The 72,089-nt window shown below is 35.8% G+C and overlaps 2 protein-coding genes across 3 annotated transcripts; one reads left to right on the top strand and one right to left on the bottom strand.

The window, feature by feature from the left end:
• Positions 1-45,076: 45,076 nt before the first annotated feature.
• Positions 45,077-63,824, bottom strand: LOC132562585 (PX domain-containing protein kinase-like protein). Of its 2 annotated transcripts, XM_060227337.1 has the most exons (14): positions 63,673-63,824; positions 61,399-61,587; positions 60,940-61,036; positions 60,531-60,682; positions 59,938-60,012; positions 59,016-59,259; positions 57,837-57,961; positions 54,228-54,345; positions 53,952-54,030; positions 53,520-53,646; positions 52,438-52,521; positions 51,439-51,544; positions 49,383-49,414; positions 46,134-46,212 (listed from the first exon to the last, which is right to left on the bottom strand). In XM_060227337.1, the coding sequence occupies exons 1-13, from the start codon at positions 63,772-63,774 to the stop codon at positions 49,383-49,385; spliced, it is 1,530 nt and encodes a 509-aa protein (XP_060083320.1). In that variant the 5' UTR covers positions 63,775-63,824; the 3' UTR covers positions 46,134-46,212. The 2 variants fall into 2 exon arrangements, with proteins under 2 accessions (XP_060083319.1, XP_060083320.1); XM_060227336.1 differs by lacking the exon at positions 49,383-49,414 and having other exon boundaries at positions 45,077-46,212.
• Positions 63,825-64,205: 381 nt separating this feature from the next.
• Positions 64,206-71,550, top strand: LOC132562581 (uncharacterized). Its single transcript, XM_060227329.1, has 6 exons — positions 64,206-64,286; positions 66,346-66,440; positions 66,787-67,061; positions 67,449-67,584; positions 69,584-69,832; positions 70,240-71,550. The coding sequence occupies exons 1-6, from the start codon at positions 64,279-64,281 to the stop codon at positions 70,524-70,526; spliced, it is 1,050 nt and encodes a 349-aa protein (XP_060083312.1). The 5' UTR covers positions 64,206-64,278; the 3' UTR covers positions 70,527-71,550.
• The last annotated feature ends 539 nt before the right edge of the window (positions 71,551-72,089 follow it).

Below are 72,089 nucleotides of genomic sequence, written 5' to 3'. Positions count from 1 at the left end.
TAATGACCAAGGGGAACCTACAAAATATTAAATTTAGAAAAAAAATCCATTCAGTACTTCTCAAGAAATAGCGATAGCAATTGTTTAGGAAGTGACGAAAGAACGACGGCCTATCTGATGATGGTGGACTAATAATCTCGACAAAATGTAACTTTTGCAACCGAAACAAACTCATTACATGTGAAATTTTGTCTATTGAAACCCATCCCGTAACTGTGGCTCTCAAAACAAACCCCCGTACTCATTGAACTGTGATTCTACAAACAAACCCCCGTACTCATTGAACTGTGATTCTACAAACAAACCCCCGTACTCATTGAACTATGATTCTACAAACAAACCCCCGTACTCATTGAACTGTGATTCTACAAACAAACCCCCGTACTCATTGAACTGTGATTCTACAAACAAACCCCCGTACACATTGAACTGTGATTCTACAAACAAACCCCCGTACTCATTGAACTGTGATTCTACAAACAAACCCCCGTACACATTGAACTGTGATTCTACAAACAAACCCCCGTACATATTGAACTGTGACTCTACAAACAAACCCCCGTACTCATTGAACTGTGATTCTACAAACAAACCCCCGTACACATTGAACTGTGATTCTACAAACAAACCCCCGTACACACTGAACTGTGATTCTACAAACAAACCCCCGTACACATTGAACTGTGATTCTACAAACAAACCCCCGTACTCATTGAACTGTGATTCTACAAACAAACTCCGTACACGTTTATCACTGATTCCCAAAACCAAACTCGTTCACGTGAAACTCTGATTCCGAAAACCGTCTGCGTTCATGTGTAATTCTGACTCCCAGAACAGACCCTGTTCACGTGTAATTCTGACTCCCAGAACAGACCCTGTTCACGTTTAATTCTGACTCCCAGAACAGACCCTGTTCACGTGTAGTTTTGACTACTGAAATGAACTCCTCACGTGTGTCACTATGACCTCGGACATATTATCCGTTTGTGATTACCAGAACAAATTTCCTCGTGCTCGTGTGAAACACACTCCGCACATGTGACTTAAAGTACCTAACTCCTACATACGTGTTACTTTAACTACCGAAATAAACTCCTCAATCCCAAAACTTGCAGCTCTAAAACAAACTCTTTACATACATATCTCTGTGAAATAGTTTTCATGCACACAAGGGTATTTTTTAAAAGGAAATTTTAATGAAAAAATTGGAGGTGAACATCTCCCGAGGAACATCAACTGCCTGTCATGTCGACGCCATAGCAACGAGAGGTGAATGACCTGGCAAGTGTGTTTTAAATGTCAGTAGAGCTGCTCCATAGCTTAGAAATATAAATAAGCAATAATTGAACATCACCGAAAACGTGACCACGATCCGCGTGGTCACTCTGTAAGAGTAGAGAGGAGTAATTCATAGATACACGGGATCAGAAAAGATGTTATAAGCAGTAATCTGATTTTATCATTGTGAACAATAAACATGTTTCACGTAAGTTATTGTGTAGCGTGTCACACTCAACCAATCGGAGTCAGAGGTCGGGCAGACGTGATTGACGATCTGTTCGCGTGCGGTGTTGGAATTAAGAATTTTATTGAGATTTCGAAACAAATGGTGTTAAGAGAGAGAGGGGGGAAATGGTTATAAACCACTAGACACTATCAAAACACGTGACATATCTCTCACTCTTCAACTTATGGAAAAAGATGACATGATATATTTGATCGAGAATTTGAGAAAATGGGATATAGTACTGAACAGCAAAAGCAGTGTTGTTGTTGTTATTGTTATTGTTGTTGTTGTTATCGTTGTTGTTGTGGTTGGTGGTGGTGGTGGTGGTGAATAATAGTAAGGTCAATTCATTCATTACATATCGTTTTGTAATTATAAAGAAGAGGTGATTGATATAAAAACAAAGCGATGAAGCGCACTGTCTGATTCCTTTAATAATGTTGTCATCTCTCAAAACAGTTACCCGTGCGACACGTCTCATTTGAGGTATCGGTTTTTACTGGGTTTAACGAGCGCGTGCCATTGATAAGTTAGATTTGTTTATAGAATTCAAAATATTCAGCTGTGACATAAAGTCATATTCAGAAGTTCACTTCGACGAATTAAAGGTCTTTTCATTTTCTTACCCATCACGATATGTTCTTATTCATCTTAAATACGGCGAGCATATCGTTGTTGAACATTTCTGTAACGGAACATCGAGGGTATAGAACAATTTGTTAAATATATGTTTTACTTACTATTGTAACGTTTGAATGATTACCAAAAACTTAGATTTTTAAAACACGGGATTACAACACGATTTCTTACAGCCAAAGGAAATCAGGTTCATCCAATGTTTTTGTCTTTTATTGTAAAATCATAGCAAAATCTACCATTCTTATGTGCAGTTTAAACACGTGACCGGAGTTGTGACAAATATTTCTGTCTTCAAAAACCGACAGGATAAAACAATCCTGTGATTTTGTGTCCATCATAACATTTTGCCCACCAAGCCCAAGGACAGCTATGTTTAACAAGCCAATACTAATGCATGTAAATAGAAAGTTTCATCAAACAGAAAGCGGATAATTGTTGATGGTGACGTCACTACATATGCCTGCAAGTGGTAATTTAATGTTTATCTTTATAGGAAAACCCAGGCAATCTATATACAGAGCAAAATAAACCGCACAGGATACAGGGTGTAGTGTAACACAGTGGTTAGGGTTTCCTGAACATATACATAGCACTTGAAAAGCACAAAACTTGTACGAAAGCCGAGCACGGACAGCGCTTCGAGGAACGAAACAGAATGCTTTGTTTGGTCGGTTTTGAATAAATTCGAGCAGGATCATGACAGATTTTGATTATTTTGTCTATCAATGGACGTTCTCTCTATCTATATGCTGATGTATCTGTTCCAACTCCTCCAAAAATCCCCATACGCTGTATGTGTCCACTTAATGTTTATTTTTTTTCAAGTGCGTATAAGTTACAAGTCGGGAACAATGTAGTGTCGGTGTACTTGTGAACGAACCATATCAAGTTTCAAGGGTTAAAACAAGGGATGATGTCAACAGCCATCAAAGTTCAAGTGACAATGAGGGAGCACTGACCCCAAGTATAACGACGAGAAAACAGGACCATCAAACGAAACAGAGCGTGACCGGAGGCGGAGTTAATGTTGGGCATCAGTACTGCCATATTGTGCAATACACTGTGATATGACAGCGCCGAGGAAATCATCGCCTCCACGTATGAATGAATATTCACCATATCTGTTATTGACAGAAGGCATTACCACTGAAGCATAACGTCTTATATACACTGGTACGTTCCCATTCATCTGATACACAATGTATATACACAGCAATCTCTTATTTCACTGCCAGCCCATTAAAGAGAACCACATGTGTGGAAAAGTGCCAGCAACACAGAATAGTCTTATTAATGGATAATATTAGCTGGAACACGTTCAAAATATGATTCCTTCAATACACATATCTTTTGTTATGAACAAAGCAAACATGCATAGATGTTCAATCAGTCTCGTATTGGCCAAACGCGCGCCCCTTTGGTTTCTCTGACCAAGATATGAAGTATGTGTACTTTTAGTAGCCACGTGGTCGTTTTACATGTCATGCACATGCACTTGTGGTATTGTAACCAAAAAATACACATTTTACGTCTTCGACGTTTGGCATTTCATTTCGTGGCAATAAATCGCTGTCAAACTGGATTCAAAAGTAAGTTATGAGCCTCTGAACTACTGGAATCGATGGTCGAGACTCCAGTGTACATACTGTAATATACTTAAAAAAACAGGACAGATGTCAGCAAATATTTCACGTGTCGCAGCCAATTCCAAGGTCATTTTAAAGTATGAATATCACCAAATCTGCAATCAAAATTTTCAAATTAAGCCACGCCTTTTTCAGAAGAAGTCTATTGATTCAAGCCTAATCGATGGTCGAGACTCCAGTGTACATACTGTAATATACTTAAAAAAAAAACAGGACGGTGTTAACCAAAATAACGGATTCGTCCTAATACTCAATGTACAGACCAAAATATTGGATGCCATCCCGACACGTGAAAGTTTCGGAAACACTTTTCATTTCACAATAACCAAGATACATTTTTTAAACAATAAAAAAATTCTTCACCTTGTGTAACGGTTCATACCAAGAATGTTTCGCATATGTATTTATTTGAGTTTACCTGCCCGTCAACAGCCATGGTTCCTTCTTGAAGTCAGCGATGGCGAACCTCACTGAACAACATACGAGAGGCCGTCTCGTGTTTTCGATAGCAACTGGTGTAAAGATTTTTTTTACTCAAGGATACAACAACTATTACAGCACAACGCAGTCCGTTTCGCACCTTCATAAAAATAGAATCACGCGCCGCGGATCTCTCTCATGCAATGTATTCAAGCAATTTGACAACTATGAAATGAACATGATTGATTTTGTTTGCAGATCGATTTTATTATTTTTGTTTTCAGGCCTGATTGATTGATTGATTTATTTAAGATCGAACTATGAGGTACTCGTGTCATTGGTAAGATTATATAAAAATGATAGCTGATACCAACTTAAATTTTAATTCGACAGACAACATGTCACGTGTTCACAGGTTCATAACACTTGCATGGTTATATTAATATAACACACGTCATAAAACGCAAGCACATAATTAAAGTAACACTTATTAACGCTAAATCGAAAGTAGAATGTACAGGATGACGTCAAGTTCATATATGTAAACAGGCATATGATGCAATAGAATGAAAGAGGCGAAAACACAATAATATAAAAAAAAAACATTACATCCGGAAAAAAGAGGAAGCTGCAATTAGGATCCGTTTCGGTGTCTGGACGTAGGGTGGCCCAGCAGTATGGAGGTGTACAACCATGCACGTAGTTAGTGTTCAGCTTGAATTATCCTTCAATAAAATAATGAAAATATGTTTGGCATGTGTATTTAAGTATCCCAGTATTTTCATAAGTGCGCTAGCACAGATGTCAGCAAATATTTCACGTGTCGCAGCCAATTCCAAGGTCATTTTAAAGTATGAATATCACCAAATCTGCAATCAAAATTTTCAAATTAAGCCACGCCTTTTTCAGAAGAAGTCCATTGATTCAAGTCTATCATAATGACTTTGCCGACCCTAGAAAGACAGCTAATATTTGTAGCGGCCGATAAAGATTTGGCCAGCAATGTAAATTAAGACTCAATCAATCTTAATACGTAATATCAAATTTCACTTCAATATAAGTACCAGAAATGCTAATTTTTCTTTATAGATAATTTGTATATCTTAAAATGAAACCCTCAATAACCCGGAATAGGAACAATAAGGCGTTTATGCTACAATCACAAGACAGCCAGACATTGTAACAGGTAGACAGGTTCCCTCGGGTTTTCCGAAAATTGATAACATAGAATAATGTTCACTTTTTCAGGTGAAAGTATAAAAAAAAGAAATAAAATAATGCTAACCATGATTCTAGTACCGTTTTATCACATTTAAGCAGGTATTCAAAATTACACAAATAATTAATTGTTCATCAGCTGACATGGTAATTTCTGATATGAAAGAAGACTTGTGTTCTTTACACAAAATGATTTATTTTGTAATATGGAGCGTTGTCGCCGTATCTGTGGTTTTGCTGTTGTTGACTTTAATCAGATGTGACGTGGGTATGAACAACACGGTCCTGTGTCACACAAACACACATTATATACTGTATGACAGACCGGAATGTGACAACAAAATTAATTACTTATCAATCACGTCGGAGTTGTATACTTAAATTGCACGTGCTGGACGTGTAAAGCGTGACTTTCAGGGACACATTAATATATTATGGTATCATTGGAGGGGGTAGGTGAGTTTTAGGCGCGAGACACATACATGTGCAATGAGGTCATAATATATAATTATTCCAGTTCTTCCGCCATATGACTTTGATCTATCTTATAACTTATTGTTTATGTAACTAACTTATATAAACACAAACACGTTAACAATCTCTTACACATGTACATTTAGAATTATTGGTATGTCACATAATAGAAACATCTACATGCTAATTAAAACATGAATGAATCATTGATTTTTTTGTGAACCAGTTATGTTTCATTGTTTCTTCTTACAGGAAGATGGGTTGATGGAGGTTCTATCTTGTGTGTCCTTTGAAAGTCGATAATCATCCTTTGATTGTCGTCTGAAGTAGCATTAAATTAAATACCGTGTCATACCAACCGTGAGGTTGATTTAGTGACGTATCTAACAAAGCCGAGAAAAGTGCCAGGGCCATTTTGAAGTGAAGTATCATGGTACTACCAGTTACCTCACTGAACAACATGCAGGAGGCCAATCATATTCCATTAAAAGCAATTAGGATAAACAAAGCCCGCACCTACTAGGATCCAACATGTTACACGACCACGTTTCCTCTGGTGGATGAACCCAGTGGCGGTTGCAACATGGAGCTCAGGAAACTACTGTTGACTGCGTCGTCAGGTTAATGTCAACCATCATCGGCCGTTTTGACACATTTTCCACGCCTGGTTGGCGCGGCAGCAGCAGTGATCAATCACTCATGTCTGGTTTCCAATTTGGTCCATCAGTCTTACTTTGTGAACAAGCATCCAACGTGCTTGTGCATGTAATTATCAGGCATCTACCTCTACCCGGACCTGCCAAGTGCTCCGTCTCTTCTGCCTTCACTGCTCTGTAACCTCTTGGTATTTCACAGATTTTCGCCCATGTGCCTCATCCATAAAAATAAAAGTGATCTTCCGGTGTTGTCTTGTCTTGATGTGAGGTATGCAAAACATCAGGAAAGACAAACATTTTTAGGTCTGCTGTCATTTCCCAGGTTGGTGCTTGACTAGTATATCCTTGTGATACGGTAGTAGTTGGGTGTCCCTTCTCTCCAGCTCTCAAAACCGTGTAAATGGGATTATGGTTTTCGGTCACTGGCCTCTTCTGCCACCGCTCTTTCACCAGAATCTTAGCTACGGCAGAAAGTCTTCCCTGCTGGAGGGCTTCTCTACAGCCGGACATGATGTGAGGTACTGTTCCTGTGCCACCGCACAGGGTAAAGCTTGATCATCCAAGAGGATATACTTACACCAGTTTCTTCATGTTGACAAAGTGTCATATTCTAAATGGTTCCATTTTCCACATGTTAGTCCGAATGAGCTTGTGCTCTGGAATATTTTACGGAGTCCACATCCCCTGCTGCTCTAGTCGAACTCCTCAACTTTTTCGTTGTTGTTTCTGTTCTGATCTCGTCATTGTTACAACTATTCTCCTTCTTTCATTACATATTGCTGTGCTTCGCTGCTAAAACGGTCATATCCCAGTCCTTGACAACCATCACATACATTTTCTACTATGCCCTGCAGCTCAAGTGAGTCCTCTGCTTTTCTGACTGTAAATCCAGCTGACTATTTCCGGCCTTTCCTTGTGTCCATCCCAGCTTCCGGTAGCTTGCTGCCCTGGAATCCCTCAGGGTGATCTCCATAGATGATAGATACGTATGGTGTCGGCTGTTCTATCAATTGTTCAGAATTTGTTTTGAGTCAAAGTTTAATGAGTTGACTGTTTAGTGTTTCATTGTATTGAGTCGATTTCTGAGACTCTCATTGAATCAACTGTTCAAAGTTTAAATGAGTCGGTCCGGAAGTGTTCAGATGCTTTCTTTCCGAAAGGACTGTACAAGACTAGCATTGAGTCGACTATTTAGTGTTTTACCGACTCAACTGTTCAATGTCTGTACTGAGTAAATTGTTAAAAAATTTACTGTGTCGAGTTTTATTGAGTCGCCAGATCGTATAGACTTCTAGATCTACTGTAAATAGAGTGTATGTACTGAATTAACAATAGTGGGTTTGGCCGAATTTATCAATATTTAGGATGCTGATAAATATGCAAATCTACAATATCATAAATCTGATGACGTACAAACGTGTATTTGTCTGGGATAACCGAACTCCGGACAGTGGTGTGATGTGTTATTATCAGCTGGTATTGAGATAGTGGTCATATCAGAAACTTATCATTTGATGACATTGTATATAGTTGTATAACTCGATGTTTATACGTATCATGTACTGTACATGTGGATGGAACATAATGCTGACATACCATAACTTTGTAACAGGTGTAAAGAGTCCGTATCAGTAGCTGTGTCTACAGCGACTTATAGTGTCTAGATCTACAGCGACTTATAATGTCTAGATCTACAGTGGTTTATAGTGTCTAGATCTACAGTGACCTATAGTGTCTAGATCTACAGTGACTTATAGTGTCTGTATCTACAGTGACTTATAGTGTCTAGATCTACAGGGACCTATAGTGTCTAGATCTACAGTGACTTATAGTGTCTAGATCTACAGTGACTTATAGTGTCTAGATCTACAGTGACTTATAGTGTCTATATCTACAGTGACTTATAGTGTCTAGATCTACAGTGACCTATAGTGTCTAGATCTACAGTGACTTATAGTGTCTATATCTACAGTGACTTATAGTGTCTAGATCTACAGTGACCTATAGTGTCTAGATCTACAGTGACTTATAGTGTCTAGATCTACAGGGACCTATAGTGTCTAGATCTACAGTGACTTATAATGTCTATATCTACAGGGACTTATAGTTTCTAGATTTACAGTGACTTATAGTGTCTAGATCTACAGTGACCTATAGTGTCTAGATATACAGTGACTTATAGTGTCTAGATATACAGGGAATGTCTGTCTCTTGATCTGCAGTGGCTTGTAGTTTATAAATCTACAATGGCTTATGATGTCAAGATCTACAGTGACCTATAATATCTAGATTTACAGTGACTTTTAGTGTTCAGATCTACAGTTACCAATAGTGTCTAGATCTACAGTGACTTTTAGTTTCTAGATACACAGTGACCTATAGTGTCTAGATTTACAATGACTTATAGCGTCTAGATCTACAATGACTTATAATGTCTAGATCTATAGTGACCTGTAGTGTCTAGATTTACAATGACTTATAGTGTCTAGATTTACAGTGATCTATAATGTCTAGATCTACAATGACTTGTAGCGTCTATATCTACAGTGACTTATAGTGTCTAGATTTACAATGATTTATAGTGTCTAGATCTACAGTGACTTAGAGTGTCTAGATCTACAATGACTTATAGTGTCTATATCTACAGTGACCTGTTTTGTCTAGATCTACAGTGACCTACAGTGTCTAGATCTACAGTGACTTATAGTGTCTAGATCTACAGTGACTTATAGTGTCTAGATCTACAGTGACTTGTAGATGTCTAGATCTACAATGACTTATAGTGTCTAGATCTACAGTGACTTAGAGTGTGTAGATCTACAGTGACTTATAGTGTCTAGATCTACAGTGACTTAGAGTGTGTAGATCTACAGTGACTTATAGTGTCTAGATCTACAGTGACTTAGAGTGTGTAGATCTACAGTGACTTATAGTGTCTAGATCTTCATTGACTTATAGTGTCTAGATCTACAGTGACTTATAGTGTCTAGATCTACAGTGACTTAGAGTGTCTAGATCTACAGTGACTTAGAGTGTGTAGATCTACAGTGACTTAGAGTGTCTAAATCTACAATGACTTATAGTGTCTAGATCTACAGTGACCTATAGTGTCTAGATCTACAATGACTTATAGTGTCTAGATCTACAGTGACTTAGAGTGTCTAGATCTACAGTGACTTAGAGTGTCTAAATCTACAATGACTTATAGTGTCTAGATCTACAGTGACTTGGAGTGTCTAGATCTACAGTGACTTAGAGTGTCTAAATCTACAATGACTTATAGTGTCTAGATCTACAGTGACTTAGAGTGTCTAGATCTACAGTGACTTAGAGTGTCTAAATCTACAATGACTTATAGTGTCTAGATCTACAGTGACTTAGAGTGTCTAAATCTACATTGACTTATAGTGTCTAGATCTACAGTGACTTGTAGAACCCTAGTCTACGTTGATGTTTACATTGAAGTTTTTTAATGATTACAGTTACTTTGGACCTTGGATGGACAGAGATAAAGTATAAACGATTTGATTACAGTACATTTGACCGATATATGATACTTTAACTAAATAGACACTTGTCATCTACTCAGCCAATGTCAAGTTCAAAATCTTTCATCCCCGTGTACATCATATACATAAAATCACTCCACGGTATCGATATTCATGTAGAAATGTGTCCGGGCCTAGATTTCTGACAAACTGGACATCGAAACACAAAGATTGCTTCACCTGTGATATAAACCATTTTCATCATTGTCACAGGCATATTGTATATAACGTCTGTTATTAAAGATTTATGTTACAGTTGAAGGGGAAGTATATATACCGTTAATTAAAATTTTAGATCTGAAATCATCATCATACATTTTGTTTAATAGGGTGAACTCATCCTATCGTTGGCAGTAGTCACGGGTCAAACGGAAAACAACTGCACCTGAATTTGAATAAAATATTCCTTCAGATAACAGATTTTACATAATAATTACGTGTGACTAACGCATACCTTATTTATATGTATACAATACATTAACATTTATATTGTGTCATCAGTCAGTATAAAGAGTTACGCCAATTATCGTCATCTTTATACTTAGGACAATTTTCATTAATTCCAAATTAATTAATTCACATTATAAAGTCCCTGACATCGAACTCGTTTTCATGTTACGTTATGATTAATGTATAGAGAATGTAGTGTTATTATATCATCACATTTCCTTTACTACTCAACCTTCTTAAAGGACAACATATTTTACTATACCTGTCTCCCTAATGGGTAACAGCAATATGTCTGCAAACTTCAAGGGCAATATAATTATGTCTGCTTCCCTATAATGCAATATTAGTTTCGTTTTTTAAAAGACAATATTACTATATCTGTCTCACTATTATACAATATTAGTTTCGGTTTTCTTAAAAGGCAATATTACTATGTCTGTCCAACTATTATACAATATAAGTTTCGGTTTTCTTAAAGACAATATTACTATATCTGTCTCACTATTATACAATATTAGTTTCGGTTTTCTTAAAAGGCAATATTACTATGTCTGTCTAACTATTATACAATATAAGTTTCGGTTTTCTTAAAGGCAATATTACCATGTCTGTCTAACTATTATACAATATAAGTTTCGGTTTTCTTAAAAGGCAATATTGATAGGTTTGTCTCAATATAATGCAATATTAGTTTCGGTTTTTTAAAAGACAATATTACTATGTCTGTCTCACCATTATACAATAGTAGTTTCGGTTTTCTTAAAGGCAATATTACCATGTCTGTCTGACTATTATACAATATAAGTTTCGGTTTTCTTAAAAGGCAATATTGATAGATTTGTCTCAATATAATGCAATATTAGTTTCGGTTTTTTAAAAGACAATATTACTATGTCTGTCTCACTATTAAACAATATTAGTTTCGGTTTTTTAAAAGACAATATTACTATGTCTGTCTAACTATTATACAATATTAGTTTCGGTTTTCTTAAAAGACAATATTGCCATATCTGTCACCCTTCAGTGCAGTTACTATGTTTACCTAACGGATAATATTACTGTCTGTCTCCCTAGAGGACAATATTACTGTCTGTCTCCCTAAAGGACAATATTACTGTCTGTCTCCCTTGAGGACAATGTTACTGTCTGTCTCCCTAAAGGACAATGTTACTGTCTGTCTCCCTAGAGGACAATATCACTGTCTGTCTCCCTAAAGGACAATATTACTGTCTGTCTCCCTAAAGGACAATGTTACTGTCTGTCTCCCTAGAGGACAATGTTACTGTCTGTCTCCCTAAAGGACAATGTTACTGTCTGTCTCCCTAGAGGACAACATCACTGTCTGTCTGCCTAAAGGACAATGTTACTGTCTGTCCCCCTAGAGGACAATATCACCGTCTGTCTGCCTAAAGGACAATGTTACTGTCTGTCTCCCTAGAGGACAATATTACTGTCTGTCTCCCTAAAGGACAATATTACTGTCTGTCTCCCTTGAGGACAATGTTACTGTCTGTCTCCCTAAAGGACAATGTTACTGTCTGTCTCCTTAAAGGACAATGTCACTGTCTGTCTCCCTAAAGGACAATATAACTGTCTCCCTAAAGGACAATATTACTGTCTGTATTCCTAAAGGACAATGTTACTGTTTCCCTAAAGGACAATATTACTGTCTGTCTCCCTAAAGGACAATATCACTGTCTGTATCCCTAAAGGACAATGTTACTGTCTGTCTCCCTAAAGGACAATGTTACTGTCTGTCTCCCTAAAGGACAATATTACTGTCTGTCTGCCTAAAGGACAATGTTATTGTCTGTCTCCCTAGAGGACAATGTTACTGTCTGTCTCCCTAGAGGACAATGTTACTGTCTGTCTCACTAAAGGACAATGTCACTGTCTGTCTCCCTAGAGGACAACATCACTGTCTGTCTGCCTAAAGGACAATGTTACTGTCTGTCTCCCTAGAGGACAATATCACTGTCTGTCTGCCTAAAGGACAATATTTCTGTCTGTCTCCCTAAAGGACAATATTACTGTCTGTCTCCCTAAAGGACAATATTACTGTCTGTCCCCCTAAAGGACAATGTTACTGTCTGTCTCCCTAAAGGACAATATCACTGTCTGTCTCCCTAAAGGACAATATTACTGTCCGTCCCCCTAAAGGACAATATTACTGTCTGTCTCCCTAAAGGACAATATTACTGTCTGTCTCCCTAAAGGACAATATTACTGTCTTTCCCCCTAAAGGACAATATTACTGTCTGTATCCCTAAAGGACAATGTTACTGTCTTTCCCCCTAAAGGACAATATTACTGTCTCCCTAAAGAACATTATCACTGTCTATTTCTGTTAAGGACACTGTTGCTATATATAAGAAATTTTGCTGCGTAAATTGTCCAACGCATTAAAATATATACATCGAACCAACGATGTTCCGGATGAATTGTGACGTCTTTCCGAATTTTCGGATGTTGTAGATCGGAAAGCACTTGTATAGTTTTTAACCTGGACTGACAGCAAACATCCTATCTAAAGCCAGGAGTGCAGGAAGTTTGTGCCGGAAACCATTCTGTGTAGGTACTGGACATAAGCCATTTCATTTGAATCAAACATTTTGTCCCTAAGGATAACTTACGTAATATACAAAATAAGAAAAATGTTGGTGGCATGGAAACAAATTATTTCAGGCATGTATAGCTCGTGATCGTTTTTTTTTTTTTTTTTAATTTTGATGTGTGTTTTGCGTCTTACACATGGTATGCATCGAAATGTTGACAACTTTTAGAGAGTGTCGTTTGTCCTGACATTTGTGGACTGAATGTGAAAAAATTGGAGCCAAGTGCCCTTTAACATTTACTTTATTGTACTGAACATGACACAGCTCGGTATATTACCAGGTTCTCGCTAGCTAAGCGGTTTTCTTTTTTTAACCTAATAAAATTGGACCAGATCTAAAAAAAATGGATCAGAGCGTTTTGTCATTTCAAACAACTTACGAGCACATTAAAGAATTGTATAAGTTTGTAGAATTTGCCTCTATGAATTCGCCGGCCTGCCCAAGTTATACATAATGCCACGATCATACATGTAGGACAATTCATCAACGAGATCGCTAGGTGTATACAAGTCGTATTTGACAGTCAGTGAACGTACTTATACATGGCTCGGTGTATAATGTATATTGTAATTTAAATATTACAAGTGGAGAGCTTGTTGAGAAATGTTGGACCTGCGCCAAAAGGGATAGGCCTCTCATATGTACACTGTCATGGTGTGGTTTTTCAATACTATGGCATCACAAGCTAATGAGCATATCTCAGATTTTGAGGTAAACTGAAGGTGGGAAATATGTCTGTATGAAATTGTTAGACCGGTAAACATCAGTTATTTACGTTGTAAGATAGATATGTAAAATAGTCACATGTTTTTGTTTAAAATTGTTATGAATTAATATCACCAAGAGTTAGACGTCATCGACAAAAGAATGATGAATAAAGGAAAATCGTGGAGAATAAAAATCACCTGTTTACACAGACATATGATAATTAGATGACGTCACAGCAGTTTTCAATGGAATGAGTGACTATATTTAGGAAACTTCAGGGATCATTAATTTTCCTTTTTAAATTGAAATATAGGTTTTCAGAGAACAAGGAACAAAAGCGACCAACATTCAAACACATGCACTCGACTTATAGATATATCTCACATACATTGTTAATATCAAGTTGTCTCTCGTACATTTAAACGTGTAAATGTGTAATTGTCTTATTATCTTTAATATATTTCACGTGTAAATATCATATTGTTTCACATATACCACACGTGTGATTGTCTTATTGTGTGTTATACACTTCGTGTGTAAATTATATAGTTTCTGTCATACACTTCACGTGTAAATGTCGTATTATATTTCATACTCCACACGTGTAAATGTTATGTCTGATATCATATTTACTGTCCCCTCACATCTCACTTGTTAGTGTTTCACTGTCTCAAATAAAACTCGTTAGTAAATATCTCTTCTACACTGTCTCACCGTCTTGGACACATCTCTTATGAAGGTCAATAACTAATAAAGACATGTACATAATACAATAACTAGAACACGTGTGAGCTCACCACGTGCAAGAGATAAGAAAATGGGGCACGTGTAACCATAAATAGTAGATGTAATCAATCCCATTATCATTATTACAGAAGATGATCTTATTAAATTGATTTTCAGGTGGATGGACATCGAGAGAACCTCCAAACCTGTCTATATATAGTCACTGACAGGGACGGAAACAGCTAGAAACTGTAACCACAGATAATTTATCTGTACAGCGCGATTCATCGTTTCCATACAATAAAAGTATTTCTGTGTCGATAAGAAAACACAATACCGACACATGCCCTGATTAATGACAATTATGTAAACTGTGTTGATAGATATCAAAAACGTGAAATCATCATGACCAAACACGACAGATGTATTATGTACAGTAAAATACAAAAAAATCACTCAACAGCACTCACATAATTTATCATATTACACAACACTACACACACATCATCACACAACACTATACGGACAAACATTAAACCACAACACACATATGTCACACAAAACTATAAATATACGTTTTGCCCAAAGACGCACAAATACAATTTCACACATATGTTATCATTAACACACAAATACTATTTCATATCATAACACAAACATACACAATCATACAACATCACACAGACAATATCACACAACACCACACAGACAATATCACACACCACCACACAGACAATATCACACACCACCACACAGACAATATCACACACCACCACACAGACAATATCACACAACACACACAGACAATATCACACACCACCACACAGACAATATCACACAACACACACAGACAATATCCCAAACCACTACACAGGCAATATCCCACACCACCACACAGACAATATCACACAACACACACAGACAATATCACACACCACCACACAGACAATATCACACAACACACACAGACAATATCACACACCACCACACAGACAATATCACACAACACACACAGACAATATCCCAAACCACTACACAGGCAATATCCCACACCACCACACAGACAATATCACACAACACACACAGACAATATCACACACCACCACACATACAATATCCCACACCACCACACAGACAATATCACACAGACAATATCACACAACACACACAGACAATATCCCACACCACTACACAGACAATATCACACAACACACACAGACAATATCACACACCACCACACAGACAATATCACACAACACACACAGACAATATCACACACCACCACACAGACAATATCACACAACACACACAGACAATATCCCAAACCACTACACAGGCAATATCCCACACCACCACACAGACAATATCACACAACACACACAGACAATATCACACACCACCACACAGACAATATCCCACACCACCACACAGACAATATCCCACACCACCACACAGACAATATCACACAGACAATATCACACAACACACACAGACAATATCCCACACCACTACACAGACAATATCACACAACACACACAGACAATATCACACACCACCACACAGACAATATCCCACACCACTACACAGACAATATCACACAGACAATATCCCACACCACCACACAGACAATATCCCACACCACCACACAGACAATATCCCACACCACCACACAGACAATATCACACAACACACACAGACAATATCCCACACCACCACACAGACAATATCACACAACACCACACAGACAATATCCCACACCACCACACAGACAATATCACACAGACAATATCCCACACCACCACACAGACAATATCCCACACCACCACACAGACAATATCCCACACCACCACACAGACAATATCACACAGACAATATCCCACACCACCACACAGACAATATCCCACACCACCACACAGACAATATCCCACACCACCACACAGACAATATCCCACACCACCACACAGACAATATCCCACACCACTACACAGACAATATCACACAGACAATATCCCACACCACCACACAGACAATATCCCACACCACCACACAGACAATATCACACCCCACCACACAGACAATAACACACAACACACACAGACAATATCCCACACCACCACACAGACAATATCCCACACCACCACACAGACAATATCCCACACCACTACACAGGCAATATCACACAGACAATATCACACACCACCACACAGACAATATCCCACACCACCACACAGACAATATCCCACACCACCACACAGACAATATCACACAACACACACAGACAATATCCCACACCACCACACAGACAATATCCCACACCACCACACAGACAATATCCCACACCACTACACAGGCAATATCACACAGACAATATCACACACCACCACACAGACAATATCACACAACACTACACAGACAATATCACACATTACTACACCCACAATATCACACAGACAATATCACACAGACAATATCCCACACCACCACACAGACAATATCACACACCAACACACAGACAATATCACACACCACCACACAGACAATATCACACAACACTACACAGACAATATCACAAACCACCACACAGACAATATCCCACACCACCACACAGACAATATCCCACACCACCACACAGACAATATCCCACACCACTACACAGGCAATATCACACAACACTACACAGACAATATCACACAACACTACACCCACAATATCACACAGACAATATCACACAGACAATATCCCACACCACCACACAGACAATATCACACACCAACACACAGACAATATCACACAACACACACAGACAATATCCCACACCACCACACAGACAATATCCCACACCACCACACAGACAATATCCCACACCACTACACAGGCAATATCACACAACACTACACAGACAATATCACACAACACTACACCCACAATATCACACAGACAATATCACACAGACAATATCCCACACCACCACACAGACAATATCACACACCAACACACAGACAATATCACACACCACCACACAGACAATATCACACAACACTACACAGACAATATCACAAACCACCACACAGACAATATCACACAACACTACACAGACAATATCACACAGACAATATCACACACCACCACACAGACAATATCACACAACACTACACAGACAATATCACACAGACAATATCACACACCACCACACAGACAATATCACACAGACAATATCACACACCACCACACAGACAATATCACACACCACCACACAGACAATATCACACAGACAATATCACACCACCACACAGACAACATCACACAACACCACACAGACAATATCACACAACACCACACAGACAATATCACACACAACACACACAGACAATATTATACATACATTATTATCACAGAACAAGCACACAATCAAACAATACACAATCATACAACACACACATAACCACACACATAACTACATTTGTACACTACCTCTTCATACATTTACAATATCATACCGAACCATGTACAACCAGACAACACTATTTACACAGTATCAATAAAAAACGTAACGAAAGAAATCTTAATAATTCAATGCACATGTATTTGTGAACATCAAAAACGTTTTACTGACAAACTTAATTTACACATAATGTGATTTATTCCGCGACTCTGTCCTGCCGTAATAAACAATGTTGGTTATTGCACAACCCGACACACACCGGGTCAGTGTGTCACACTGTGTGTCACTTGTGTAGTCCGCACACGTAAGTGGATCGCATTACAATCTTAACTGTAATTTAAAACGTTGAGCTCTTTATCACCGCACTAAAAATAGATCACCTACGTAGAATGTTGACACATATATCATCAGATAGTATAATAAACTATGTAAGGCAGCCGAAACACGTCATACATATACAAACACTGTAAATAACAGTCTCCTCACTCCCAAAAAAAAAATTGAATCCTTTTTTCACAAAAATCCTCTCTTACAGATTTTGTAATATTTCACAAGGTTGTCTGACGGATTTACGTCAACCCCCAACAAGTTTTGCTACTTTGTCAACATTGAAAAACCGCCATTTTCACTGGGCGACATGTTTACATCTTAATCTGTAATTCCTTTCCAAGATGACTTTTTCGCGTGAAATTCTTAATTTCTATCGGTCTTTTCTAGCTGTCTAAACAGTATTTCACGGAAATATTGAAGTATAATAATATGTATTGATCTCTCGACTCTAGTCATCGTCACACATTAAAAAAAAGGCCTAGCATATCAATTTGGGGAATCGAAACCTAACCCTAATATGGAACACATTTAATTTGGGAAATCGAAACCTAACCCTAATACTGAACACATTTAATTTGGGAAATCGAAACCCAACCCTAATATTGAACACATTTAATTTGGGGAATCGAAACCTAACCCTAATACTGAACACATTTAATTTGGGGAATCGAAACCTAACCCTAATATTGAACACATTTAATTTGGGGAATCGAAACCCAACCCTAATATTGAACACATTTAATTTGGGGAATCGAACCCCAACCCTAATGTTGAACACATTTTATTTGGGGAATCGAACCCCAACCCTAATGTTGAAAACATTTAATTTGGGGAATCGAACCCCAACCCTAATGCTGAACACATTCCCTGTTTAACCACCCTACCACTCATATCAATAATAATGAAACCACGCACCCTCTGATCAACACACTACACAAAATTCGATATGTTTCCAAATCGGTTTATCTCTAGTATATGTTTCCTATGTAAAGAAGAAAAAATATCCTTTGATTTAGTGTGAAACAGCACAGCCTAGCGGTGGGAAAGGTAGCAGGCCTAGGGGAGATAATCCATGATTCATTCCGAAGACTGAGTTTACACTAGGTAATATATAGAGCGTTTCATTCATTCATACTGACACGGTCGTTTATCAATCAATTGGCATTAGAACTATATACATAATGACACGCCACGTTTAAATTAATGATGTTTCCAATGTTGATGACTATACTTGGTGTTTTTATCTATATTGATTTAATTGTTTTCATCTAAAGTACGACAGCACGTCAACAGGCACATTTGTTTTACCATTATAACTGTATGATAGGGCTATTCCCAGACCGGGGTACCGTACATTAACTATGTCATTAGACCTGTATATTATTTACCGTTCAAATAACGCCTCACTTCAGTTTGACATATTTATACATTTAAGTCTGAGATAATGCGGATAATTTATTAACGGTTCCAACTTCTTCTAATTCAAACGCCTACAAATTATTACTGGTTATATGATAACGCGTCTTAGTGAATGATATGACGAGAGGTGATCCGAAGAGTACTTTAACATTTTGATCAATGTTGACGTTTCGGGACTACCTCCCAGGGACTGAAGTAATCCGACCGTTCCGTGGTCCGCTTTCTGGATTGTTGTGACTCGGACTAGTCACCTACACATCCGGGAACTCCGAAACCACAATCTGATTGTAAGATTTGTAATCATTTACAAATACTTATTTGAAATTGGAACACCTTCGACCCCCTGGACATCGGCCAGCGCATGGTCAGTTCCGTTGTTTTGATATCCAGAAGAAGATATATACAAAATAAAACACCATTGTTTGACCAATTACCGCGATTATTTTGTGTTTAGATAAATAATTTGTGACTAAGCACATGAGTTATAACGACGAGGATTTGGGTACAGGATCTGTATATATTTTCTTTCTAATTTAAAACGGTCTTTGATTTGGTGTCATCGGATTGAACTTGTCATATGAAATGTCACTGATATATCATATTGATAGATGAAAAGTTTTTATTTACAAGTGTTTTTTAATGTTTATTTATTGTATTTTTACGAGCGCGTTAATTTCCTCTGTAAGCTGACTAGGACGTGTAGAAAGCACACCACGCCCACTGACCCAGCACGTTAAGATGATTATATCGTCATTACGAGATTTCAATACCCGGAATACGAGATCAATGATGACGTGGTCTTATCACGTTTCATAACAAGTTGATTTATGGTTTATATTAATTAACCTTTTTATGAATATTAAAACATAAACAAATATATTTCATAGGAAAATGTAAACAAAATGGGAGAACGATTATAGGGTTATTTCGGGTAGATTTTCTTCCTTTTTCGCTCATTCGATAATACTTTTAGACTCGACATTTCTAACAGGTGACACACACATGTATTAAAACTGCTTTAGTACACGTGTACAAATGTATTGTGGGTCAGAATATATATGTATACTTGACGTTCATTCGAAATTATTAAATCAAAGGAATCTTATGTTTTTTTTTAATCATTTGGGGTTAATGCACCTGCTTATCAATATTTTGACATTTCATTCGAGCAAAAAGACGGTCATTAGATTCACTGACGAGTCCTAGGAAGACAAAACAAATGTAAGCTAAAGTTCGTTTATCATTTGACTCCGATTCTATTGAAAACTTCTATTCACTTGTGTTATGTTCAATCTTCGAGATGACTGGTGGTAGACACTGCTGGTTGACTTTTAAGTATACCCGAGTTTTGCCGTAAACTGTATTCTGCGTTTTTATTCATAGTATACCCGAGTTTTGCCGTAAACTGTATTCTGCGTTTTTATTTATAAACAAGTATTTAACATTCTTTTTAAAATGATTATGTATAATTACAAACTTTGTGTCAGTATGGGGCTCGTGCACTGCCCCATCAAAATTTTAGCTTTCCTTTTGGTCACATTGGATTTTACACAGTCGCCTTATAGGTTTCAAAATCTAGGCCTATAACATCACTGATGAGTCCTAGAAGGACAAAACAGCTGTGTGATGTAGTTTAATGTAGAGTAATTTGTATTGAAAGACACGATTCATTGGTATGATTTTATACAATCTTCATTGAGGTTTCAGAAGGATATTGTCATAAATCTTCGTTAGAAATAAATTACATATTATACATATAAGATTTATTTTCAAACTACCGCAATGATTGTTCCATTTTATTTTTCAAATAGAGATCTTTTTAAACACTTCTGATGAAAACAAAAAAGTATACGGAACATTTTCTTCAAGTCAGTAATTTCAACAGAAAAGAAGTTCTTGTAACACAACCAGTAGATGATTAGAGTGTGACGTTTGGATGACTACACCGTCACCTTCAACGGACAAATGACCAGTGTGGAGCGTACTAGCACTGACCTACGTAGTGTACGTGATGGTAAGGAAACAAACAGTGTGGCTACCGTACATTGTTACCATCTTGTGTATTTTTAGGTCTGTAATCTGTTGAAAATCTCGTCACACTATTTTCGAAAATACCTCAATGACTAATGATAACATACAACGGACTTCCCGCATGATGTTCAGTGGGGTACACACTAGCTACCACAAACAGACACAGCCTCTTAATCAAACCGAAGGATGGACGAGGCTTATGCCACGTCACAGTGTCTGTCCCCCGGCGTCCGTTCTTTTTGTTTACTAGTCATAAATGAATATGGTAATCTGACCAAATTTCGTCAGGAGCATCCTAAGGGAAGTGAAGTAATGCTTTTATATATAGAAGATGTCGGCCCCAAGGGGCCTGAGGGATGGGTTCAAAGGGAAAATTTTGAAAACTACTCTTCCTGTAGTATTGGATTTTGCCAAATTTAGTTCGAAGCATCCCACGGTAAAGAGGAATTAATCAGGTATAAACGGTGGGTCTCGGTCTCCTGGGACGGATGGGAGGGAGCGCAATAGAAGAAACAGAGCAAATCATTAAAGATCCTTCTTCTTTTGAAGGAAGACATGGATTCTATCCATTTTTAGTCAAAAACATCTTTGGGTGAAATCGATTTTATATAAACGTTCCGTCTTGGCTCCTTGGACTGAAGGAGTGGGCTCAAAGGGGGAAACAGTGCAGATATGTAAAAACCCTATACGTAACATAGAAATGATTGTATTTTGTCCAAAGTTGGTCTGAAGCATTATTGGTTAAAGAGAAAAAAATAGTGGGTCTTGGCCCCAATTGGACGCGGAAAGTGGGGTCCAATAGGGGAAATAGGTCATTTAGGAATGACTGGGTTTTGCCTAAATTTGGTCTGAAGCATTCTTGGGTGAAGGGAATTCAATTTTGTATACACGGACGGACTAGGCCAATTGGGATGGGAGGGGCAGGCCACATTCGAGTAGAAATAGAGCGGATTCTTCTCCTGTATGAATGGCGGGATTCTGTCCCTGTTTCCTTTTTTTCTGGAGTTTCCTAGGACAAAGGGAACTTAATATTTGTATATTCAGCTATATCGTTCTATTTACCAATCGGGCATTTAAGATTCTGGAGTTGCCTTCCTGAAGTCGTGTTTTTTTCATATGAGTACTTCGCCAAGTCTTGATCAGTTCTGAAAGACAAATCCACACCTGCGCTTATTGTTTACTCATTGAATAGTTTTACTTAACTCATTAATCAGTTTACTCAGCGGTTTTCGGCTCGTTTCGTTGATCATTCAAGTTAATAACATTGGAATATGTGAAAAGTGACATAATTACACAGCGTATAACAGAAATATCTGTAAGGATGCAGCTGAACATTTTTGACAATTGTCATCAATATTAGGAACATAACCATAAAAAACTGACTTTATTTACGATATTCTGTGTGAGTATATACATGTATATGCGCACGTGAGTTCGATGCGCGTGCTGGTACGTCTGTCGGTTACAGGAAGGATGGTTCGCCTTTTAGGTACCGAACTCGCTCTCAGATGTTTCCTCCCCCGGGGAATGTCAGCTGGTGCACGGGATGGGCTACAGTCCAAATGTCATTCTATTAGGTAATGATAATGGTGAGCATATATATTGATTGGTCTGGGGAATACTAGCGCGACCATCCTACCAGTGAATAAGGTCGTACTGGAATAGATGCGCTCTGATTACCTTATAAACTTTATATAGGAGATTCATAGGATGTTTCCTATTTTCACGAATCCTAGAAATGTGAAGACATAATTGAAAATGATATCGGATATTTAACATCACCAACACAAGAGATGCAACATTTTATCGGAGTAGGTCACACCCACATGTATTCAGTAGACGTGGCATCCGACTTGATACAGCATATATTTAGAATATATTTCAAGGACATGGCTATTTTGGTTTCCGCGTGTATGAATATACACTGTATGCTGCCAGCGATCGCAGTCGGGTCGCACAGCGCAATGGGGGAATGGGTACCGGAATAAGTCTTAAACTCATTTTCAATTCAATTCATTTTTTTTTCTTTCAGACATGTGTAAAAGCACGTACTTACAAATTATGTGCAAAATATGTAATATAGTTAGGAAGTGCTTGTAGCCATGGTGTTCAGGTTCAGAGGAACCATTTACAGATTATGTACCTTTCGCTTTATCAAATTAAGTCTTCATTATTAAAATCTCATCTTTACACATCAATGAACATAAGTGTCCAAGATGTATGTTAATTTCCCGTAAACAATAAGTATTGGTATTTTACCTGATTTGACAGTGATTAAGTTCGAATAGAAGGCCAAAAACAAACGAAAAGCGCGAGGTGGTTCTCCATTGTTTCTTCACAACTTGTCGAAGAGGTTTGACTCAATGGCTTTGAAGGCTCTGCTCGGTTACTCTGGCTGCTTTCCGCAGGTGCTTTGGACGCTTAACTCGGGGAATTTTGAGGCTTGACTCGGGTACATTGAAGGCTTAACTCGGATGCTTTGGAGACTTGACTCGGGTACATTGAAGGCTTAACTCGGATGCTTTGGAGGCTTGACTCGGGTACATTGAAGGCTTAACTCGGATGCTTTGGAGGCTTGACTCGGGTACATTGAAGGCTTAACTCGGATGCTTCGGAGACTTGACAGGGATACTTTTGAGGCTTGACTCGGGTACTTTGAAGGCTTGACTCGGGTCCTGTGGAACTTGACACTGCTGCTTTGGGGGCTCGACTAGGATGCTTCGAAGGCTTGACATGGATACTTTTGAGGCTTGACTCAGGTACTTTTGGGGCTTGACTCGGGTGCGCTGGAGGCTTGACTCGGATGCTTTGGAACCTATCTGATCGTTTCATCCCCATGATCTTGCTTCCCAACCACATTCATGGTAACCAGTGTATGGAAGTGTTACATCGCTTTAATCAAATCAAAAGGGTTCTTTTTCTGATTGGCTTATGATATGATTGCCAAAGTTTGGAACAAATGATGACTTAACGACCACCGAGAATGGATTAAATGTACTTATAACAAACCATCTGACTCTTATTTTATTTCACTTAATACGAGTGTTAAGTTTTTCTCGGTCATATGCACCCAACACTTTAGTACCAGTATGACATTATGTACGCCAGCTGTCTGCTACTCTACACCAACTGTAAGTTCAGGTAAAGATATGACACGATTTCGGCTATTATTTAGAATTTTCTCTGCTGTACTGCATTTTTATTATTTCAAATATTTCATAACTTGTTTCTAATTTTCCTTCGTCATCATTTAAAAAAAAGTTTCGTGGACGCTAAACTCGATGTCACTATTTTCAGTAAAATCACGTAAACGTGAGTTGTTTTGTAAGTACTTGTTTTTTATACAAAAATGCAATGCACGGTTTACGCAGTCTTATCTGTAATGGATATTTTAATATTGACAACCGCAGACATATCACCGACATCCATAAATAATACATGTTCATGAAAATTAATTGCCTGAAATCACAAGTGGCGGCCGTGTCCTTAAGGCGCGTCCTTGACGATGCAGAATAGTATCAAATAACGGCATGGAGTCAGTGCCTCACGTGTAAACATGTAAAAACTCAACAACTGTACGAGCACGTAACAAATGAACGCGAGGTACACAGAGGGCTAGATATAAATGTACACATAACGACACGTTGCGGGAGTATAACAAAACTATTTATTTAGTTTTTTCTCGTTTTTATCTTTTTTCTTAATTTTTCTCTTTGGAAATATATAAATTGTTAAATTACTATTCAAATATATATATTAGAATTATTGTAAATTCTAAATGTCCAGTGTCTATAGAGACAGTTGAAAACTAAATGCTGTAAAACAGGCTATCGTGTTATTCTACTTTAACAACTTTCACTATATATAAACATATAGCAAAAGAAAAGAAAAAAAATGAAATAAATGAATGAAAATAAAGACTGCACATTTGTGATTTAAACCAAAGGTTCTGAAAAGATTATCACGATAGATAAATGTCTCAAATTTTTTACATTGTCATACATTGTAAGAGATCGTTTCATCAAAAGTCGGAGTGTGTGTGTGTGTGTGTGTGTGCGCGCGCGTGTGTGTGTGTGTGTGTGTGTGTGTGTGTGTGTGTGTGTGTGTGTGTGTGTGTGTGTGTGTGTGTGTGTGTGTGTGTGTGTGTGTGAGTGTGTGTGTGTGTGTGTGTGTGTGTGATGTGTGTGTGTGTGTGTGTGTGTGTGTGTGTGTGTGTGTGTGTGTGTGTGTGTGTGTGTGTGTGTGTGTGTGTGTGTGTGGTGATCACGAGTTCCACCGTATAAGAATTTATACAGAACTGTTGTTAATTAATGAAAACTAACAGAAAAAAAAAATCTTGATGACTCTAAATTTATATCTCTGGTCATATATCGAAATGTCTCTTTTAAGATCCGGGTGTTAGACTCACAAAGGAAACAAGTAATTGTAAATTTGCTAAGATGACCAGTGTATATAGAAAGGAGTGTTCAACGTTCGAGGGATCGGCTTAATTTCTCTAGTGGTAAACCACAGACTAGTGACTGGGCAACACACAGGCTACATCAACTAAATTCTGCCGATTCATGTGGATTTACAACATACAATGCTTTCATTAATGATAAGAGATCTGAGGTCTATAAAATTCCTTTTGTGTAATTAGGAATTTGTTAAACAAAGTGTCGATTTTCAACGTGAGACAACAAAATGCAGAATAACAACTTTTAATAGGTAAAAAAGATAAAAAAAAAACTGTTTTTATTTTTAATTTGGACCAAAACAAGCGTTTTAATGACGGTGGTCTTCTCTGGAATAATGTCTGTAATGAAACTTTTTCTCCACGGTAATCGTAATTTCAAATGTTAGTCAACCTTATTTGGAAAACTGGATAGTTAAAACAGGAATCAATGTAGTGACGTGATACAGGAATGTTGATTTCGAAAAACTGATAAGGGACATTATCTGGAGGGCGACAGAATCGAGTGATAACCTGGGTTGTACACGGATATGACGAGGAAAGAAGTATAAGATAACGAACGGTGATGTTACTTAGTCACAAAAACAGGAATTTACCGTTACACTTACTTCATTGATACTTCTTGTCTTCGTACATATATAGTAAAAATATGAAACCGCGTGCTGTACCTAAAAATCTTATCCCATTGAGAGAGAATTTTTTACTATTTTCCACGCAAGTGGTTCTTCTTTCTGCCGTACTTAAATTCATACGCATTGTAAATGTGTAATGAAACTTAAAACACGTGAGATACTAAAAACGTAGCTGATTGGGAACCCTCTCATTAAACCGTTAAATGATGTCTTTGCCACCTAAAAGATGGTCCTTCTATGGCGCGAGGTATGACCCCAGTCATATGTAAGCCATTTTTCTCGTTACAAGAGAACGAAGACGAATATGTGACTTTGTTAATGAACACAGAAACGAATCTCCCAAAAAGAATCTCTGTGAATGCCTTATCAGACTGTGCTGGAAAAGCTAAGCAGTTCAGTGCTACAACTGTACTATAAGGATGACCTTTATAGATGATATTTGCGACACCCCACGACGACACTCTAATTTTAGTCCAATATAGCAATTTGTCGTTTCCATTCTTCAGCATATCCAATAAGTTTGTTAATTCATCGTCAGCCATAAACGGGTTTGTGTGTCTGACATTTTCGGTCTTCCTCTATCTCCACTGTAGATTCCTGTTATTTCTCTGTATGCTTGGGGAAACCTTATAAAATACATAAAGTGGTTATAAAAATAGAAAAAAAAATCTACTTTTTATGGAAAATTGTAGAATAGATTGTGGACATTCGATTTAACCACCTTGTAACAGTGTCATCCTCGTTCTCACATTACCAGAGCACATGTCCATACTTAGACGAGATGTCGCGAGACTAGTGAATTTGGATAAAAAAAAAACAAAACAAAACAACTTTTTACTTTATTACGATGTGCAATCATAGTGGCTTCTCGAGCCAAAATTTCGTCATATCATATACTAGTTCGAATGATTCACTTGGACAATTTCTGAATTATGACATTACTGATGATTGTTTTTATGACGATGATTATTGTGTGTTAGAGTATCAAATATAACATAATCTGATGTTATTGGTTACCAGGAACATATTCCGCTATAGATAGTGCCCTTTAAAATGTTCACATACATGTACTATATCTTAGTAGTCTACATCCGTCCATTTACTCAGCTCTTCCTCAGGTGACTAGCAACGTGAATCAGACAACGGGCAGACATACTCTATCAACAGCACATTAAATGTTGATCAATACGGATCATTAGCGACCACGTGCATACATATATATATATATAATAACTTGCATGGAATTTCCATTTCATTTGAAATTTATAAAATGAATAAAAAAATTAAGAGAACACTGTTGAGCTGAAATGAAGAATACTCGTGACGGATTTATAAATCTAGCACGAAATATATATATATTTTTTACCTACATAACCAAAATTATCATAATGATGTCATTTTGATATTATCTCGGCTCTTCATATTAGACGCTGTGTAGTCATAACATTTATGTTCAGGTATTATTAGTTATTTGTGTAAGACCATACATTTTCCATTTACGACGTGAAAAATAGGTAATAAATACTTTAAACACAGAATCATACAGCTATGGTACGCTGGAGTTTTATCGACCCCAACAGCGGTCAATATATATGTTTATGTGAAAGATTTGGAGATGAAAGCACTAATGTTTAACTCGACGTATTGTTTGAAGCTATTTTAATATATTTCACTGGACACTGAATTCAACCTATATATTTAAATATATATACATATCTTGAAATTTGTTAAACATTAACTTTCGCGTAAATACTGGACACTGAGTATTTACCATGATACTAGTATAAACATGTACATCAAGGTAAGTATGGTTAAGTTTTTATAAACAAGTTGATAAGACATTGGTAACGATTGGAGGAGGATGTTTCGACGTTCCAGAGTACTTTAAATGGCGTTTGGTTGGAATCACGTTTCCCTAATACGTTTATCTGAATAATTATGTACCTGAGGAAGATCAGACAAGTATAATCCTATCTATATATAAGACCACGTGGGTGAATGCATGTCTTTTCCTATATCAGAGATGATAAAGGAACGGCACGTGTAAAATAGATTAAATGTTTATTTCATAAACTCATTTAAATTAAGCAAATGTACATTTAAATAACTTAAGGATGTCTATGATTGAATTGATTGTTAAAGTTCATAAGAACTTCAGAAAATAATTATGATATGCATGTGTATCTCTAAATGTTTAAAAATAGTTTTATTATTAAGATATAATGTTAATATACAAGACAGAAAATGATTTGGAGAAGAGGCGAGGACGGGCAGGATACGTGGATAGATGGAGGGAGGGGAGAGAATGGGGACAAGGGGCGGGGGGAGGGGATGTTCAGGGGACGGACGTAGTAGTTGGACATGGTGGTTTGGGGGGGGGGTGAACTCCTATCATACAATAAATGATACATCGCTTCCTAAAATTACAAATCCTTCGTCATATTTCACAGTGTAAGGGGCCGTTTGAGGGGTCCGTTCATGATCTCACTTATCTATATTTGTCTTAAAGTCTTATTCCTTGAACGCCTACTCTCTGACTAGTTTATTAGTCAAATATCTTTTTTCTAAGTTTGAAGTTTATCAACTTAACCAAACATTGTCAATATAGTACTGAGTTATTCTTTAAATGTTATACAATGTAGGAGTTTTCTATATTTAACAAACTCTGAAAATTTCCAGTTTGTGACTCATTGTAAACATGTACAAAACCGACCAGCATGGAGGCAGAATCGAAACCAGTTAAAATCCTAGACAAGGAAATATTTTATGTAGTGTATGGAGGACTAAGAGTAACCAACACTGATAAAAAGACTCGACAAATACTGGAACAGGCTATATATAGAGACAAGTAAAATACAGGACACACTTAATATAGAGACAGGACACACTATATATAGAGACAAATAAAACACAGGACACACTAAATATAGAGACAGGACACACTAAATATAGAGACAAATAAAACACAGGACACACTATATATAGAGACAAATAAAACACAGGACACACTATATATAGAGACAAATATAATACAGGACACACTATATATACAAATATAATACAGGACACACTATATATAGAGACAAATATAATACAGGACACACTATATATAGAGACAAATATAATACAGGACACACTATATATAGAGACAAATATAATACAGGACACACTATATATAGAGACAGGACACACTATATATAGAGACAGGACACACTAAATATAGAGACAAATATAATGAGCGGTCACGCTTTAAAAGCTAGTTCCTTTCTATTGTTGTAGGTTTAGTATTCCAAAATGAAAGACAAAAACCGTCATTGAAACGAAAATGTATTTAGAATGATTTACTGTAACACGATATGTAACCATACAGAAATCTCCTAACACGATATGTAACCATACAGAAATCTCATAACACGATATGTAACCATACAGAAATCTCCTAACACGATATGTTATCGTACAGAAATCTCCTAACACGATATGTTATCGTACAGAAATCTCCTAACACGATATGTTATCGTACAGAAATCTCCTAACACGATATGTAACCATACAGAAATCTCCTAACACGATATGTTATCAAACAGAAATCTCCTAACACGATATGTAACCATACCGAAATCTCCTAACACGATATGTAACCATACAGAAATCTCCTAACACGATATGTAACCATACAAAAATCTCCTAACACGATATGTTATCATACAGAAATTTCCTAACACGATATGTAACCATACAGAAATCTCCTAACACGATATGTTATCATACAGAAATATCCTCCTAACACGATATGTAACCATACAGAAATCTCCTAACACGATATGTTATCATACAGAAATCTCCTAACACGATATGTAACCATACAGAAATCTCCTAACACGATATGTTATCATACAGAAATATCCTAACACGATATGTTATCATACAGAAATCTCTTAACACGATATGTTATCGTACAGAAATCTCCTAACACGATATGTAACCATACCGTCACATTTAGATATTGTAACCTTTTATATATATAATATACAGTTAAAGCATCTGGTACGCATATCTACATATTCATGTTTTTCCTGTTTGATTAAAACGTTTTCGCCAGGTTTATTCTTGTCTGAGATCGAATTTATGTATCGATAAATGAATAAATCAACAGGCATCAATGTGTCTGAAACTTACTTCCTTGTCTTGGCTCGCAAGTATAGAGATTTTTATGAGCCCGTTTGAGGGCAAATGTTTGTGTGGTATATAAAGATATGTGTGAGTACGTGTGCTTACAATGCGTGTGTTCCTATAGTAGACTATGAATTAATGTAAATTACATTACATGTGTGTACTAATCTTTTATACAACGTATACGAATAGAAACATCATGTATCAATATGTATGTCATGTATAAGCCTGTTTGTCATGAATAAATATTGTATGTCATGTATAATTATATATGTCATGTATAAGTCTGTATGTCATGTATAAATCTGTATGTCATGTATAAATCTGTATGTCATGTATAAGTCTGTATGTCATGTATAAATCTGGATGCCATGTATAAGTCTGGATGCCATGTATAAGTCTGGATGCCATGTATAAATCTGTATGTCATGTATAAGTCTGTATGTCATGTATAAATCTGGATGCCATGTATAAATCTGGATGCCATGTATAAGTCTGTATGTCATGTATAAATATTGTATGTCATGTATAAGTCTGTATGTCATGTATAAGTATGTATGTCATGTATAAGTTTGTATGTCATGTATAAGTCTGTATGCCATGTATAAATCTGTATGTCATGTATAAGTCTGTATGTCATGTATAAATCTGGATGCCATGTATAAGTCTGTATGTCATGTATAAGCCTGTTTGTCATGAATAAATATTGTATGTCATGTATAAGTCTGTATGTCATGTATAAATCTGTATGTCATGTATAAGTATGTATGTCATGTATAAGTCTGTATGTCATGTATGTATGTGTGTGAGGGCATCATATACACATATGTGTACGAATGTCATGTATGTATGTGTGTATGTATGTATGTATGTATGTATGTATGTATGTATGTATGTATGTATGTATGGATGTATGTATGTATGTATGTATGTATGGATTTCTATTTCATGTTTATTAATACCTTTTAAATACATTTGTGTGGGTGGAATGTGTATATTTGTATAAATGACATGTATACATGTGTATGAATTATGAATGTTTTATATATATATTTGTATGGTATCGAGTAAATGTGTGTGTTTTTAATTACAAATAAAGTAGACTTTAAAACATACGTGTAATGCCATTAGACAGCAGCTAATTGAAAACTTCGTTTAAAACAAAAGTCACCTTAATGAATGGCAGAGACATTGGGATCATAAAATTCACAATTTCTGTGAAGCACCCGAAGATTCTACTAACCTTGTAACGTATTTGATTCTGTAATATCAAGGTCTTGAGAACAATTAAGTTTTTTGTTATAAATTGAGGTAATTTGATCCCTTTTGGCACCATTCATCAGACCAAGGGGTCAGTCAGGGTCAATAAGTGATTGCCATCAAAACATTTATCCTATAATAATTATTATAAAACAATGTATAAATTATTTCTAACTGGAATTAAACATGTAATGTTCGAACATGTAATTTTCTCGTATAACCTAAAGTAAACTGTATTCCTTATAAAGGGAGAAATATGAGACGCTGTGAGAACCTAGAATCCCGAAATTCACAATTTTGGTAAACCACCCTAAGGCCTTTCCGTCTATGAAGAGTATCTATTTCTACTATATCTGAATCTTGAGCAGACGTTGAAATTTGAATCTATTTGAGTTTTTAGGACTCGTCCTTCAGGCCCTTGGTATAGGGATAATATAATCAGTAATTTGGTTCTTGGAACATTTGGAAGGAGTGTTTTCGGACGGACGAAGCATGACGCACATCATGTCATTTGAAACCTCTTTTCAGGTACCCGAAGAAAACATAATGACCAGATATTAACAATATCTACAGAAGGACTGACCCGATCTACACAGTATCTACAGAAGGACTGACCCGATCTACACAATATCTACAGAAGGACAGACCCGATCTACACAATATCTACAGAAGGACTGACCCGACCTACACAATATCTACAGAAGGACTGACCAGATCTACACAACATCTACACAAGGACTGACCCGATCTACACAATATCTACACAAGGACTGACCAGATCTACACAATATCTACACAAGGACTGACCAGATCTACACAATATCTACAGAAGGACTGACCCGATCTACACAATATCTACAGAAGGACTGACCCGACCTACACAATATCTACATAAGGACTGACCAGATCTACACAACATCTACACAAGGACTGACCAGATCTACACAATATCTACATAAGGATTGACCCGATCTACACAATATCTACACAAGGACTGACCAGATCTACAGGTCATATACTAGCAATGTTTACAAAAGGAGATACCCGATATGAAATTATTGCGGCAAAAGTCTTCTGTATAAAACCGTTGGTAACGAATGTTTAACCCTTGAAATAACAAATACCTTTATACAAATACAAGAAAAACCGATAGATCATATTCTGTACATCACACCTACCACAACTGTCATCATACGTAAACACCTTCCGGACGTCAGTCAAACTAATCGACCACACTTACCGTTGTAGTATTTTTCACCTTAATTATTCTTTGGGGCAGTACCGGCCAGCGACGAACAACTTCTAACCTCAAAAAAATAATTTGTCACATTTACGCCAGCCGTTGGGCAAGTAGATGGACTGACCTTAAAAACCATGCACATCATTCATTTGTCAGTATGAAACCTTGAAGCAAGGGCAAGCAGACAAGTTAACCATAGTAACAAGGTACGCCTAACTCCACATCTTGTGGCATATTCGAATTGATCGGCCCCCCATAGAAAGACACTGACCGCAGTAGACACACCTTAACGACACTCGTCATACACTCAGTGACCCCAACAGTTCGTGGTAAACACTAAACATTCAGCGACAGCTCGCAGTCATAACACCTACATACCCCGACAGTTCGTGGTAAATACCAAACATTCACCGACAGCTCGTTGTCATAACACTTACATACCCCGACAGTTCGTGGTAAATACCAAACATTCACCGACAGCTCGTTGTCATAACACTTACATACCCCGACAGTTCGTGGTAAATACTAAACATTCAGCGATAGCTCGCTGTCATAACACTTACATACCCCGATAGTTCGTGGTAAATACTAAATATTCAACGACAACTCGCTGTCATAACACTTACATACCCCGACATATCGTGGTAAATACTAAACATTCAGCGATAGCTCGCAGTCATAACACTTACATACCCCGACAGTTCGTGGTAAATACCAAACATTCACCGACAGCTCGCAGTCATAACACTTACATACCCCGATAGTTCATGGTAAATACTAAACATTCAGCGATAGCTCGCAGTCATAACACTTACATACCCCGACATATCGTGGTAAATACCAAACATTCAGAGATAGCTCGCAGTCATAACACTTACATACCCCGACAGTTCGTGGTAAATACTAAACATTCAGCGATAGCTCGCAGTCATAACACTTACATACCCCGACAGTTCGTGGTAAATACTAAACATTCAGCGATAGCTCGCAGTCATAACACTTACATACCCCGACAGTTCGTGGTAAATACTAAACATTCAGCGATAGCTCGCAGTCATAACACTTACATACCCCGATAGTTCGTGGTAAACACTGAACATTCAGCGACAACTCGCTATCACGACACCTATATACCCCGATAGTTCATGGTAAATATTAAACAAACACCGACAACATGCAATCATAACACCAACATAACCCGATAAATTATAGTTGATACAGAACATTTAACGACAGTTCGCAGTCTTACACGTACTCACAATGACAGAACGCAGTAAAAATGCATACCATAAATAACCGTGTGAAAGACTTTATTTCTCTAGTTATCACGGTGAATGTCCTGGACTGAAGGTCTACGGGAGACAACTCGCATTAAAACTTGCATAAAGGATAGGTGAGAAGCAAATCTGTATCTATCCTTTTAATAGCCAATTAAAACTGGGTCTAAAAGTTTCTCAATAACAATACAAGACTACAACATCTGTTTACAGGTAAACATTACTGACGATAGGCTCATTCTAACACGGTCACACAGCCCACGACAACACACAGAACAACTGTTGGACAAATGGAACACATCCTTAACTATGACAATTACATGTCCGTAAACGAGGAATCCTGTTGGCTAAGGGATGGTCAGCTCTCAAAATGCAAGGCGACGAATGAGACTACGACGGCGGGGGAGTGGCGAGAGAGCGAGGCTAATTCTCACCCCTCACAATCTACCAGAATGATAGCTATAACATACCTCTTAGGAAGCATCATTCTGCTGTAGATGATGCTAATATTTCATGTTTTGTAGAATGCTTTAACAGAAAATCAAACATCTCAGGTATATAGAAGTGTATATATGAACTATCGAAATTTCTGTAACGCTGGGTAGGTTTTCCGTAAGGAGACGACGCCACGCAAAAAGAACGTCACACCACGCGGGAGACCGACGACTTGCAAACCATTTCAATATTTCCTAATTGAAACTTAAAAGTAAACAAGGCCGCTTGTTAACACCGCGGTTTTAAATCAATACATATGACTTTTTTTTCTTCCGCAGCAGTGAGCGTCGTCCATTGTCTGCAGCAACCCGGACGGAGATGATAGCGCTCTGGTGCGTTCTGTATCGATGTCGGGAGCTATAATCGTGTAATCTAGACACACACAGTGGGTCTGGTCACGGACCAATGTAGTCCAGTGTCGTAACACTAGAACTTTTATCTCAAAGTGAACAGTGACTTAGATCTGTGTAGAATATTAAAGAAACAGAGAACGGCGACTGTCTACAAAAACGAACTTAAAACGACTTCCAGAGGGTTAAGTGTGTAATATTAGGTGTTCTGTGGTCTGGTAAACATGTAATCTCGTCTGTTGACACCGCATAAAAAACAATAATTCCATATCGTTGATAAACAGCAAGATAACAGGTCGATATGTTGATTAGAATTTTTAAATTCACGTCAATTTAACTTTGTTACATTGTCGTCAGCACGACCAAATAAGACTGAGGAAGTTATTCAACTACGATGGAACGTCGAGCCTTAATTAGCCATGTGTTGTGCACAGGTGACTTTCTACTCTGTGTATGTATTGACCGAAGACGTACCGATGCTTTGACAAAAAATAATTTTGAGACAAAGACATTTCCCGTGATTTTCAATTGGAGGGACTCAAAAATCACATCGACTCAACCGAAATTTCGGCTCAATGAAATTCGAGTTATCCGAACTAAAATTAGAAAGACACCGAAGGTAAAAAGATTTCGAGACAACGAGTTTCAACTATATTGACAGAAATAGGTCACATCACCTTATGTAACAAAGTAAATTATACATTCATAATAACCAACCAGTCTGTCTTATTATTGTTTATAAATCGCAATTCTGATTCAAATCGATGAAACGAGAGCAAAATATCAACAATGGCTCTTTTAAACAGAGAACATTGGAAAATACAAGACCAGGTGAAATGCTATTTGAAGTATTTAATTGACGAAATCCCGAATGTAAATCTACAATGTATGTCAATTCTATTTCTGAATGCGAACATCATGACTACGTTTGAATTTATCAACTGCCTTCATCAACAGTTATATATCGAAACACCTTGGAATTTGTCCTTGATTACCTAACTAATTAAGATATCTAAATATTGTTGTGCAAACTGGAATATTACTACTAAGAAATGGAAACTATATCCTACAATACAGCTACATTATGTAAGCAATGCACTGTGATGTCTTTGTTTTAAGGTCGGGAGTTATTTAGAGAAAACACACCATCGATATAATTGAAAATGAAAATGTTTAATGAAACAATTCAGTTAAGGAGTATAACAATTTGACGATACAGTTTCATCACCAATCTGTAATCATGTGTTATGGCAATTTCTAAGAGTATGTATGAAGTTTGATAAAAAAAAAAACCCTGTCTGAATGGTTCTGACGGTATTTTCCTTAATCACCTGTATAAGAAACCCGGAAAGCCGTGTTGTATACATATACCTTATGACGTCAGATTAACCTTTATGTATTAAATGCTATAGTCTTCAAGGTTTGTTATTTTTAGGTTTTCCTATTATCATTTTACAAATGATCACAAACGAATTTCACGGAAATTTCTATATCTCAGATCGAGTTACCTAAAGTTTAACTCAGTGTTGATACAGATCAAGGGATGAAAGTTTTCTATCACCGAAGTGTGACGGCAGTCAAAATGATTCACTAAAATATACTCAAATATGAGCTTGGAAAAAGTGATGGTATATGTTTGTTTTTATATGCTAAGAAGATCAGGTGATTTTCTCCACCACCGATGCTATTTCGCAGTAAGGATGTGTGTATGCCTAGAAACTCAAACTTCCCCTCGGTAACGTCACTTCCTCTGAATAATTAAACATAATGTTAACTTTTCATCGACCTATTACCGCCAATTATCAATTCTCGGCACAGTTATAGAAACGTTCCGTTGGTAAGATCACGATATTTAGATATGCAGATGATTTAACAATATAAACACTTTGTTGTGTCATGTGAAAAATTAGCACACCTTTCCTGTGGCATTGGTGATAATTGGTTCCTGCCGAGAATAGGTTGGTGTATTCACCCCTTCAATAGTTCGATGAGTTCATTTAATATTGTCGGGATGGAGCAATATGGAAAAGAAACGCCTATAGTGTGTATACTATAGATATAAATTTGACTACAAAGGTGATATCTTAGTTTCGTTATAATATAATGTATGTATAATATATATATGTATGTACTCTAGAAACATATATTTATGAAAATTTAACTACAATGGTGATGAGTTAGTCTCATTATAATATAATGTATGTATAATATATATATGCGGGTACACATAGTACTTATAGTCTCATTACTTATGTATGATGTAATGTTTCTGCACTACGTGCCATCATGTACTCTAGATACATTTAACTAAAAAGTCGATTTAATAGTCTCATTACAATAAAATGAGTCTATATGGAGACTATTACGAACTAATATGTTCTATAATCTGATACTTTGCATGTACACACGTGTATGTAAGGTATAAATGTTCCATTTCTTCTGTACTCTTCATTTATGGAGGTAATAAAGACCACAATGTCAGCAAAAATCTCCGTCCCACTACTTTCTTTAAAACAGATATCCTTTTATTTCCCTGAATGTACAAGATTGCAGCGCTGTTTCTGATTTTGTATCGGCACAACAAAGGTAAGTCGTTGACGTTTGAAAAAAATGTTCTCTTTTTTGTTTCTGTTTTATTTCGAATTGTTGTTATCTATTAATTTGCGTCGTTTGTTTCGATAAGATTTCGTTATATGCCGAATACAGGATGAATTTAAGGATTTAAAAAAAAAATTAGAACAGAATTGTAACAGCATGTGGCTCTGACTATAAAAACAGTTTGGGATTTCTGACGTATTTAAACATACGGACTATTAAATTTCCAGTACTTTATCAGTCGTTCTGTGTTCGGTGCGTAGTATTTTATTTAATGGAAATGAAGGGATTATTGTGTGTTAGTAAATATTAGTACTTTTGTTGGTACTTGTATAATACAACAATGAATTATTACTGTCTGTGACGAAAGAAAATTGTTGAAAAAATCAGTATAATTCATATCTCTCTTGTACGTCGGACATCTTCGGGTTATCGTGAATATCGGATGCACGAAATATGTACTGAATGACGTAATAGATGCAAGATGTTTATGTCTCCCTAGTCTGACTCCGTCGAACCGTTGAGTGTGCACTCAATTTTTCACTGAAGAAAATTCACTGGCATTTCGGCGAGCATATATATGGATAGACAAAATGCCTAGCGGGCTTTACGGCTATCGGAGATAAGCAATGCTTCACGGCTATCTGAGATAAGCAATATCAAATATACATGTTATAGAACACACAACGTCATGTTCAAAAGTGCAATTTCCAAAAAACGATACAGTAAATTTCATCCTCTCCCCCGGGGAAATGCGAGACCCAGAGGCTATAAAATTCACAATTTTGTTAAAGCACCTTAATACACTTCTAACCATGAAGAGTATTTGATTCTACCATATCTGGGTGTTGAGAAGATTGTTAAAATTTGATTCATTATGGCCCTAATTCGGCCCCACCAATCAGCCCTTGGGGGTTAGCCAGGATCAATATGTGCATACCATCAAGATTTTGTTCAACTGCATCTAGCTTTTTTATGACTGATGTATACATCACATTTCAGTATCCTAGTTCAAATGATTGGAAAGTATGCTCCAGACGCCAAATTCAATAAAGTGAAATAACTCTGTAATTCAGTGGCTGCGGGACTTAACATTGGTACACTATACATTGTCTTTGTACGATCAATTTACACACACAAGTTTCATTATCCTAAATGACAATGTCTGTAATTGAGGAGTCGAGGACTCTGAATATTGCACACAACTCATTGTTATAGTATGATCAATATATACACTTAGTTTCATGATCCTTGCTTAACTGTTAAGCTTAAGAACAAAATTTGAACAAAGGGCAATAACTCTGTAATTAAAGGATTGCGGATCCTGAATTTGGTAGACTGCATTATCATCTTTGTATAGTCAATTTATACAACAAGTTTCATTATCCTACCTTAAATACAAGCAAAGTTATGCTGAAGACACGAAAATACAATGAAGGATATTACACGGTAATTAAAGGGTTGAGGCTCATGGATTTGGTACACTGCACATCCTCTTAGTATGACCAATGTATACACCAAGTTTCATGATCCTTGCTTAACTGTAGGGACTATAACATCCAACTCATTTTAGAATGATATGAGTGTACAAATTTGTCCCCTTGGGGTCATATCCATAGCAACGTTATTTTGTGATAATGAGGATGTTTGCAACTTGCGGAGAAGTACTCTACAGGTGAGAGCAATCATTCATGCGTAACACTGTTGGACTTCGACGGTTGGGGCGAGGATGACGTGCTTGGATTGTCGTCATACGACAGAGGTGTGCCAGCGCGTGCGCCAGAGAACGCCAGGACCTGTGGTGGGTCATCCTCATAGCACCGATTGACAGACATGTTTACCTCTTCCATAAATGTTACACCAGGCACGAGATATCACCAGGGGCCCTCATAATAAACCATATTCCCCATTAGATTGTACAATTGTTCATGTCTGCACCGTTGGAAATAAATACACCGAAATTGCAGTTCTTGTGTGTTTCATACGAGATCGACCCCAAATAAGCTGGGAACCGGGAACGGAAAATAACGGACAAACAACAACAGGGTTAAACAAAATTGGTGGCAGCAGTGGACTGCTAACTATGGCGTCCAAAATTGATGATTTATGCGTCACATATGTCTTGCACCATTGGAAATAAACACATCAAAATTACAGTTCTTGTCGCGTGTTTCATTAATTAAGGGTGCATACTAGAGCAATGCTAAGTAAGCTGGACATGGGAAAGGAAGAAAATGGACAAATAAAAAGAGGGATAAACAGTTACAAATATATTTATGGCAGAAAGACAAGACAGAAGAGTTATGGTTTTTAAAAAGAGAACAAAACACGTTGTTACTTTGATGTTTTTTTATTAAAACAAGATGATAATATTCCCTTTGCATTAAATCACGTATGTTCATTAATTTTAATTGCTATTTATATTGTTGAAAATCCTCTACTGTTGACTTTCATGCTCAATGCTCTACAGCAATACAGGCTGACTCAGAAGTTTAGTGACTCAGTCCTACAATTAAAACTTTCAACATGATGGAAATTTTAAGGAACATTTGAGTTGAGCCCCTGCCTTTGAATTAGGAGCTAGTCTTTGTATAATAATAACTGTAAATAAAATCTAATTTCAAATGCCATATCAGCTTTAACTGAGAATGAAATGAATGCATGCCCCGTTTTACCTGTTGGAAAAGAAAATGATGGTTTAATGTTTGTCACAGGCCCCTGACTTTGAGTCAGATGTCTTGGGATCTTAGGTTTGTGTTAGGTCCCTGGTTTTATTATAGAATATATACAATGACAACGTTTTTTTTTTAAATCCACCAATATGATGTTCTTAAGATTTTTGAGGATTAGCATAAACATTACTATGGAACAACATTGCATAAAGTACGGTCTCAATAGCATGTCACAGTATCACAATGTAAAAACACTATTAACAAACACCCCATGGCAACAATATGCATGGGTAAATATGTATTGAACATGGGTATTCAAATGTATTTATACAGACTGGCACACCTCTCGGTTCTACATTAACATTTCAATACTTTCTGCCTACACCAGGAATGTCACGTTTCCATATACAATACAAGTGCTGATGTTTTTTTTTTCACAGCTTGTATCACCAGACATTTAAAACAGCACTTACAAATAAACAGACCTCCTCCATCAATCACAAGGAGACAACATTACTGAAATAATTCTGTCCTTTTATTTCCCAATAACACCGGGACATAAAATTGTTTTTATGGCACATTCTTAAAATACTACTGAATTTATCAGAGTCTAACTTCAGACCAAACATTCTACTAAAATATATAACCACTTACATTTCTTGAAATCATACGCTCAATTGGTGTTTAATTATATATGAATATGTATAATGTACATGTAATGATGATATCCTACATTGTTTAACTTCAGCAGTAAGAGAACAGGACTTCACTGATGGTAACAGATAATACAATGACATCAATATTTACATGCTATTTCTGCCAATAAATACATCCATTCACAAACTTGGACATCCTTGATACTCAAGGGGTTACAATCATTTTCGTTCTCTGCACCCCTGGAACATGTCAAGGCAAAATGAAAAGTTCCATGTGCGACACCTTGTGTACAAGACTAGTTTTATCCTTTGATGTACATCAAGGAATCTTTAGGTTGCAAAACAATACATAACTCTGATTGGTCAGTTTTTTTCTCCTGGAACAAGCTCTAGACCAATCAAATACTCTACTTGCACCTTCAATTTTGGCAAGACATGTTCCTGGGATGCAGAGAATGATTGTGATTGTAACCCACGAACTATCAAGGATGTAGTGATTGTAACCCCTGGAGTATCAAGGATGTAGTGATTGTAACCCCTGGAGTATCAAGGATGTAGTGATTGTAACCCCTGGAGTATCAAGGATGTAGTGATTGTAACCCCTGGAGTATCAAGGATGTAGTGATTGTAACCCCTGGAGTATCAAGGATGTAGTGATCGTAATCCCTGGAGTATCAAGGATGTAGTGATTGTAACCCCTGGAGTATCAAGGATGTAGTGATCGTAACCCTTGGAGTATCAAGGATGTAGTGATCGTAACCCCTGGAGTATCAAGGATGTAGTGATTGTAACCCCTGGAGTATCAAGGATGTAGTGATCGTAATCCCTGGAGTATCGAGGATGAAGTGATCATAACCCCTGGAGTATCGAGGATGAAGTGATCGTAACCCCTGGAGTATCAAGGATGTAGTGATCGTAACCCCCGGAGTATCAAGGATGAAGTGATCGTAACCCCTGGAGTATCAAGGATGTAGTGATCGTAACCCCTGGAGTATCAAGGATGTAGTGATCGTAACCCCTGGAGTATCAAGGATGAAGTGATCGTAACCCCTGGAGTATCATGGATGTAGTGATTGTGACCCCTGGAGTATCAAGGATGTAGTGATTGTAACCCCTGGAGTATCAAGGATGTAGTGATTGTAACCCCTGGAGTATCAAGGATGTAGTGATCGTCATCCCTGGAGTATCGAGGATGAAGTGATCATAACCCCTGGAGTATCGAGGATGTAGTGATTGTAACCCCTGGAGTATCAAGGATGTAGTGATCGTAACCCCTGGAGTATCAAGGATGAAGTGATCGTAAACCCTGGAGTATCAAGGATGTAGTGATCGTAACCCCTGGAGTATCAAGGATGAAGTGATCGTAACCCCTGGAGTATCAAGGATGTAGTGATTGTAACCCCTTTAGTATCAAGGATGCAGCTCAGATGATACGTTCATATAGATTTATCAATCAATTTATCGATCAAAAAGTTAAATGAGAGTGGTCCATATTGTCCATCAATGTAGGTAAAAAAAATTAACCCTTAAAACTGATGAAGATCCTTTCCCAAAATAAAATGGACTACATATATCTATTATTACAACACTACAACTAGTTCTTGGTTATATTTTTCATTTTATAATTTTGAAAAGAAATATATGAAATGTACTTTTCACTCTTCTTCAATCTTCATTCATGTATCATCCTGTACAGTATAACTCTTTTATTGTAATTGACAACTGATTTGTAACTATCATGTATGCGTGACATAAAAGTTATAACACTTAAAAATGCACATCATATGCTAGTGAGACATAAACGTTGATGTGAACATATAATTACAAAAAATATGGGAATACACTGTAATGCGTTAGTGAAATAAAATCTTAACACGTCAAAGTTGATATAACAGATTTGTTTTTTTTAAGTATTGCATTCAACGAGTTTAGACAAGTATACATTAATAATTAGAGAAATTTAATTCAATTTATCCATGGCATGTGTTTATTATATAACAGATGATGAATCACAGCTTTATGAAATATTTGGTGTATTGTATTCTTATCTATATTACAAGGAGAATTATACAGAAAATTAGGTTTCTATTAGCAGATTAAGAATCAATTCATCAATTTGATATCACAACTATTGAAAAAATGTTTTGAAAAACTCTTGGCATACAGCTAATGCTTGGACGAAGGGAGATAACCTTTTCAAATAACTAGTTACAGAGAGACACATCACAAAAAAGTTTTAGATAAAGTATGGAGTATTAATAAAATGAAATCTCAGGTTTTCTTTCTAATATACGATGTACATCCATCCACATCCCATGGTATTACCAATCATTCTCATCTACTACACTGCCTCCTGTACTGCACCACTGCCCCATGATACAGCAAACAAATTCCCCCATCATACTGTTTAGATCTATATTTCACTAAACTGCCACCTATCCACATCCATTCACCCTAACAAAACTCATCCAAACATTACTAACTATATAACATCGCACTATATTGCAAATTATCTATATCCCTCTATATTGAAAACTTTTCATACCTCATTATGATGAAAACTGCTTAAAACCCTCTTATATTGCCCTCTATTCATTCCCCACTATTTTGTCGACCATATATATTCCATTATATTGCCCTCTATACATTTCCCACTATTTTGTCGACCATATATATACCATTATAATGCCCTCTACACATTCCCCACTATTTTGTCAACTATATATATTCCATTATAATGCCCTCTATACATTCCCCACTATTTTGTAGACCATATTTATCCCATTAAATTGCAATCCATCTACATCCTCTTACAATTGTAACATATTTTTAAGGAGAAAGTCAAAAGATCAAGAATACTACAAGCAACAAATGGGTACTGTTAAGGGGAGATAATAACATCAGCTCTGATACCCTTAACATAAATTTCTCTTCTTTTTATTATTAAACCACTGAATAAGTATGATTAAAGATAACTAGAATTATAGTCACCGAAGGGATGGATGGCTTTGGATTGGATGACAAATTTTTATATCTAGATTTAAAAGAAAATTATCACTTAAATAAAGAATTAGGAAATTGGTATAAATCACATGCACACATTTATCTTAGGTATAAAGTGTCATTATAATTGAGAGAGTAAAGAGTATTTATTTTTTTTTTGTTTATTTACATAATTCCTATGAATATAATAAAAAACAACCAGTATGATACTTGTATCCTAAGTTGTGTTTGAGTTATAATTTATCACACTTTTATTAATGTTTCATTTCCTCTGAGGTAGACAAAATACAGTATATTTCAGCAAATGCTTGCTTGGAAAAATATATATAGAAATCTCAATTTCAAATTGAGTTTAAAATTTTAATATATATATATATATTATTACATCATTATTATTTTGAATGTAATGAATAAAAAACAAAGAAATATATGACTGTAATATTGGTTTTGGTAAGTGAGTAATACCTGTATATATTTACTATCACTCCCACACTATGTTTCGGATCATACAAGAACTCATGTAAAATACCTTTAATAATATATGTCTCATGTCCTATATCCTACACATAGTATTACTGATAAAAGTGTTGATTATCATAGGAAGTTCACTTTCTGCCATAAATCAACTACAGGCTACAGTAATCATCATCATCATTCATTCCTATCATTATATATCTATTAATAAATGAGAAATTGAACGGATAATATCAGACATACTCTGATCCACAAATAATCAAACACACAGGGGTCTATATTGTAACATCAAATATGTTGTTTCTATAGACAATAATCATGCACTGTCTCGTACATTCCTGACCTTCTTATACACTGCTGATTTCCCTTGTCCTACTTATAAACTGCTGATTTCCCCTTGACCTACTTATACACAGCTGATTTCCCTTGGCCTACTTATACACTGCTGATTTCCTCTTGACCTAGTTATACACTGCTGATTTTCTTTGACCTACTTATAAAATGCTGATTTCCCCTTGACCTACTTACACACAGCTGATTTCCCTTGACCTACTTAAACCCAGCTGAATTCCTCTTGACCTACTAATACACTGTTGATATTCCCTTCACCTTCTTATACATTGCTGATTTCCCTTAAATCTCACCAGTGTAGTCAGCTGGTTTAGAAATCTTTTGAAATCAAATGCTGACAGAATGATGTCAGATATCTCATTACTGAGGTAAGAATTAAGCACTTTTCTAAAATCAATATAAATATGATGAAACAATTCAGACCCCTGTGATGAAAAAATATTCACCAAGTCAAACAATTGATAAAGAGTTTACAACATATATAGTAACCTTTAGCACTGTAAGATGTCAAAGCTTTGGACCACTCTTGTCGACGGTGACACACTTCTTCAGCCCTCCCTTATTGAAGCCGTTGATAGAGCTAAGGAGAGCCCCTCTCTGTCCAGTCGCAGACGGTTGTGTTTTTCCAGAGGGGGCAGTTGGAGGTGGGGGTGGGGGTGCAGGGGCACCAGCAGCTGGAGGAGGTGGAGGGGGAGGTGGGGCCGGAGCCCCAGCAGAGGGAGGATTAGATGGAGGTGGGGGTGGAGGTGCTGCAAGATATAACAAATGAAACAATATTAGATCAATATCATTAACATCGGACATATTTGTGATATAAAATTTTACCAGTGAAATATACAGACATTTTAACACAATCAATGTGACATTTTCACAGTACTTACTTTATTCACAGACACTTTTGTGATTCAAACTTGTGAAAATATAAAAAGCAATATTGAGATATAAATCTATTTGTCGATCAAGAAGAACCAATGAATATTGTCAACTGATTTCATCAAGAATGGAAAAATACAGATTTTCTTCCATAGGTTAATAAGGTATGTTCAATACCTGTCTTTATGATCATGAAGGAAAATGCTTAAATACAACAACATACTGAATAAACTATAAGATATGAAAGTATATGGAGTAATGCAAGCTATTGTATTTTAACAGGGGTTTAAAAATGACTGATACAATTTCTCCATTGCTGATTAATTTGATATTTATATATTTTCATTAAAAAAATATCATTTTTTATGAAGTTTTTATTCTTAAATTATTTTCAGATTTAATGCCATATGATAAATATGACAATAAGATATGACAACTCTTTTTTCCACCATCATGAAAATAAATAAACATATGTGTACATTTATTTATATGCTCTCTCCTCTACCCTTTAGTACTTAATTGTATTGTACCTGGATGGGCTTATTACCAGACACGTGTGTACTGCCTGATAAACACGGTAAATACCCTTGATCATGCATAGTAAAGTATGCAGATCAACATCTATGAGATAATGTGACATTTTGCCCAGCCTATATAAGATCTTACAAACCTCTGTTCTGATAAAATCATGATTATTATTTCTACCTTATCTAACTCAAAATTACTATATCAAAATATAGATACACCAAGTTTATTTCACTAAAATTTAATTTAATTTAATTCACTAACAACAATCAAAATAAACATTCAATTGTCATGCAACAGCTGATATTGAAATATCACAAATAGTTGGTTCAGATTACCAAAATTGATGTAAACACACATGTTCACCAAGTATTTTTTAAATTATATAGTTTTAAACCAAATAGAATCTAGTATTGATATATACATGTATGCCAACTTCACATGCACAAACCACCAGACCTGTGTAATAAGCAACCAGCACCAGAGGTATATACAAATTACAACATGAAGAGAGATTCAAAAAAGCATGCAAGAGCATATTTTCATATCTATATATATATCACAAAATTAAAAATGATAAAGATTTCTTCTAACATATAAATACAAATGTATTCGTTTTCTATTTTCAGAAGTTTCTGTTGGGTTATTTTTAAACCCAATTAGTTTAGTTTATCTATTATCTCCATTTATGAAAATCAGAATATTTTCTTCCATGAGAAACATCACAGCATTCTGTAAAATCATAAATTTTTACGGGACTCAATATTCATGGCGGACACTTGATTTTGCGGATAAGTTAAGCTTAATTAATCTATTTAGTTTTATTTTAAAAGTTGGTAGACCTATGAATTCATGGATTAAGATTACCCATGAAATCAATGGAAATAAATCCCCAATTGAATCTTCTACTTATGCTGGAGGTTTACAGTTTCTTCACAGCTAAATGAGTTTTTTCATAAGCAATGCATCATAATTCCTGAATGAGAACTTCCTCATAACCTGTTTAATCTTAGATGCCAACCTGTTAATGACTAACACTTCCTTACTAGCTAGCCATCTGTAAATTGTAAATGATAAGAGGGTCATTGCCAGAGGATTATAAATATTAAATAAAGCAAAGCTTTTAAGTCATAACTGTAAAAAATTTAACTGGTAACTAGCATACAAAGATATTAATCATTACTTAATTAAATCACAACCTAACAATTATAACAGTTAACTAGAACATAGAGATATTAATCATACTGGGGTAAGTGTTAACTAGATGTCACACTACAAATATAACTTTGCTAGATCAACACATGTTAACTATAACACTGTTAACTAGTTAAAAAAGTTAATTATAATACAAGATCACAAAGGCATTAACCATAAATTAACTAGAACACAGAAATATTAATCATACTGGGGTAAGTATTAACTAGATATTTCATTACCTGTATAACTTGGCTAGATCAAACAATGCTAATTATAACCTTGTTAACTAGTTAAAAAGTTAATTATAACTGTTAACTAGACCACAAAGATATTTAACATAAATTAACTAGACAACAACCTGTTAAATATAATATTTAACTAGATCACAAATATATTAATAATAAATTAACTAGATCACAACCTGTTAACTGCTAACCAGATCACATACAATCTGCCTGTGTTAACTTTGACTGTTAACTCTACATGTAAGTCATATAGTCTGTTAGTTCAATACTTTTTTAGTTATTAAAAGTTAACCAGTGATAGTACCAGGTTCGTGGCACTCATCATTGATCTTCATTTGTGCTTTAAAAGGTCGATCATTTTCCTTCGTTCCTTTTTTTTGGGCTCATAATTATATAAAATTTGAAAGATCTTCTGTTTGCCCTTCATTTACCGAATCAGAATACAAATTAAATGAGCAAAACTACAAACCGATGAGAACATACGAATATACATCAAGTTTGAGAAATATCCCTCCATTACATAACAAACTTCAACCGTCAAAATCTAAGATGGCCACTTCTTGGCCATTTTGTTTTCCTGATCAGCCTCAGAATTGGATTGGTACTACTAGGGACAAAGGGGAACCTACGTATGAAGGTTGAAAACATCCTTCCAGTGCTTCTCATGAAATAGCGATAACTATAGCTATCTCCCTTGTAGATCATGTACAGACTTTAAATAGCCTAATTATACACAATGCTAAAACTATTTGCTGAAAACGACTAATTACAGACATCAGCTCTCAGTTCTAACACTAGCCTAAATATAATTACCATCATTCTCTCCAATGTAATACCAACTTGTTTTCTTTCCAGTGGAGAAGAAAATATTGGTCACGAGAGACCCAGTTCCAGTGTAGACATTTAAATAACACACAAACTGTCCCCACTTTAATGAAACAGTACACAATACATAGAAAATGTGTTATAATATTAGTTATTCCACTACATGTTTCAGTTAGGCAGAAAAAGCTAGACCAACACCAGTTAATCATGCAGTTATATTTTAGCAGGCACAAGTAAGTAGAGACACACAGTACCTAGCTAGTGTGAATCTGCTGGTCTGTCTCTTCTGAAATATACATTTAACAGCCTAATTACTACACACTGACATCATTCTCACCCCTGATTCCTCTTATCACTGTTCTCTATACCCTGTTAGTTTGGAGAAAGAGATATGATAATCAAATGTATACTCTCCTGTCATTTAAACAAGAGTTCCTTCCTACCAGTACAACACCATTCTCATCGCAGAGGTCTCCCTTATCCTAAAGGACCCCTCTTACCCTAAAGAACCCCCCTTATCCTACAGGATCCCCCTAACCATACAGGATCCCTGTTATCTTACAAGATCCTCCTTACCCTTAAATATTTCCTTTATTTCATAGGCAGACCCTTACCCTAACAGATCATCTTTAGCCAGGAAATCCCTCTTACCCTACAGATTCCACTTACCCTACGATATCCCTGTTACACTATAGAGCTCCTTTGCTTATAAGATCCCCCTAACCCTATAGACCTCTGTTACCCTATGAAATGTCCCTTACCCTGTAAAATCCTCCTACCCTATAGACCTCCAACAAATGCTGAATATGTAGATAAGAAATATATTATTGGCCTTCAGGCAAATATCTGGTGTGCCCCTCTCTCTTTCCTTTTGTAATTGTATAGACACTAGGACAACATCTAAAATAACTGTTTCAAATGTCTATACAATATTGCTATAGATAAAACATTAAACTTTAATTACAGTACTAAACCCCAATAATATAAAAAAGAAATTAAGAATTAAGGAAAGAGAGCATTCCGTAAATTGTCTCTTACAAAAAGATTGCCTCATTGAATTTGAAAAAAAAAATGAAATCCTGAATTCAACCACAAGAAGATAAGTAAATAGTTACTTACAAAATCTGATTAGATAAGCCTTACACACATTAAATCTAACTACTACACAGAGTGAAATCTTTAATAAAATAATTTGCTAAAAGAGTTCATAGTAAAGATATACTAAAAAACAGAGTAGAATTAACATCAAATTAATACAGATGTTAACAGTTGACTGGACATCAGACAAGGAAAGTTTCAGAGACAAATGATTGTGTATAACTATAGATACGGCTGATTGAATACTAAATGAAAAGAGCTATAGATATGGTTGACTGAACATTGTTTTAGAATAGCTATAATGTAGATAGACTTCACTGAACCTTGAGTGAGAAAACAACATTTTGTATGAGGAGAGCTAAGAGATATGGTTGACTGCACAGTGGTTTAGAATAGCTAAAATGTAGATAGACTTCTATGAACCTTGAATGAGAATAGCTACAACTTGTATGTGGAGAGCTAAGAGATATGGTTGACTGCACAGTGGTTTAGAATAGCTAAAATGTAGATAGACCTCTATGAACCTTGAATGAGAATAGCTACAACTTGTATGTGGAGAGCTAAGAGATATGGTTGACAGAACATCATTTTTGATTAGCTTTCATATAGATTCAGTTGACTGAACCTTAAATGAGAATAGCTACATTTTGTATGTAGATAGCTAAGAGATATGGTTGACTGAACATCTATCAAGAGTAATTATAATGTAGATACGGTTGACTGAACCATGAATGATATCATTTATCAGGATAGTTATCTATACCGTTGATTAAACATCAACCAAGAACAGCTATAATATAGATACAGTTGACTGGACCTGTAGTAACATTCGCCTAAACAACTGCTTTAGATATGGTTGACTGAACAACAGTTTAGAGCAGCTATGAGGATAGAAATGGTTGACTGAACATCTATTAAGAGCAACTATAACAGATAAATTGACTAAATCTTGGCTATAGTTATAGATGTAGCTATGGACACATTTGATTAAACCTTGATTAAGAATACAGCGTTGATAGGGATACAGATGAATGATCCTGTGATGAAAATGAATAAATCACAAGAAAATAACTCCATAAAACTATAAGATCAACAGTTAGAACTCTCTCACAATCAAAAATATGTATTAGTGTGGAAATAGCATTAATCACAGCCTCCAATCCCAAACACCATCCATATATGGCTATTTGTCACAACCAAAATCCTCCTTACCTGGTACAGATGCTGGCGCCGTCTTTGTTGACGAGCTACTGGATGATACAGTGGAGTCTGATGAGCTGGCAGTGGCTTGGTCTGGTACTCCATTCTCTGATGCTTTCTGTAACACCCACAGATCAATTATATCACACTGCATCATGACCTTTATACTATAATACATTTATGATAATATCTTTTATATGATTTTAATGACCTCCGACCAGTTGGTTTGATGTTTAGAGCTGTTGTGGTAAATGTACAAAAATTACTAGAGCTCTGACAGAAATGTTGGGCATTGAAAATTAAACCAGGATAAGAAAAAGCACAATTGTACAGGCATCAGCTGTCAGTAACATATTATGCAAAGTAATTTTCATCAGTGCTGAATGTGTTTACATATATAAAGGGAATTTATGCTGACAATAAAACAAGGGCCATCAGAGACGGCCCCGAATGGGACAAAATTTAAGTATGAAAAATAAGAAAGTACAATAAGGGACTTATGATTCTTGTACACTGCCCTCCTTCTCGCTGAGATCTATCTAACAAAGAAATTTGATGATGATACCTCTTATAGGATAGTGTAATGCTCCAGACAAAATTTAAATATGAGAAATAACAAAGGGCAATAACTCCTAAATCAAGCAAAAAGAGTGATGGTCCTGGTGCACTGCACTTTTCTTTGTTGTGATATATGTATATGGTGTTGATACCTTTTATAGTTTTTGTGTTATGATGGAAGGGGAGACAAAGCAGTGACAACATGCTCTCCTTTCGGGGTGCATAAAAAAAATGGATACCTTGACAATACAATAAATCTACTTCAGAGCTGCCATAAGGACACAGCAAAATTACATAAATAATATCCTTTTCACTACAAACTTTTGGCAAAAAGGCAAAACTCTGAAAAATAAAAGGAGCCTGTTTCAGTACTTCAGACTCAGTTTAGTGACACACCAGGCCATTCTGTCTATTTTTTGTCTTTTAACTCTATTTAAAATAAAATGTTGATACCTTCTTGGACTTTCTTCTTTTCTTTTTTTCTTCCTCAGACATGTGGAATTCCTTGGCTTTAGAAATCCTCTTGATTTTGTGAAACTGTTCCATAGTAAATACAAGTACATGAATGTAGTATGTACAGAACATAACAGGTAAACATCAATGACTTTAGACTAGAGGCCAATAAAGACAAAATGGTGCCAGGAAAAGTATTTTCATTAATGTACCTTGTAGATGACAAAATATATACTATTTATTTGTTTCTATATGCACCCTGTTTAGTTTTGATCCTTTCATACTCAATACTGACGTGCCTCCTTCATACTCAATACTGATGTGCCTCCTTCATACTCAATACTGATGTGCCTCCTTAATACTCAATACTGATGTGCCTCCTTTATACTCAATACTGATGTGCCTCCTTAATACTCACTACTGATGTGCCTCCTTAATACTCAATACTGATGTGCTTCCTTCATACTCAATACTGACGTGCCTCCTTAATACTCAATACTGATGTGCCTTCTTAATACTCAATACTGATGTGCCTCCTTCATACTCAATACTGATGTGCCTCCTTAATACTCAATACTGATGTGCTTCCTTCATACTCAATACTGACGTGCCTCCTTAATACTCAATACTGATGTGCCTTCTTAATACTCAATACTGATGTGCCTCCTTCATACTCAATACTGATGTGCCTCCTTAATACTCAATACTGATGTGCCTCCTTCATACTCAATACTGATGTGCCTCCTTAATACTCAATACTGACGTGCCTCCTTAATACTCAATACTGATGTGCCTCCTATACTGGCGTGTCTCCTACTCTTTGCGATTTCCTGTTCCTTTTGAACTGACAATTTTCCATTTCATTTAATTTCTCTTTATTTTCTGGTTATATAATGCTTCGTACACCCAATAGATTTTCTTGTGCTTTTCTTCTTAAGAATTTCTGCTCTATTCAGTCACACTATTTTCTGTCTTTTTATACTCTCTATTTGTCTTCTTGTCCTTTTATGGTGTTACATTTCTGACACATTTAAATCAACATTTTTTCACCTGATTGACAATTCTTCCTCTTAAATACTTACAACTTTCTGTTCTTCCTGAAGGCGACCTTCCATTTCCTCCTTAGCCTGGCGGATAGCCTCCTTCAATTTGCTGGGGATCTTAAGGATGGGTTTGTCTGTTGCAGGGAGTGTGACATCACTAAATAGTCTGAAATTGTACACAAAATATTACAGGGAGTGTGACATCACTAAATTGTCTAAAATTACATAATGTTACAGAGAGTGTGACATTATTAATAAGTCTGAAATTAAACACATAATGTTACTGGGAGTGACACATCACTAATACTAAATGGTTTGAAATATCATAATCTTAAACTTAAAATCCTTAACCTTTGACCTAACAGAATAATTGAATACCCATCCACTGATCAAAAGTATATAGAAAGTTTAATACTTATGTAGGGTACATCCTCAGTAAAGCTGAAGCTGTCAGTCATATATTGTACTTACGTGTGGGACAACAAATCTTGCACTGTAGGCAGACCATTCTTACAAGCTTCTGTTGTCAAAATTGACTCCAAGACTGATCCTTTAAATAAAATAAAAAAGACAGACCTTAACGTGATTTAAGATAACCAGTATTAATATGTACAGAGTTAAACAGGGCAGACTGGAGGAAACTTGTAACTTATGGAATATAAAATTGTCTAAGATTCCTCAGTTATGCATAAGGAATTTAGAAAACATCAGAAGTTGGATGGGAATGTAAACATAACAAATACATACGGAGTTGAGGCGGACAGTCTGGGGGAAATCTATCACATGTTGGCTGCTTCAACTGCTCACCAAAGTACATCTCAAATAACAGATGTCCAAAACAGTAAACATCCACTATCTCAGTTGTCTACAAAACAGTAAACATTCACTATCTCAGTTGTCTACAAAACAGTAAACATCCACTATCTCAGTTGTCTACAAAACAGTAAACATCCACAATCTCAGTTGTCTACAAAACAGTTAACAACCACAGTTGTCTACAAAACAGTAAACATCCACAATCTCAGTTGTCTACAAAACAGTAAACATCCACAACAAAACAGTAAACATCAGTTGTCTACAAAACAGTAAACATCCACTATCTCAGTTGTCTACAAAACAGTAAACATCCACAGTTGTCTACAAAACAGTAAACATCACAGTTGTCTACAAAACAGTAAACATTTACAATCTCAGTTGTCTACAAAACAGTAAACATTGTTGTCTACAAAACAGTAAACATCCACAGTTGTCTACAAAACAGTAAACATCACAGTTGTCTACAAAACAGTAAACAACCACAGTTGTCTACAAAACAGTAAACATCCACAATCTCAGTTGTCTACAAAACAGTAAACATCCACAGTTGTCTACAAAACAGTAAACATCACAGTTGTCTACAAAACAGTAAACATCCACAGTTGTCTACAAAACAGTAAACATTTACAATCTCAGTTGTCTACAAAACAGTAAACATTCACAATCTCAGTTGTCTACAAAACAGTAAACATCCACAATATCAGTTGTCTACAAAACAGTAAACATCCACTATCTCAGTTGTCTACAAAACAGTAAACATCCACAATCTCAGTTGTCTACAAAACAGTAAACATCCACAATCTCAGTTGTCTACAAAACAGTAAACATCCACTATCTCAAGTGTCTACAAAACAGTAAACATCCACTATCTCAGTTGTCTACAAAACAGTAAACATCCACAGTTGTCTACAAAACAGTAAACATCACAGTTGTCTACAAAACAGTAAACATCCACAATCTCAGTTGTCTACAAAACAGTAAACATACACGGTTGTCTAAAAAACAGTAAACATCCAAAATCTCAGTTGTCTACAAAACAGTTGTTGTCTACAAAACAGTAAACAACAAAACAGTAAACATCCACAGTTGTCTACAAAACAGTAAACATCACAGTTGTCTACAAAACAGTAAACATTTACAATCTCAGTTGTCTACAAAACAGTAAACATTCACAATCTCAGTTGTCTACAAAACAGTAAACATCCACAGTTGTCTACAAAACAGTAAACATCACAGTTGTCTACAAAACAGTAAACAACCACAGTTGTCTACAAAACAGTAAACATCCACAAACTACAAAACAGTCATCACAGTTGTCTCAAAACACAAACATCCACAATCTCAGTTGTCTACAAAACAGTAAACATCACAGTTGTTGTCTACAAAACAGTAAACATCCACAGTTGTCTACAAAACAGTAAACATCCACAATCTCAGTTGTCTACAAAACAGTAAACATCCACAGTTGTCTACAAAACAGTAAACATCCACAGTAAACATCCACAGTTGTCTACAAAACAGTAAACATCCACAATCTCAGTTGTCTACAAAGCAGTAAACATCCACAGTTGTCTACAAAACAGTAAACATCCAAAATCTCAGTTGTCTACAAAACAGTACAAAACAGTAAAAACATAAACATCCACAGTAAACATGTCTACAAAACAGTAAACATCCACAATCTCAGTTGTCTACAAAACAGTAAACATCAAAACAGTAAACATCAGTAAACATCCACATCTCAGTTGTCTACAAAACAGTAAACATCCAGTTGTCTACAAAACAGTAAACATCAGTTGTCTACAAAACAGTAAACATCCACAGTTGTCTACAAAACAGTAAACATCCACAACAAAACAGTAAACATCCACAGTAAACATCCACAATCTCAGTTGTTGTCTACAAAACAGTAAACATCCACAATCTCAGTTGTCTACAAAACAGTAAACATCCACAGTTGTCTACAAAACAGTAAACATCCACAGTTGTCTACAAAACAGTAAACATCCACAGTTGTCTACAAAACAGTAAACATCCACAGTTGTCTACAAAACAGTAAACATCACAGTTGTCTACAAAACAGTAAACAACCACAGTTGTCTACAAAACAGTAAACATCCACAATCTCAGTTGTCTACAAAACAGTAAACATCCACAATCTCAGTTGTCTACAAAACAGTAAACATCCACAATCTCAGTTGTCTACAAAACAGTAAACATTCACAATCTCAGTTGTCTACAAAACAGTAAACATGTCTACAAAACAGTAAACATTCACAATCTCAGTTGTCTACAAAACAGTAAACATCCACATCTCAGTTGTCTACAAAACAGTAAACATCCACAGTTCTCAGTTGTCTACAAAACAGTAAACATCCACAATCTCACAAAACAGTAAACATCCACAATCACAAAACAGTTGTCTACAAAACAGTAAACATCCACAGTTGTCTACAAAACAGTAAACATCCACAATCTCCATTGTCTACAAAACAGTAAACATCCACATTTGTCTACAAAACAGTAAACATCCACAATCTCAGTTGTCTACAAAACAGTAAACATCCACAATCTCAGTTGTCTACAAAACAGTAAACATCCACAGTTGTCTACAAAACAGTAAACATCCACAATCTCAGTTGTCTACAAAACAGTAAACATCCACAGTTGTCTACAAAACAGTAAACATCCACTATCTCAGTTGTCTACAAAACAGTAAACATCCACAGTTGTCTACAAAACAGTAAACATCCACAGTTGTCTACAAAACAGTAAACATCCACAGTTGTCTACAAAACAGTAAACATCCACAGTTGTCTACAAAACAGTAAACATCCACAGTTGTCTACAAAACAGTAAACATCCACAATCTCAGTTGTCTACAAAACAGTAAACATCCACAGTTGTCTACAAAACAGTAAACATCCACAATCTCAGTTGTCTACAAAACAGTAAACATCCACAGTTGTCTACAAAACAGTAAACATCCACAATCTCAGTTGTCTACAAAACAGTAAACATCCACAGTTGTCTACAAAACAGTAAACATCCACTATCTCAGTTGTCTACAAAACAGTAAACATCCACAGTTGTCTACAAAACAGTAAACACCCACAATCTCAGTTGTCTACAAAACAGTAAACATCCACAGTTGTCTACAAAACAGTAAACATCCACAATCTCAGTTGTCTACAAAACAGTAAACATCCACACTTGTCTACAAAACAGTAAACATTCACAATCTCAGTTGTCTACAAAACATCCAAAGTAAGAACATTTAAACCTTCATCTACAACCCAGGTAGTCATCCATTACTGCTACCATTTCTTAGAAATATGAAAACATATTTTGTTGATTACTGTCGAGCATCAAACCAATAAATGATTTACTGTAGACACATGTCTGTTCTTATCCAAATCTAAAAACAAAACATCCTGCTAAACATTATTGTTAAAGTGCATCTAGAACAAAATATTCTAAGCATCTATACCTGTTAGTGAAGAAGTATACAACACCAAGTCCAAGATATAAAAATCTTACCTTTATTTTTTTGAACTGTATAAAAAAAGGTCTGTAATATGATGGCAGACCCAACAGTGAGTTGTGTAGCTCCAGCAGCTGACACTTCTTACCATTAAACAGCAGGTTACCAGCATGAAGGTGACCTAGTAATAACAGGTACAAAGGAATGGTATTAAACAACAGGTAACAATTAGTGAAGGAGGTCTGTATTAAACAACACGTAACAATTAGTAAAGGGGGTCTGTATTAAACAACAGGTAACAATTAGTGAAGGGGGTCTGTATCAAACAACAGGATAACAATTAGTAAAGGGGGTCTGTATCAAACAACAGGTAACAATTAGTGAAGGGGGTCTGTATCAAACAACAGGTAACAATTAGTGAAGGGGGTCTGTATCAAACAACAGGTAACAATTAGTGAAGGGGGTCTATATGTAACAACAGGTAACAATTAGTGAAGGAGGTCTGTATCAAACAACATGTAACAATTAGTGAAGGGGGTCTATATGTAACAACAGGTAACAATTAGTAAAGGGGGTCTGTATCAAACAACAGGTAACAATTAGTGAAGGGGGTCTGTATCAAACAACATGCAACAATTAGTGAAGGGGGTCTGTATCAAACAACAGGTAACAATTAGTGAAGGGGGTCTGTATCAAACAACATGCAACGATTAGTGAAGGGGGTCTGTATCAAACAACAGGTAACAATGAATGAAGGGGGTCTGTATCAAACAACATTATCAAACAACAGGTAACAATTAGTGAAGGGGGTCTGTATCAAACAACAGGTAACAATGAGTGAAGGGGGTCTGTATCAAACAACATTATCAAACAACAGGTAACAATTAGTGAAGGGGGACTGTATCAAACAACAGGTAACAATTAGTGAAAGGGGTCTGTTTCAAACAACTGGTAACACAAAACAAAGTACAGAGGGCCCGTATCAAACAACAGGTAACAACAGTTACAGAAGATCTGTATTAAACAACAAGTTACCATTAAGGATGGGACCTACAATCAATGGGTAACAAGTTACCTGTTACATCAGTTTACATGCCTAGATTCGACCAACTGTGAGAGAATTCCTCACAAAGACAGCCACAGACCAATATAGAGTCTACAATATGAAACAATACAAATTTATCTGTAAAAAGAGTTATAAGGTGAGGTGGTCCCTTTATGTGTTTGTCACTCACCGTAAGGTAGTCCCTTATCATGCAGGAACTGTAAACTCTCTAGGATCATGCGCCCCAGGATTTTCACCACACTTAAGTCTACAGGCATTACATTCTTTGGTTTACAGTACTTTTTTAAGTAGTGAGACCTTGGTTTACATTTACACAACATATCCCTCATCGTCCCACGCTCGATGTAGTCCTGGATCACCATTCCCCCACTCTCACTACATCCAGCAAATGGGTAGGGAAGGATGTAGGGATGCTGGATTTACAAAAATAATTCAATTACAAAATTAGCAACAATCAAATAAATAAACTGCACATTTCATTAAACAACATTCATTTTTTTAAAAAATTATTTCACTATTATTTTGAAACATTTTCTTCAGGTTGGTAATGTCAAATGAATAGAAGTTCTTATAACTCGACCAGTAGAAGATTTGAATGTGACAAAACGATGACAACACGGTCACTTTCATCAGACAAATGACCAGTATGGAGTGTACTAGCACTGACATACGTAGTGTACGAGATGGTATAGAATCAACTAACATGTTCGGCTCCACTATAATCCTAAGTACACTAAGGTCAAAAAGCGTAGCCGAATCGACTACAGTACATAGTTACCATATGGTGCATTTTTGGGTCTATAATCTGTTTACCATCTCTTCACATATTTTCAACCTTAGTGTACAAAGGATTATAGTGCAGCCAAAAAATTGGTTGATTTCAAATCATCTCCTACACTATGTACATAGTGCCAGTACACTCTACACTGGTCACACTAAAATCTTCCACTGGTTGTGTTATCAGAACTTCCATTCCTTTGTTTACCTAGTGTTCAAATAAAATGTCTGCTTTTTTATTTAAATTTCATGTGATATACATGTAGCTTTCTTCCCTGTCTTATCACACAGGGTTAATCTACATAATTATCTACCTGTATTGAAGGAAACAGTTTTAGGATTGCAGTCAACTCTTTATCTGGAATGTTCTTGTCTGGTCCGAAGTCAACCTAGTTGAATAAAAAAAAAAAAAAAAAATAAAACCAAACTTACCAAAATATCGTCAATTGAATTAGTGCAGGGAAGATATTGTCTAAAACTGAGGCAATGAAATTAAAGCTGCACCACCATTTTCTTTATATGATTAATTGTTGTGGTCATTTTTATATCTTGAGGTTAAGCTATAAACTTAAAGGCTAGAAATAACTTTTATCACAGAGAAAACTATGTTCAACATGTTTGATACCATCATACAGGTTTAATATGTAAATCTTAATGAATAATTTGAAAAACAAAAATTTAATTTTACTTTTAATTTTGCTTAATCTATTGTACTTTAACACTGAGTCCATGGAAACCATATATAAATATCAACCAGGTATAAGATTTTCTTTGATCAGCAAGGCAAGACTAAAAACTTAAGTTCATCGAACATTTTTTAAAAATTGAGTTAATCAGATTGATGTTTTGCAAAATGTGAGTTCACAAACCAATAAATGATGAAGTAGATAGTACAGACAGAACTAACCCAGGACAAGAGCTGTCTCTGTTTCGGCTGGTCGACAGGCTTCACCAATACGTAGGTCTTACGTAACCTTGTGCCCAAGTCTGGTATTGTCTCCACCACCTCCCACCGCTTCTCCGACCGGAACACCATCGACACATGTTGGAGGGCAAGAACTGCAGGTATACCAGTGCCAGTCATTACATTTAAGTACAATAAAATATTCATCATTTAATGAGATAAAGTTTGATGTAACATAATTGGATGCAAAATGAAAAGACAACTTTATATTTACAGAAAATTATTTTCTAGAAGTTTTTTTTCAGCTTTTTACTACAAGCTTATAATAAATTTCTATAAATTTTATGTGAAATCACTGTGCCTCACAATAATAGATGTAAAAATTTTAAACCATGAAAAATTGAAAACTTACCTGGAATGTTGTCAGCATAATTGTTGGTATCGAGGAATTGTTTAACAAAGACTGACCTAGCTAGTAAAGGTTCAGCAAGCACTGCATTCAAGTAAGTCTGGTAAAATGGATACAACAAACAATTAGCTGGGGTGTAGTGAAGACAGTGTTACATAAAAACTACAGGAAAACATCAGCAATCTCCTGTCATCAGTATAATTACAAAATTATAACAAAGATTAGATGTTTAATTGCGGAGTCAACTTGAGTTATAAATGAATTGTATATTTTTAATGAACTGTTGTATTTGTAAATTAGTGTATCAATCAATCATTTCATGTGTATGTAAATATTTCCAGTTATAACAGTAAGTTTGTATGTACACCCCCAAATCTAATTACTGTGTTGAAATGTCAAGAGGTGTACAGCAGATGTTGTCTTCACATGATAGCAGAGAAATGATAGCAAATAAAAAAGTACCTGTAGACCTTGTTGTCGCTCTGCTACAAACTCACGACTGAAATTTCCAAACACTTTCTTTGGAGGCAGAGGAATTTCTATATTGGAAATCTTGAGCTGTGAATCGAGGGATGCAAAGTCACTATATCTTTTGGTAAGTGTCCATGAATTCTCTGGCTTTGGACCTCTCTGAACATGAAGAGTATATGCCTTCAAAAAGACAAGAAAATAACACAAAATCTTACTTCATCTCCAAATTGAGGAAATAAGGGCAAAACATGACCACAAGAATGATTTACACATGTACAGAGAGCCAAGAAAAATTACAAAGAAAATAAGACTCTGTGTTCTGGGAGTAGACATCTTTATTGATGAAATCTACCATGCAAATCTTTGTCAAATTAAATATCATGGATATATCTACTTCCCGAACACTCCTTTCATTATGTTTTTATCTGTTAAAATTAAACTTTCATAAACAAGACCAAATATGACAAACCAATACACTATATATTCCATGTAATCTCTTGGTGATATGAAAATACTACATGTGATTTCATTTCCTGTATGATATGATGTAAGACTGTTCTTTGTGACAGTCATATCATTTCAAGATTTATGATAGAAACACATGTAGCTGTGAAAAGTTGAAAACCAGAAGGATCTAGAGTTTGGCCTAAAGTCAGGGCTACATCTTGGTGTCTTCTATCTAGAAATGACTGGTCAAGTTATGTATAATAACATTTTATTCTTAGAGAGATCTATACATGTATTATTTGCACCTAAGCAGGTATATTATCTCCCCTTATCATATGTATATCAGGTAGATAATTGTATAACACTGAGTGGGTAAAACCTTTAAACAATGTTTTAATCATTGTATGACATTGAGCGGGCGGATTATCTCCCCTTATCATATGTATATCAGGTACATAATTGTATAACACTGAGTGGGTAAAACCTTTAAACAATGTTTTAATCATTGTATGACATTGAGCGGGCGGATTATCTCCCCTTATACATTATGAACACATTATTATAATTTTTTTTTATCATTATGATTTTTCACGTTTTTCACAGATAATAACAATAACATACACATATGTATTTTACATGTTTTTACAAATGCACATCAACATACATATACAAGTACATACAGATGTACACACCATTCATATATACATTTTTTTACACATACATACATTATTATGTAACTCTGCAAGAGTTTAGCTTATCTCCCTTTATACTCTGTTTGAATAATTGTATGACATCAAGCGAAAAGATTATTTTCCCTTATACTACATGTTGTATGGCATTGAGCAGGTAGATTATCTCCCCTTATGGTACACTACATATACATTATTGTATGCCACTGAACTGGTCGATCATACATTACCTTAGACTATATCTAATTGTATTACTAATGGTTTATAACACATACTGATATTAAATGAAATGTTTTGGTATAGCTTGTACCAGGGACGTATAATACAGATTTTACAATAATATCTGTATTATACGTCCCTGCTTGTACATAGCATTTTTTTGCAATATCTAATAGTCTTATTTGTATTACTTGCAGATTAGTGATCAAATTGTTCAGTTTAAGAATACCAGTGGAACTCAACAAATCAATGACAAGCGCTCATGTTCTTTGAACAGATGGTATACATTATGCAACTTAACCAACTCCAGTGTTATGTACATAGTTTATCAGCAAAAGTTATGGGATAGGAGAGCTGCAGGTCGATTTCAGCAATTTTTAGTCAATAACATGTCAAAAATTAGGTTATTCCTATTAAACATTATTGAACCACCTGTGACAGGCACTTGTCAGAAGTTTCTCATCATGTAAAACTGTAACATTGTTGGAGTAAAACAAGATAAGTCTTTCCGTATAAAATTAAAACAAAACAGGAAAATCATAAAAGAAGGGGGTCAATTTCTGTCTGGGGGCACAGTCCCTACCACATCACATGTTAGTGTACATCATTATATTCATTAATGATGTCCAACTGGCAGCCGAATCATCTTTTGCAATCTATATAACTATATAAAACATCCTTATTGTAAAACAACAATAATAACTTATAGTGTTGACATAAAACTGACACCATGTCTATATTACAGGTCTCTTGAGACGTGACATATATTATATGCCACGTACATTGTACTTTAATGCTACCTTCGCGCGAAGATAGTAAAAATATGTCTGTATCCGGGTCTTGCTAAAATCATTACAACGACGTGAGAAAGTAGCTATTATAGACAGATAAACAGAAAGTGGCAACTTACAATGTGGTCCGTTTTCTTCTCTGCAGTTTCGATCACACACGAAAGATTTACAGTGTCGTCTAGTGTCACTTTCAAGATTTTTTTCTTCTCAAAAACCGCCATGGCGAGCCGCACATTTTCGTTATCGCTATTTACGTATCAGTTCGTGCCAGCATCAATCAACATCCGTCTTGGGGGCGTATACGAGTTTGCTTTTGGGAGAATCTAAAATTAGAGTCTTCCGATGGTAATTTTTCCCCCTCATTAAAACTATCTTTGTTAAGGTTAGGTATAATCTTTATTTATAGTAAAGTTTTTAAAAATGATGTGATATCGTAATGTTTTAGTTTACAATTTATACTCTTGTTATTTCTTTATTCTCAAACTCATGTGGTAATCCGGAATTTTTATTCTTTATTGGGTTTATTAGTATTTTTTTTTGCGGGGTGCCCGTCGAGAGCAAGAAAACGCTTCTTTTCAAACAAATAGAGGTGAAGCATATCATAGACATTGAAGACATGTAAATAACATGAAAAACACTCGTAATTTTGAAGTACTATTTTCAGTGTGATTTTATTTTAGTTTGAAGAAATGCATTCCGTTTATAGCTGATTGTTATGGTTGATAATGAAAAGGTTGGTACTTATCTTTTGCCACGCGTGTGTATTATATTCAAATATGATGTCTATGTTGAATAAACGAGAAGTGGGCGTGGACAAGTATTCGTGTACTACCAATTTTCGAGTTTATGTAGGCAACTAGTACTAATTGAGGTGGATCGTCGGTACGCTACCGGGTATACAGGTCCTTGTGACTATAGGGTCAAAATGACCTTGACTGTTCACGTGGGCGATAAACACTGCAAACAACTAAACTAACAAACAAATAATGTGAGTTAAAATGAAAACTCCTCCACGCCATTTTCCTTCTTCTTTTTCGATGGATTGATTTTATATCAATATTAACAGATTACTGCACTGGACGTATACACTTCAATGCATGTTTGTATCTGTATCTCATGTACTCGGAACAATAGATATGTAACAAAGCTGTAATGTTAATATCAAATGGTGTAATATTTTACATTGCTATAACTCACTAGATATGGTCTCCGCACAAGAGTCATTGCTAATTGACATGATTTCTCAACAGTAATATATGCAGGATTTTTTTTCCAGGTTGAACCAGATCTAGAGCAGCATACATAGAAATATAGTGGGTTCTCAAAATTTGAGAGTCCCACAGGAAAAGCATGAGTCCTGGACTCAAATACTTTGAAATTTTAAAAAATCACAGTCACCTCATCCCTTCTAATCATTTTTGTAAATTATCTGTTATTTGATGTGTTACTTCAACACTTGGTCAGTTATTCCAAAGGGTTCAGACTATATCCGCAATTTCATATTTTTCTTGGTTGTGGTGTGGTAAATACCCATCGCAACCAAGACAAAAATGAATTAATAAATAGATAGTCTTAACCTTTCAGGCTACTGGTTAGTTTGTTTTTCTCCTTTATTATTGTGTAGGAGAGAGTTTGGGTCACCTTACTACTGTAGTCTCGACTGGTGGAAATTCCCCAGTACTCAAGCTAGTGATAAAGAATCTGGCTATAGACTGAAAGGTCAATACTTTGAACCCCAGCAAGGCAAGGTATTTTTCATTACTCTTTCCTATTACAAATTAATTTCATTTAACAATTCTGAGAGTAGAAGCTTTTGGAGAATGAGATACTCACTTGGAGATATTAAACCAGGGTTGCCATTGTCTTCATCAGGAGAAGAATTTTGAAGAGAAGAGTAGTGTAGAAAGAGAGATTTCAGGTCGCCTTCCTAGCCTGGGCTAGGGGAAAGTTCCCCTGAATTAGTCAAGCAGTGGAGTGTCCAGCTAGAGACTGAAAGATGAAATGCAGGGGAGGGTATTTTCCATTACTCTTTTGGTTACAGTTGGATGATTTGCTAACCATCTCCTATTAAGTGGGATACTTCTTCCTGAAGATGTTGGTTTAGTACTTATAGCCTCTTAAGAACTTTTTAATTTTTTGTAATGCAATAGGTAGGGAAAAATGCATGGGTTTGAACCCAGAACCATCCAAAGTTTAGATTAGCTCTGAACAAATTTAGCTGCCTGGTTGCAGAAAATTGATCCATGCCACATCTACTACAATAAATTGAAATTTAAAACAAGTGAAAAAATGATTTAAAAATATGAATAACTGACATTAGGACCAAATGTCTATTTAAGATATTAACTAAATCACAAGATTTATAGGAAGGAGAGTTTATATAATTACGTTGTGATGCCTCTGTAGTGATGTCTACCTCTCAATGTGGACACCATTTTCTAGATAGGTAAGGGAAGTTATTAGTGTTGAGACTATCAATGTGACCTTCACTCTTAGCCTCTACATAAGTGTTTATATACTCTCACTGTCACAAAGTCTTCACATCCTATTAAAACTACAACCCAAGATCTACTTCAGAATGTCTTGATCTTCAGTTGCTTGCACTTGGAGAGGTCAACATACACCACCAAATCTGTAATAAGGAGTAATGATAAGTGCCTTACCCTCACAATAGCTTGAACAAGGGACCTCTCAACCTTAATGTTGATGCAGAGGGTCAGGATGTTCAATAGGAGCAAATATAAGTAAATCTATAAGTCCTTGTATTAGCATATTCTTTATGTCTATTACAGAGTCTACATTACCTTTGAGAGTCTTGCTTTGTTGGAAATATGGACCCTGTTCATTGTGTTGGCATCATTTACAGAAGGAAAGTACACAAAACTAGGTAAAATTTAAATTTTTTCCCTTCAAAAATTCTTTATAATTACAGTTTATCATACATGGAAAGCAAAGTGATTTTAAAAAGCTCAACTGATAGTTATAAATTAGTTAGATGTGGTCAAAAGAATTCTTTCTTTATTTCTTTTTCTTTTACATTTTTACTGTTAGTATATATCTAAGACACCTTTTTTTCACAATTTTCACATGAACATTATATATTTCTAGATGTTTAGTGCTGACATACCAAATAATTATGATGCTAAAAATAGCCATGTAGGCAGTGGTAATATACTTTTATGTGCTGACTATTTACAATATTTATATACTATACTTTCTATTTTAATTTTCAGTTGGAATGGACCAGAAAAAAGTGTGCCGAGATCAAAACTCTGTTATGGTTGATTATCTAAAGGAGAGAGAATCGGCATTAATACTAGCCAAGACAGTGGGTTACAAGGATGCTTCCGAGTCAAAGGACTGTAATGTCATCCTGGGGCCAGATAGTCAGAGCCAGAAACAGTTTCTTCTACTCGAGTTTGAGAGTTTTCACATGCCTGACTGTGATGTAGAACTCATCATCCACCAATGTCCGTTTGTCACATTTGATCGTGACATCATCTTTATGGTTAGTGGGATAACTTTGAAAATTGATTCAGTTGTGTTAGAACAGAACTTATAATGTTGAATCATGTGACAACTTCATAATGTCAAGTTCTCATGGATGGATATTTATACATTGTTATAATGTTAAATGAAGGTATTACACAGATGTGAAGCTATTTTAGGATATTGATATAGTAGGATACTCAAAGGAGATTTATTTACTGTGCCTCCCCATCATGAAGTCCATCACTGAAACTCTTTATAATATTTATACAATGTGTAATGTCAAAATATTGTTGAAAGTAAAACAAAAATTTCAACATCTTAAATTATAGATATGAAAATATCCCACATGATATGCAATTCATTGAATGATGAACTGGTGACTAGTGTTACCTCATTGTTACAGAAACGTTTAGGTTGTAAGGACAGAAATCCAAGATCTCTGATGACAAAGAAGAAACATAATGTACGGTTTATACTACACAGAGAGTATGTGACACCAAAGAGAGTATACAACTTCAGGATCAATGTTACACTGACTGGTAAGTAGTTCTTATTGAGGATGTGACACTTATTGAGGATGTGTTACTTATTGTGGATGTGTTACTTATTGTGGATGTGTTACTTATTGTGGGTGTGTTACTTATTGTGGATGTGTTACTTATTGCGGGTGTGATACTTATTGAGGATTTGTTACTTATTGCGGGTGTGTTACTTATTGAGGATGTGGTACTTATTGTGTTTGTGATACTTATTGAGGATTTGTTACTTATTGCGGGTGTGTTACTTATTGTGGATGTGCTACTTATTGTGGATGTGTTACTTATTGTGGGTGTGTTACTTATTGTGGATGTGTTACTTATTGTGGATGTGTTACTTATTGTGGATGTGACACTTATTGAGGATGTGTCACTTATTGTGGGTGTGTTACTTATTGTGGATGTGTTACTTATTGTCGATGTGTTACTTATTGTGGATGTGTTACTTATTGTGGATGTGTTACTTATTGTGGATGTGTTACTTATTGCGGGTGTGATACTTATTGAGGATGTGGTACTTATTGTGGGTGTGATACTTATTGAGGATTTGTTACTTATTGCGGGTGTGTTACTTATTGTGGATGTGTTACTTATTGTGGGTGTGTTACTTATTGCGGGTGTGTTACTTATTGAGGATGTGGTACTTATTGTGGGTGTGATACTTATTGAGGATTTGTTACTTATTGTGTGTGTGATACTTATTGAGGGTGTGATATATAATGAGGTTGTGTCACATATTGAGTGTGTGATATTTGTTGAGGATGTGTTACGTATTGTGGGTGTGTTACTTATTGTGGGTGTGTTACTTATAATGGATGTGTTACTTATTGAGGATGTGTTACTTATTGAGGATGTGTTACTTATTGAGGATGTGTTACTTATTGTGGATGTGTTACTTAGTATAGGTGTGTTACTTATTGTGGGTGTGTTACTTATTGTGGATGTGTCACATATTGAGGATGTGTTACTTATTGTGGGTGTGTCACATATTGAGGGTGTGTTATTTATTGAGGATGTGATACTTATTGAGGATGTGTTACTTATTGTGGGTGTGTTACTTATTGTGGATGTGTTACTTATTGCGGGTGTGTTACTTATTGAGGATGTGGTACTTATTGTGGGTGTGATACTTATTGAGGATTTGTTACTTATTGTGTGTGTGATACTTATTGAGGGTGTGATATATAATGAGGTTGTGTCACATATTGAGTGTGTGATATTTGTTGAGGATGTGTTACGTATTGTGGGTGTGTTACGTATTGTGGGTGTGTTACTTATTGTGGATGTGTTACTTATTGAGGATGTGTTACTTATTGAGGATGTGTTACTTATTGTGGATGTGTTACTTAGTATAGGTGTGTTACTTATTGTGGGTGTGTTACTTATTGTGGATGTGTCACATATTGAGGATGTGTTACTTATTGTGGGTGTGTCACATATTGAGGGTGTGTTATTTATTGAGGATGTGATACTTATTGAGGATGTGTTACTTATTGTGGGCGTGTTACTTATTGAGAGTGTGGTACTAATTTAGGATGTGAAAGTTATTGAGGATGTGGCACTTATTAAAGGTGTGGTGCTTATTGAGGGTGTGATATATATTGAGGTTGTGTCACATATTGAGGGTGTGTTATTTATTGAGGATGTGTTACTTATTGTGGGTGTGTTACTTATTAAAAGTTGTAGTGCTTATTGAGGGTGTGATATTTATTGAAGATAAATGTATATGGATATTGGGCTGCTTACTGAGTGATATGCACACCTTGAGAGTAATTTGTTAATTTGATAAAGTGATGTGTGGAGACAGAATAGAGTTAAATGAGAGTTACCTATATCTAGTGAAGAAGGACGTTCATTGTGGTAAAATATTGAGAAAGTTTATTATTGAGGGAGGAGTAGTTATGAAATTATTTGAGACAAATTTTTTTAACACTCATTATAAAGGAGGAGGGATTATCAGGATACACTTTTGTTAATCTGATATATTTGAATTTGATTTTAGATGCCTTGAGGAAACAGGACGATGATATGTCATTGGGTCTGAAAATAGGAATTGTTGGTGTGAGTGTAATTGCAGCCATCATTGTGGCAATCATGGTGTTTAAAGCAGTGCGTCTGAAACTGATCCTACGGCAGGATTACCATCAGGAGGAAGAACAAGAGAGCCATCACGTCCTGACCAGTCTTTCTGACAGCCGACAACGTCTCCAGCCAAACAGCTACACAGAACTTGCCAATAACAGATCAGGAGGTAAGACAATTGATAGTTGGGATTTGGTGAGTAATTATACTTGGGTTTCCAACCATGACACACCAACTCAAGAACATTAAGTCCTGAAATTATCAAACAAATTTATTTAAGTTCTGTAATATGACTATAAGTCTCTGTTTACCTATTTAGAAATCTGGAGGGAGGTAAGATAGCAGATGGTAAGGAGTAGGTATAATGATATTGGCTGGCAATCTTTGTGAACTGTAACCTCAGTTACCTAGTGCTGGTTTGTCACTGTATAGCTTTCCTGGCTCACAGAAGAATGGCAAAATTTGTAAAACAGAATGTAAAACCCACAAGCAAGATATTTGAACTTTCTTCTTTCTTGTTAAAAATGTTATTCTGTATATGTGTAGTTAAGTGTGTGTTTTCTATCGTACACACAGAGAACCAGTACATCAATGCAAACCCCCGAGAGCAACACCCAGTGGAGGCACAGATTGCGGTGGTAGCAGCTGTAACCAGGTGTGATGAAGAACATGTACCTCCAGCTGGTCCTGGAGACCATGTCGCACACACCTATGCAAACACCCAACAGGAGGAGGCCCCAGGGTTGCCCGAGTCTCCACCTCCCTATGAAGAAGCCATTGACATGCCAATCCCTGTCCCCACATCAACAGTCATAGAGAGTCCTTCACCACTTTATCAGAATCTGAACACCACTGAGAGCTGATAGCAGTCGGGAACAAACCTCTCTGCTTGCCTTATTTGCTGTAGCGTGAACATAATGTATGCTTGTTAAATACTTCTCCAGCTCATACAATCAGTACTGTTTAGAAATGTTATAAATACTGTAATACAATGCCATGATACCACTAGATAGTAGCTTCTTTGATTATGTTACTATAATTGTGGTGAAATATTGAACTAGGATAAACTACATTTGATAGGTAAGAAAACAAACATTATCAGTCTTTATACTCCATATATAATATCAAAACTTTATGCAGTCAGGAGAATGGTGTTTTCTAAAATGTATTTCTAGTCATTTGATGGACAAAAAAAATGTTTTCAGTATGTCCATCTCTTTTGAGTATGAAAACTCTATAGACAAGAGAATGGATTTTTTCTCTAATCATGAATTCTAAGTTAGGATTCCTAGTTCCTGTGAAATGATTTGGTAACACTACAGTAGATAAACTTAAGGTAAAACAACACTCTGATTATTCCAACATATAATTAAGTTTGACTTTTCTTAGCAAGTTAATACATGTTACAAAACATTTTCTGTTTTTAACTTTTTAGCTCGTAAGCAATTTTCTATATACTTGTTATTTATTTTTTATCTCTGTTTTTACAATATTGTTAAATGTTCAATGCAAAGAGTTTTTCTTGCCAAAGATGTAGGTTCAAGTAATCTTGTTTACCCTACATAATACAACTACTTAATGTAGTGATAATAAAGTCTTATGATACATACCTGTGCTTGTAGATGTACAGGTATATACATTTGTCTTTTAAATACTTATAGTAGATGTAAACAGAACAAGTTCTAATTTGTTCTCTGTAAAGTATTATAATTTCTTACATTCTTTACGTTGAAGACTAAGCCAGCATGATTTATTTGCAAATTGAATGTTTTTCACCAATTATTTACCATATACAATGTATATAAAAATAATGAAATTAGAAATGCTTATGGTTTCATATCAAATCTTCAGATGCTTTACAATTAGTTTTGTAACCTGAGACGTCCTTCTTAGATACTATAGGTATATATATAAAATAATGATACATATTTTTTTACTGATGTTAATAAAACTATACATGTACTCCTCATTGCAGTATATACCTTCTCATTATCCATTTGTATTTTCCCATTACATGGAGTTGAAACATTTGATGTTTTTTATAAGTTAGTCAAAATACTCACCTGTTAGATATGACATGTTAACCTGTTGAATTTTAACAATCTTTTATATTTTACAATTTTATTATTTGTGTTCAAAAAAGCATGTGTTCAGTTATATTTTGAAACTCGATGTTGTGTCTAATTAACTACATTTTATGTAAAGTCATTACAGCTTATCTGAGTCAGAATTGTCCGTTATAGTAAGCATCTCCCTCATATATCCTGATTAAGTTGTGGTTGTGCCCTTGGGCAAGACAGTATACTTTAATAGCATTAAATACCATGTTGTGGGCCATCTGTTTTCAAATTTCAAAATAGCACTGACTGTGCATAGGTTGATACTAACCCAGCATGCAAACACATAGAGAAAACTTTCAAAAGATT

Source organism: Ylistrum balloti, unplaced genomic scaffold (assembly GCF_031769215.1).
Source record: "Ylistrum balloti isolate Yb309-2 unplaced genomic scaffold, AGI_CSIRO_Ybal_v1 Utg371456, whole genome shotgun sequence".
In the NCBI taxonomy this organism is placed as follows: domain Eukaryota; kingdom Metazoa; phylum Mollusca; class Bivalvia; order Pectinida; family Pectinidae; genus Ylistrum; species Ylistrum balloti.
Note: the sequence above shows the minus strand (reverse complement) of the source record. Positions and strands in the feature narration are given on the sequence as shown.

What these genes read in the sequence shown, in the direction of transcription:
- LOC132562581 (XM_060227329.1), top strand. An exon ending in GATCAATGTTACACTGACTG is followed by an intron (nt 67,585 to 69,583) that starts GTAAGTAGTTCT and finishes ATTTGATTTTAG; the next exon opens with ATGCCTTGAGGAAACAGGAC. An exon ending in TGCCAATAACAGATCAGGAG is followed by an intron (nt 69,833 to 70,239) that starts GTAAGACAATTG and finishes TCGTACACACAG; the next exon opens with AGAACCAGTACATCAATGCA.
- LOC132562585 (XM_060227336.1), bottom strand. Translation starts at nt 63,774, where the DNA reads ATGGCGGTTTTTGAGAAGAAAAAAATCTTGAAAGTGACACTAGACGAC. An exon ending in TGATAAGGGACTACCTTACG is followed by an intron (nt 57,962 to 59,015) that starts GTGAGTGACAAA and finishes TGTTATTACTAG; the next exon opens with GTCACCTTCATGCTGGTAAC. An exon ending in TACAGTTCAAAAAAATAAAG is followed by an intron (nt 54,346 to 57,836) that starts GTAAGATTTTTA and finishes ACTGTTTTGTAG; the next exon opens with ACAACTGAGATAGTGGATGT.